This window comes from Lynx canadensis, chromosome E2 (genome assembly GCF_007474595.2).
Source record: "Lynx canadensis isolate LIC74 chromosome E2, mLynCan4.pri.v2, whole genome shotgun sequence".
NCBI classification, from domain to species: Eukaryota; Metazoa; Chordata; class Mammalia; order Carnivora; family Felidae; genus Lynx; species Lynx canadensis.
This window is the reverse complement of record NC_044317.1, coordinates 57,377,836-57,449,924: the sequence shown is the minus strand read 5'-3', so window position 1 is coordinate 57,449,924 and position 72,089 is coordinate 57,377,836. Positions and strand designations below refer to the sequence as shown.

The following is a 72,089-nucleotide window of genomic DNA, read 5'->3' as shown; positions in this document are numbered from 1 at the left end:
TAACACGGCATCGGGTCCGTGAGGAGGGTCGGCGAAGGGTACTGTGCAGGAAAACGACGAGGCCGGTAGTGTCCACATGCCACAGGCAGAGAGGCAGATCTCCTTCCGAGCAATTTTAACCGGGAACAGAGCGGATCCCAGCATTCGGATCGCCTCCAGCGGCGTCGGGATTCACCACTGCATGGACCGGCGGGGGTTGCAGCCTTCCAGCGACCCCACACCCACGTGCGGACTTCTGCGGACCGAGCAGCCGCTGCGTTCAAACCTGAACCGGAAAGACAAACTGTCCCGCAACAGTGGGACACCACTTATCCAGATCCGCTTCCGGGTCTGCCGGAAATGCGCCACGGCCGTGCTGGGGGGTGGGGCGGGGCTTCGGCTGGCCGGGGCGGGGCTGGGCATGGTGTGTCCTGGGATCCGGGGAAGCGGGTATGGAGGCTGGGAGTGGGTGGGGCTAGGAGGGTGCTGGCTCCCGAGGGAGCGGGTGTGGGTGCGGGGTCTGGGGGGTGGGCGGGGCTGCGGTGAGCGCGGGGCGGGGCTGGGAGCTAGCGAGGACCGGTGGGGGCGGAGTCTGGTGGTGGGCGGGGCCTCGGCCGCTCCTGTGTCCCGCCCCCGGGCGTTCCTGGATCGGCCCCACCTAATGTGGTGTTCGGGGTTTGGATTCATTTAGACTACTTAGGCGTAGTGCGGGGCAGGGTTGACTCCTTCCTGCTTTATGTATATATTTCCAACAATTTAGCGTAAACGCTTAGAGTGCTGTAGACTCTCACACTGGAAGCCGAGATGTTTTCCTCTTACTGAGCTGGAAACGGTTGGAGTCCGCAGCCGCTTTTGCTGGCGAGTGGAGACGAGAGGGGGCGCTGGGCGGTGTACACAGTGGTTCCACGGGGAGGAGCTGCAGCAACCCGGGACAAAGGACCTGGGAGGGTGGGTGGAGGGGAATTTGAGCATCGACGTCACCAATCCATTGCTTTAAAATATCAATTAAAAAAAAACAAACTTAAAAAATAAGCATTAATTCCTTGGTTCTTTTTTATCTTCATTGTGTTGGTCTATTACGTGCTGGAGGTGAGCTATAAATCTATGCATGTATCTTGAAATAAAGTTGGATTGCGTCTACTTGTTTGCAGTTAACTGAAATTTTCTTTTGTCCTGCTGTAACCTCACATTTGATAGATGTTCTGTTGTTACCGAAGCCCAAGTTCAGGTCCTTGTGGCTCAGAAGGCCCAAGAGATGCATGTTGATTGGAAAGGAATTTGAGCTTTAGTCAGGAGGCTGGCCACCCTGGGAGAGGACAGATTTGTCCCAGGGCCAACACCAAGGAAGGTTTCTGCCTGGCCCAGGGATTTTTAAAGGAGTTTGGGGCAGTTGATCCGTAAAGGGAGGGCAGTGCTCCCTGGAACATTTCTTGATTACCTGCAGATTCAATGATGCCAGCTACAGATGTTATCTCCGTGTTCTGAGGTTGTGCAAGGGGGTCTGGTTCCTCAGTGCCCAGGTGCTAGTGCTCGTGGATTTGGATTCTGTTTCATGAAGTGCAGAGGTGCTCTGTTGTTTCTAGGAAAGAATGCATGATCTATAGATACTCAAAGACAGGATAGTTAATCACGAGGGCTAAGGGTGTTTGCTAAAGCTTAAAGACTATTAGGTTGACTGGAGGAGCCCAGGTGGTTTCACTATGTGTGTGTTAAAGTGGAATAAGGGTATTTCTGAGGCTCCTGGGTGGCTCAGTTGGTTAAGTGTCTGGTGATTTCAGCTCAGGTCATGATCTCACAGTTCATGGGATTGAGCCCTGTGTGGCACTCTGCTGACAGCACGGAGCCTGCTTGGCATTCTCTCTCTTCCTCTCTCTATGCCTCTCCAGCTCATGCTCTTTCTCTCTCTCTTAAAATAAATAAATAAACATTTTTTTTTTTTTAAAGAGTATTTCTCAGGCACCTGGGTGGCTCAGTCAGTTAAGGGTCCAACTCTGGCTCCAGTCATGATCTCTAAGTTTGTGAGTTTGAGCCTCACATAGAGCTGTGTGCTGACAGCTCAAAGCCTGGAGCCTGCTTCAGATTCTGTCTCCCCCCCTCTCTCTCTCTGCCCCTCCTACACTTGTGAGCGCACGCATGCGCTCTCTCTCTCAAAAATAAACGTTAAAAAAAAAGAGTATTTCTTAGGGGTGTGCCTGGTTGGCTCAGTTGATAGAGTATGCAACTCTTCTCAGAGTTGTGAGTTTGAGCTCCATATTGGGTGAAGAACTTACTTAAACACGCACACACACACCAAAAGTGCAAGAAGAAACAGTACTTAAACACATATATTTTATGTGTTTATGTAGAGAACTATTATAAGTTATTAAGTAAAAGTATTTCCACAGTGAAAAAAACTAATGAGTTCATAGTTCTTTGGGGCAGACAATTGTTCCTCAATTGTCAGAGGGAAAAATGTACCATATACATCAATCCTAGCATGCCAGAATTCTACTGAAAGGAAACCAGGTTGCCAAATCTTTTACAGGTTTCAAAATTTCTTACTTGTTTCAAAATCTTTCACAAGTTTTCTCAATGATCGGATGAGGTATTGGCACGTTAATATCCCTAAAATAATCTACTCTTCTCAAACGATGACAAGAATACATAAAGAAAACACAAAGACATGAAAACAGATGGAGCAAATAATTCATACTGATGGAGAAGTGGTCCCAATTCTTTTTTTAAAAAATCATTATTTAAGTATAGTGGACATACAATGTTACATACATTGCAGGTGTACAATACAGTGGTTGACAATATGTTCCTCAATGCTTACCATGATAAATTTAGCCACCATAGAATGTTATGACAGTATTATTGACTATATTCCCTATACTGACTTATTTATCTTATAACTTCAAGTTTGTACCTTTTAATCCCCTTCACTTATTTCACCCTCTCCCTCTTCTTCTCCCATCTGGCAAGCACATGTTTGACCTCTGGATTTGTTTTTTTTGTTTTGTTTTGATTTTTACACTCCACATATAAATGAAATCCTATGGTATTTGTCTTTCTCTGTCTAGCGTATTTCACTTAGCATAATACCCAGTCCTGCTTCTTTAAAAAAAATTTTTTTTATAGTTATTTATTTTTGAGAAACAGCGAGACACAGCATGAGCAGGGGAGGGCCAGAGGGAAAAGCAGACAGACTCTGAAGTAGGCTCCAGGCCCCGAGTCAGCACAGAGCCTGACTGGGGCTCAAACCCATGAACTGTGAGATCATGACCTGAGCCAGCCAGGTGCCCCAATCCTGATTCTTAACAGCAAAAGTCTTTCCTACCTGACAACTGCTACTAAAGCCACATCCTGGGGTGCCTGGGTGGCTCGGTCGGTTAGGCGTCCGACTTCGGCTCAGGTCATGATCTCACAGTCTGTGAGTTCGAGCCCCACGTCAGGCTCTGTGCTGACAGCTCAGAGCCTGGAGCCTGTTTCAGATTCTGTGTCTCCCTCTCTCTCTGCCCCTCCCCTGTTCATGCTCTGTCTCTCTCTGTCTCAAAAATAAATAAACGTTAAAAAAAAATAAAGCCACATCCTAATACATTTTTTTTTTTGCCCTGCCAGATCAATTTTTCTTTAAATTTACATCCAGATTAGTTAGCATATAGTGCAATAATGATTTTAGGAGTAGATTCCAGTGATTCATCCCCTATGTATAATACACTGTGCTCATCCCAACAAGTGTCTTCCTTAATGGCCCTTAGCCATTTAGCCCATCCCCCCCACCCACAACCCTTCCAGCAATCCTCAGTTTTTTTCTATGTATTTAAGAGTATCTTATGTTTTGTCCCTGTCCCTGTTTTTATATTATTTTTGCTTCCCTTACCTTACGTTCTGTTTTGTATCTTAAATTCCTTATATGAATGAAGTCATATGATATTTGTCTTTCTTTTAGCATAATACCCTCCAGTTCTATCCACGTAGTTGCAAATGGCAAGATTTCATTCTTTTTGATTGCCAAGTAATACTCTATTGTATATATATATATATATATATATATATATATATATATATATATATACCACATCTTCTTTATCCATTCATCCGTCGCACATCCTAATACTTTTAAAACTTAAATGTTTATTGGAACCTGCAGAGAAAATATTATAAGGTATATTTGAATTTGACAGGCACTGAAGTCCATAGGATTTTTTATATGTTCATCTAGGACAGTATATCTCAAAATCCCTGATGCCAGCCACATAGAGCAATTCCATCAGAATTTCTGATATATTTTTAAAAAAACTCCCGAGGCGGGGCGCCTGGGTGGCTCAGTCGGTTGAGCGTCCGACTTCGGCTCAGGTCATGATCTCGCAGTCTGTGAGTGTGAGTTCAAGCCCTGCATCGGGCTCTGTGCTGACAGCTCAGAGCCTGGAGCCTGTTTCAGATTCTGTGTCTCCCTCTGTCTCTGCCCCTCCCCTGCTCATGCTCTGTCTCTCTGTCAAAGATAAATAAACATTAAAAAAAAAAAACTCCCGAGGTAATTCTAAAGTGCTGCCTTGTTTGAGAAATAGCACCTAGGATGTCTTGAGGAAGATTCAGTCATGGACTGAGCTTGTCTGCTAGATCATCCTTCTCAGGGATCATATATGACCCATACAGAAATGTCAAAGCTGGGCGCCTGGCTGGCTCTGTGGGTAGAGTGTGTGATTCTTGATCTCGAGCATGGGTTCAAGCCACCCATTGGGTGTGGAGATTACTTAAAAAGAAAAAAGCTGAAAGCTTGTTCTATTGTGGTTGTCTATGTCCACGTTCCAGGAATTGTAGACAATCCAGAGAATAGGGAATTCTGAGTGCTGGCAGAAGGAAGCCCACCTTCCCACCTCCATGTAGGAGGGAATCTTCAGGGATTACCTTTTGTAATGTGGGTTAATACCAGGTGCTGGGAGGGTATGGGGACAGAGGAGAGGGTCATGTGTTTGGCGGACAGTTGGAGACCTGGCCAGGTGTAGTTTCTCATGATGTTGTTCTTCACACCAAGGGGAGGTCTTTTTAGGATTCCCAGTGATAAAATAAAGGAATTTTTCAACTTTTGTTTATTTATTTATTTATTTATTTATTTATTTATTTATTTATTTATTTATTTATTTATCTGCTTAGAATGATTACTTCAGGCTTTATTTTTTGATAAAACAAATTAGTCCAGTGGTGCCTGGGTGGCTCAGTCAGTTAACCATCCGACTGCAGCTCAGGTCGTGATCTCACAGTTTGTGTGTTTGAACCCACATTAGGCTCTGTGCTGACAGTGAAAAGCCTGCTTGGGATTCTATCTCCCTCCCTCTCTCTCTCTTTCAAAATAAATAAACTTAAAAAAACCCCAAATTAGTCTAATAGTTCCAAGATACAAAATTAACCAGTTAAAAAAAATTTTTTTTAAACATTTATTTTTGACAGAGAGAGAGAGAGACAGAGCATGAGCGGGGGAGGGGCAGAGAGGGAAGGAGATACAGAATCTGAAGCAGCCTCCAGGTTCTGAGCTGTCAGCACAGAGCCCAATGTGGGGCTTGAACCCATGAACTGCAAGATCATGACCTGAGCCGAAGTCAGATGCTCAACCAAGTGAGCCACCCAGGCGCCCCTTTTTCTTTAAAAAAAATTTAAATATTTATTTAAAAATTAACCAGTTTTTATTTTTTTTATTTTATTTTTTATTTTTTTTTATTTTTTTTAACGTTTATTTATTTTTGGGACAGAGAGAGACAGAGCATGAACGGGGAGGGGCAGAGAGAGAGGGAGACACAGAATCAGAAACAGGCTCCAGGCTCTGAGCCATCAGCCCAGAGCCTGACGCGGGGCTCGAACTCACGGACCGCGAGATCGTGACCTGGCTGAAGTCGGACGCTTAACCGACTGCGCCACCCAGGCGCCCCCAAAATTAACCAGTTTTTAAAAAAATGTTTATTTATTTTTGAGAGAGAGGGAGAGTGTGAGTGGGGGAGGGGCAGAGAGAGAGAGAGAGAGAGAGAGAGAGAGAGAGAGAGAGACAGAGGATCCGAAGCAGGCCCCAGGCTGACAGCAGTGAGCCCGATGTGGGGCTTGAACTCGCAAACCATGAGATCTTGACCGGAGCTGAAATCAAAAGACAGATGCTTAACTGCCTGAGCCACCCTGGTGCCCTGTCATGATTTGTAACTTTTCATGTACAAAACAGCATACATTGCCCTGCACTAAATGTTTTCTCCCCAGAGCACTCTACTTTGTGAAGATTGTGTGTCCTGGGCAGCTGTCCCAACTTGGGCTGGAATAAAAGTCTTTCCTATTTCTTTAAGATACTACTACTACTAATAATAATAATACAAGGTTTATTTTGCATCAATATCAGAAAGGTAGGAGGAGGGAAAACAGATTCCTTCCAAAATGCTATCTTTCAGAAAGTTCGATTTCTTTCCACAGTTTTCCTGCACCACAAACATCCCATTTCAGGTCCAGTTTACTAATTTTTCTCATTTTGGGTAATTAGATGTAACACAGTGATGGCTTCAACATCTCTTGAGAATTCTCTCCCTGCGATATAATGATTTATATGAAATATGTATTTGGTCATTCAGATGACCAAAATTTATTTCACAGATCTGCTTGGTTTTCACCCACGGTTTCTAAAAATGCTTCAGAGCCATAGGAGTGAAGTGACAGCCTCATTATTAATGAAGATGCCTTTTGGGCTCCACCCAAGGGCAGAGGCTGGTGGCCAGCAGGACCAACCATGTGATTAGAGGGTTGGAAATTTTAGTCCCACCCCCTGACCTCTGCGGAGGGGAGAGGGGCCGACGGTTGAATTAGCCGGTAGCTGGTGACTGAGTCATTCATGACTATGCAATAAAGCCACTGTAAAAATCCAAGAGCCCAGCTTCTGGTCCTGTTATGGGGACTTTGCACGTTTGGGAAACCTCAACACCCCACGTGCCACTAAACTGCGCCCAGACTCCACGAAAACAGAAGCTCCTTTGTTGAGTAACTTAGCCCTATGTAGCTCATCTGGCTTCTGATTCGTGTCCTTCAAAAACCTGGTAAGTGTTTCCCTGGGTTCTCTGAGCTGCTCTAGCAAATTAATTGAACCTGAGAAGAAGGTTGTTGCCACCTATAATCTGTAGCCAGTTAATCAGAAGCACAGGTGGCAGCCTGTGGCTTGCGGCTGGCGTCAGAAGTGGGGGAGGGGGGAAGTGGGGGGACGGGGTGAGAGATGGGAGTTGGGGAGGCCGTCATGTAGGACCGAACACTTAATACTCGGAATCTGATGCTATCTGTAGATAGTGTCAGAATTGCTTGGTTTTGTGTGGAGCAAACCCTGGTCTGCCATATTTGGTCCAGAAACCCTAATATCCCTAATGAATATATTCTCAATGAGAAACAATCAAATATGGGGCACCTGCGTGGCTCAGTCGGTTAGGAATCTGACTTCAGCGCAGGTCGTCATCTTACGGTTGGTGGGTTCGAGCCCCACATCGGGCTCTGTGCTGTCCGCTCAGAGACTGGAGCCTGCTTCAGATTCTGTGTCTCTCTTTCGGTCTGCCCCTCCCCCACTGGCTCTCTGTCTCCCCCTTAAAAAAGAAATAAACATTTAAAAAAAGAGAAATAATCAAATAGTTTGAAAATATTTGGAATATAAAGGTATTTAAATTAGTTTTAAATTGCATTTCCCTATTTGTGACTACGATTGAGCATCTTTTCATGTGTTCATAGTTTGTCCACTTTTATTAGGCTAAGTTCTCTCTGATTTGTTGCCTTTTTTTTTTTTTTAGTAGTTTCAAGAAATAAGCTTTTCTCTGTGGTTGTAGATACAACTTCTAGTTTTTCATTTGCCTTTTAAATTTAATTTGGCTGTCTTATGAACCATTTAAAAATATTGTTGCATTAAAATTTATTACTCCATTAATGCTTGAATTTTGTGTCACCTTTAAAAAGCCTGTTTTCTAAGACGGAAATAAATAATTTTTGTTTGTGTAAATTACCTTTTTAAAAATTGGGGCGCCTGGGTGGCGCAGTCGGTTAAGCGTCCGACTTCAGCCAGGTCACGATCTCGCGGTCCGGGAGTTCGAGCCCCGCGTCGGGCTCTGGGCTGATGGCTCAGAGCCTGGAGCCTGTTTCCGATTCTGTGTCTCCCTCTCTCTCTGCTCCTCCCCCGTTCATGCTCTGTCTCTCTCTGTCCCAAAAATAAATAAACGTTGAAAAAAAAAATGAAAAAAAAAAATTGAAGTATAGTTGACATATACGATGTATAAATTACCTTTTCATTTGTAGACTGCCAATTTTATCTCACTTCTCATGTGTAATAGTATAATTTAATCAAGCCCTGTTTTCAGATGTATATTCTATTTTTATTATAAGTGATATACTGAACATCTTATTTGCAAAATTTTATGCATAGTAATTATAGGATCTAACTTCCATTTGAAAATGTTGATCCTTTATAGATTAACTCAAGACCACACATCTAGGAAGGTGACCTCTAGTTCCATCTCACGACATCTTTCCCACCTGAAAAACGCCACTCCCCCTAAGATCCAGAATGGCTGGACTCGTGTGTGATTGGTTCTCTAGACAAGCTGACTCTGGGAGTCATGTCTTTAGGAGGTAGAGCATGATACATGGAACCCGGAAACACTTGGGGTGAAAATGAAAATTTGGACAGCGAAGGGAATGCTGTAGCCAGATAATTTGCAATTAGCAGTCAACAGACCATCTTATTTACACACACACACACACACACACACACACACACAAAACAAACACATCAGAATGCAAACTGGTGCAGCCACTCTGGAGAACAGTATGATGGTTCCTCAAAAAATTAAAAATAGAGCTACCTTACAACCCAGAAATTGCACTACTAGGTATTTATCCAAAGGATACAAAAATCCAGATTCAAAGGGGCATGTGCACCCCAATGTTTATAGCAGCACTATCAATAATAGCTAAATTATGGAAAAAGCCCAAATGTCCATTGCCTGATGGGTGGATATAGAAGATGTGTTATATGTATGTACAATGGAATATTACTTGGTGATAAAAAAAATGGAATCTTGCCATTTGCGACAACATGGATGGAACTAGAATGTATTATGCTAAGTGAAATAAGTCAGAGAAAGACAAATATCATATGATTTCACTCATGTGGAATTTAAGAAACAAAACAGATGGACATATGGAGGGGGAAAGAGGAGACAGGAACAAACCACAAGAGACTCTTAACAATAGAGAACAAACTGAGGGTTGGTGGAGGGAGGTGGGTTGGGGATGGGCTAGATGGGTGATGGGTACTAAGGAGGGCACTTGTGATGAGCACCGGGTGTTGTATGAAAGCAATGAATCAATGAATTCTACTGAAACCATTATTTTTTTTAATGAAAAAAAATTTTATTTTATTTTTTATTTTTTTAATTTTTTATTTTTTGTTTATTTTATTTATTTTTTATTTTTTTATTTAAAAAAATTTTTTTAATGTTTATTTATTTTTGGGACAGAGAGAGACAGAGCATGAACTGGGAAGGGGCAGAGAGAGAGGGAGACACAGAATCGGAAACAGGCTCCAGGCTCTGAGCCATCAGCCCAGAGCCCGACGCGGGGCTCGAACTCACGGACCGTGAGATCGTGACCTGAGCCGAAGTCGGACGCTTAACCGACTGAGCCACCCAGGCGCCCCTGAAAAAAAATTTTAATGTTTATTTTTCAGAGACAGAGACAGAGCATGAGTGGGGGAGGGGCAGAGAGAGGGAGACGCAGAAACAGAAGCAGGCTCCAGGCTCCGAGAGCTGTCAGCACAGAGCCCAACACAGGCTCGAATGCACAGACCATGAAATCATGACCTGTGCCAAAGTTGGACACTCAACCGACTGAGCCACCCAGGTGCTCCAGAAAACATTATTACACTATATGTTAATTAACTTAGATTTAAACAAAATTAAAAAAAAAAAATTTAATGTAAAAAGCTCTTGGAGGGGCGCCTGGGTGGCTCAGTCGGTTGAGCCTCAGGTTATGATCTCACGGCTCGTGTGTTCTAGCCCCGCGTCGGGCTCTGTGCTGACACCTCAAGAGCCTGGAGCCTGCTTCTGCTTCTGTGTCTCCCTCTCTCTCTGCTCCTAACCCACTCACATTCTGTCTCTGTCTCTCTCAAAAATAAATAAACATTAAAAAAAAAATTAAAAAAAAAAAGCTCTTGGAAAAAAGACAAAATGAAACAAACACACCAGATTGGTCTGAAATAGTAATGGGGCCCAGACAAGTTTACCTAATCACTCATCTACCAAGAACTCTTCTTCACCCCAGTGGAGGAGGATGTTGTGCTTGAGTTTCTGGCCAACGGAAGAACAGTCAAGTGCCATGGATCTGGCATTGATCCATGTTTCCAGGTAAAGGCAGCATGGAGAGTCAGAGGCCATTCAGACGTTAGAGACCCCTAACATGGGACCCCTGCAGTTGGAGGACCCTGGAGGGCCAGTGCAACAGCCATGCCTGTGCCGCCTAGCCTCAGTCCAAAAGAGCAAGAAGAAGTCAGGGAGGGTGTTCTTGTCCATGAAAGTAAGAGTCTTGAGGAAGTCCACTGGGACTAGAAGAGTGGGGTCTTGTGGCAGAGGACAAGGCCTGGGATTCAAATGGAGTGTGGGGGGATTGTGGGGGAGGGAGCAGAGCAGTGAAAACAGGACAGAATGCAGATGACCTGACCCTGAGGTCTCCACTCCCTGGGTCCTTACTAGCTCCTGACACCTGACCAGTATATGGCTGCAACACAAGGGTGGGCCACTTGCTGTTTGTTTTCACACTATGTTATAACTTTGAAGCTGTACAGTATGCACATAAAATGCTAAATCAGAAATGTTGTGGGGCGCTCAGTGGGTTGAGTGTCCAACTTTGGTTCAGGTCATGAACTCACGGCTTGTGAGTTTGAGCCCCATGTCAGGCTCTGTGCTGACAGCTCAGAGCCTGGAGCCTGCTTCAGATTCTGTGTCTCCCTCTCTCTCTCTCTGCCCGCACCCCCCCCCCCCAGTCACATTCTGTCTCTCTCTCAAAAATAAATAAATATTAAAAAATTAAAAAAAAATATTAGTATTGCCAGTTATAGAAAAGAGCAGACATCCGTCTATGCCCTGTCTCTGAAGGCATGTAATTAAATGTGAACAGACACCTGATTATCCTAATAATTCTTTTCCTTTCCCAAGATTTAAGTTTTTGGTGGGCTCAAGAACTCCCTGACACCCTGTAGAACCATGCTTATGCTGCACACAGGTCTACAAAAATTCCCTCAACCTTCACTGTCCACTAGGGGGAGTCAGACTTACATTGCTTTCTGAAGACTCTGTCCCTGCCTGGCTCCTTCTCTATTTCTTTTCAGTCATTTCCCCTAATAAGTTCCTTGGATGTGTTTTTTTTTTTTTTTTAAGTTTATTTATTTTTGAGAGAGAGAGAGAGCAGGGGAGGGGCAGAGGATCTGAAGCAGCTCTCCACTGGCAGCACAGAGACCGATGTGGGACTTGAACTCAGGAACCATGAGATCATGACTGGAGCCTAAGTCAGACACTTAACTGACTGAGCCACCCAGATGCCCCTTAATCCCTTGAATGTTTAATCTCATCTGGGCATCTACTTCTCTGAGGACCATCTTAGCAAAACTTGTGCTTGAGAGCAGCCTGAGAAGCCAGGTGGAAAGATGGGAATTTGGGACTGGTTCCCCCACTGTCTGACAGGTAAAGAGGATGTTGTTCTCGTCAGTAGGTGGGGCACAGAGCTAACTCCTTTTCTAAGGAGTTCACTAGTGCTGACCAGGTGTGATGATTCAGATATTTGAAAGACAGCTGAGTTGCCTGGTTACTGAGTTTTACTGAGTGCCTGCGTAAGGAAAATGAGAGACTAAAAGTTAATAGCAACTAGCTAATGGCTGAAAGAGCCAGAGGGACTTGGTTGTAGCCTACAAAGAAGCCCTCGTTGTCATCTGTAGTGGAAGAGAAGGCACGATCCAATGGCAGGGTTTAGACGTAATTGTGAGTATTGCCGAGCTCTAGAGATGCTTGAATGCTCTGCCATGATAAGTCTGTTAGGCTACTATCGGGGTCTGGTCGGAAAAAACTGGTGTCCTGAAAACTGGGGTAGGGACATCTGGATGGGAACATCTGGAGATGTTGACTTTACAACATCCCAGGGAACTTCTGGGGCGTAGAGGTGGCCCATTCTCTCCCAGTAAGGGCGACTGGCTCTGCTGCTGTGTTGGAAGATGCTGCAGAGGATTTTGTGCACGATGCAGCAAGTATCCCCTCCGGAGCTTCTCCCACTTCCTCTCCTGGATGTTAGACCCATCTGGCCCTAAATCTCAGTATATCTTGGCTCTGGACATGCCAGGAATGCTAAGGGAGGAATGAACATGAAGAGTTATAAGTAGCTGGAATGTATGGCAGGGGCCAAGGGAATACTCTGGGGATTCGATTTATGGAAGTTTGATGAAGAGGGCAGGGATGTAGGGCTGGATAAACAAAATCTCATTTATTCTGTTGCTCAGTACGTTGGATTTAACTCTCCAGCAAGGAGCCCTGAAGTTGGGGCTGTTTTGGTGCTGGAGTGTCTCTCAGAATCCCGGAAGAAACAACGGCCAAACTCTCAGGTCAAGGAGAAATGTTGGAGTTGCTTTGGTAGACAGTACAGGAAGGAATAAGGATGCCCTGGGAAGTGGGCTGTATTGTGTCAGGGCAGAAAACTCACTGGAAGATTATGTTCCAGAGGACAGACTCTTTAATAGCAGGCAGTTCATGGCTGAAAGCAGGAGGCAGAGAATCTTGGTGGTGGTCTAGAAACAAGCCCTCACCTCACTGTAGTGAAAAGGATATCAGGGCGCCCGGGTGGCTCAGTCGGTTAAGCGTTCGACTTCAGTTCAGGTCATGATCTCACTGTTTGTGAGTTTGAGCCCTGCGTCGGGGCTGTGTCCCCTCTCTCTCTGCTCCTCACCCTCTCATGCTCTGTCTCTCTCTCAAAAGTAAATAAAAATTAAAAAAGAAGGAAGGAATATGGAATATGCTGCTGATGTGGGCCCCGAGAATGCTATGAAGTTCAGAGGGGGTTCTGTTTGGGTGAGGGGTGATGGCAAACAGACGTTCCCGGGTTGAGGCTAAGAGTATGGAATTGTGGATCCAGATGTTTGATTTCCATTTCTTTCTCTCTCTCTCTTTTAAATGTTTATTCATTTTTGAGAGAGAGAGAGAGAGAGAGAGAAAGAGAGAGTGAGCAGGGGAGGGGCAGAGAGAGAGGGAGCCACCCAGGCATCTCATGATTTCCATTTCTGACTTGACGATCATGTGACCTCAACAAGTTTCTTAACCTCTTGAAGGCCTCGGATCCCTCAGTGGCAGAGTGGGAATTAGCAGTAGCTTCCTCACAGAGTTGTTAATGAGGATGAGTCAGTTAATATTTGTAAGACCCTTACCTCTTGACATGTAGTAAACATTAAAATTCGTGCTCGCAAATGAAATTAGTAGGTGGTACCTCAGAAGTCTACACAGGAAAGAATAGAAGTCTCCCCACCTATATGTTGGGATGACAGTCCTTGTTGTGGAAAGATCCTCTTTTTTTTTTTTTTAATATTTTACTTTTAGGTAACCTCTATATCCAACGTAGGGCTCAAACCCACTACCCCGAGATCAAGAGTCACATGCTTCGCAGACTGAGACAGCCAGGTGCCCCGAGAGATGCTCATTCTTGTCCACATGGTGATACATTACTAGGGTTTTACTTAGAGGGATGAAATGCATCTCATCCCTTAATATACCCAAGATGGGACATCATGTTCCTCCTTCACCTTGGTTTCTTCCTCTGGTCTTCATGTGGATTAAGGACACCATACAACCATTTAATCCCAAACTAACCACCCTTGGCACTCTCATTTCTCTCACCTGTAGGTGAGAGAAGTCAACAGGAAACTCCAAGTCAACAGGAAATTACTTTGGATATCCTTCCCCATTATCAGAGTTGTTAAAACTTTTCCTGGTCTATATCAGCAACTTGCTGGTGAATCTCTTTTCCCTCTTAAGTCTCACTTCCATTGCAGTCCCAGAGAAACCTTTTACAAACTGCGGATTATCACCTCCCTACTAAATTCTCCCCATGGTCTCTGACTGCTCTTAGTTTGAAATTCAGATGTTGGACCAAGGCAGCTTTCCGTAACGTGGTCCATGACTGCCTGTCACTTTCCTTCTCCCAACAATTCCCTTCCACACACACTCCTGGCATATGGGACATATTTCTGTCGTTCCGACACACTTTGTCCTTCCTCACTGCAGACCAGGTGATAGCTTCGTCGTGTATTTGGAGGCACCAGCCGCTCCCTCTTAGCGTGGCTGAATCAGGCTCTTTAATCTTGTCTCAGCTCCAGCATTGTCCCCTCACAGAGGGGGACACGCCATACATCTCCTTAGACCCCCCCTCTGGAGAATCACCCACTGGTCATTCTGGTGAAGGTTATTTGTAGGTTTTTCATTTTTACACTATCCCTTTGTGATTGTAGCCTGCCTTTAGATCATAACTTGTAAATAATTCTTTGTCTATATGAAGACCATTGTTTTCTCTGTGCTAATGTCATACTCTCTCTGTGTATTTTTTTAAATGTTTATTTATTTTTGAGATAGAGAGAGCGTGAGCAGATAGGGGCTGAGAGAGACAGAGGGAGAGAGAGAATTCCAAACTTGATGTGGGGCTTGAACCCATGAACTGTGAGATCATGACCTGAGCCAAAGTCAAGAGCTGGACGCTTAACCAACTGAGCCACCCAAGCATCCCCTCTGTATTTTTTTTTTAAAGTTTATTTATTTATTAGAAAAAAAAATTTTAATGTTTATTTATTTTTGAGACAGAGACAGAGCGTGAACAGGGGAGGGGCAGAGAGAGAGGGAGACACAGAATCTGAAACAGGCTCCAGGCTCTGAGCTGTCGGCACAGAGCCCGATGTGGGGCTCGAACCCACGAACCGTGAGATCATGACCTCAGCTGAAGTCGGATGCTTAACCGACTGAGCCACCCAGGCACCCCTAAAGTTTATTTATTTTTGAGAGAGGTGAGTGGAAAGAGAGGGCAGATAGACGGGGACAAAGGATCTGAAGCAGGTTCTGTGCTGACAGCACAGACCCGATGTGGGGCTCGAACTCATGGACCGTGAGATCATGACCTGAGCCAAAGTCAGATGCTCAACCAACTGAGCCATCTGGAGCCCCTCTTTGTTTTTTTTGTAATAGGAGTTTCCCTCAGTTCTTTTGTGGTTCCAGGTATATAAATTTTTTTTTATTTCTAAAAAAATGTTTTATTTATTTTTGACAGAGAGAGAGAGAAACAGAGTGTGAGCGGGGGAGGGGCAGAGAGAGAGGGAGACACAGAGTCCGAAGCAGTTTCCAGGCTCTGAGCTGTCAGCACAGAGCCCGATGGGGGGCTTGAACTCACAGACTGTGAGATCATGACCTGAGCCGAAGTGGATGCTCAACCGACTGAGCCACCCAGGCGCCCTCCAGGTATATAATTATATCGCCTGCAAATAATCACACACATCTGTGTTTGAATTCTTACAGTGCTCGAAATTGTGTTGGCCGTATTTCCAGTGCAATGTTCGACAGCCAGGACAGGCAATCTTATACTTCTTGGTGTTGTTTCTGAACTTAGTAGGATGCTTTCTAGTGCTTTCCATGATTAGGATGAAGACTATTTTGTCAGGTTAGAAAAGGTCCATTGATTCTTCATTTTTAAGTGTCTTCATTTAACATTAATGCATGTTAAATTCTGCCAAATAGAGGTCTTATCCTTTTTTTTTCTTTTTCTTTCTTTCTTTCTTTCTTTTTTTTTTTTTTTAATGAGGCTTCATACCCAGCATAGAGCCCAATGCGGGACTTGAACTCACGACCCCGAGATAAAGACCTGAGCTGAGATCAAGAGTTGGATGCCTGGGGCGCCTAGGTGGCTCAGTCGGTTAGGGGTCTGACTTCAGCTTAGGTCATGATCTTGCTGTTTGTGAGTTCCAGCCCCGCCTCAGGCTCTGTGCTGACAGCTCGGAGCCTGGAGCCTGCTTTGGATTCTGTGTCTCCCTCTCTCTCTGCCCCTCCCCCACTTGTGCTCTGTCTCTTTCTGTCTATCAAAAATAAATAAATGTAAAAAAAAAAAGAGTTGGATGCTTAACTGACTGAGCCACCCAGGCTCCCTAGGACTTTTATCTTTATATATATGATAACCTACATCACTACAATCACTGTTGGATCCCAGGGATAAACTGCACTTGGTCATTTATTGTTTTTTAGTGGGCTGTTGGAATATATTTGCTAGTATTCATTTTACTTTTTTGCATCTATAGGCAGATGTGAGGTTCTTCTATTGTATTCTCTTTGGTACAATTTTAGAAGCTTTGGTATCCATGTTCTTTTTTTTTTTTTTTTTTTAATGTTTATTTTGTCTTTGAGAGAGAGAGGGAGACACAGAATCCAAAGCAGGCTCCAGGCTCTGAGCTGTCAGCACAGAGACCAACGTGGGGCTCAAACTCACGAAATGTGAGATTATGACCTGAGCTGAAGTCAGACACTTAACCAACTGAGCCACCCAGGCGCTGCATGTATCCATGTTCTATTAAATGTCCTAAAATTATCTGCAAGTTCTACTTCCTTGCGTAGGTAGCATGGGCTTACCTGATATTTAAAACAATGGTAGGAGCACCTGGGTGGTTCAGTTGGTTGAGCATCCGACTTTGGTTCAGGCTGTGATCTCACGGTCTGTGAGTTCTAGCCCTGCATCAGGCTGGCTGCTGTCAGCTCAGAGCCCACTTCAGATCCTCTGTCCCCCCCCCCCTTCTCTGCCCCTCCCTCACTTGCATTCTCTCTCAAAAATAAAATAAAACATTAAAAAAAATAAAAATAACGGTAGAATCTCCATGTTAAACCGTCTAATACTGGTGCTTTTATTTGGGCAGGATACTTGTATAAACTTCTCCCTTCCTTCTGCAGATATTGTTGTCTTTAGACCCCCCCCCCCCCATCTATACTGGGGCCGATTATCAGTAGTTTCTTTTCCTGGAAAAATTTCACACTATCGAGGGTTCCTGATTATTTGCTCTGGGTGATGAAAATTAGCCCGGTGATTTCCATTATTAGTTACTGACATCATGTTCTTCTCATTGCTACTACTAAATCGAAAATCTCTTGAGGATCCTTTGAGTGATTGCATTTCCCTGCCCGTAACATAAAATGTGGGGCAGCTCAGGAACCTGAAGACTGTTAGAGAGTTGGATTTGGGGTGGAAGAACCTCTCAGGGAAGCAGGTAGTACAGGAAGGCAAGCGTGCTGCAATGCGGGTCCCTGAGTGTCAGACTCAGCATCTCCTGCTCTCAGGTGAGACCCTGTCCCCCTCCAGGGATCATGGAAAAGAAACAGTGTCTCCGAAACTCCTCAGCCTCTTAGTAGGTGTTTACCAGATTCTTGATAATTGGTAACTGGGACAAAGTTTTTCAAAAATATTCTCCGCTCCCCAAGGGTGCTGTCACAGTGTTGGGAAGATAATTGCACTTGTGAGGGGTTGGGGGTGATGTCACAGAACTATAACATGCTTTGGCTGTTACAAGCATCACACTGAGCCCACGGCCCTGACAGCAGGAAGGAATTAATTGGGTGAGCATTTTCTCTTCCAGTCTGAGACGCAGAGTCTAAAAGGGAACGAGACCTGTCAGGAGACCAGATAGGAGCTCGTGCTGGGAAAAGCAGTTCTACAGTAGAAACAGGTCTGATACCAAGCCACCCAGCAAGGAGGAGAATCATTGAGGCGCATGCCAAGCCTGTGGAGACTGACTGGTGGCTCTGGCCCTTATTTCAATTCTGACCACCTCTCATTTAGTTTATTGCAATTTGTGTGGATCGTGGATATGGATTTGTAATCTATGCAGCAAGGAAATATGTATAGATTCTGCAATGAAATCTTCATTCAAAAAATCATGTGTATATCGGACAAAGGGCTAGTATCCAAAATCTATAAAGAGCTCACCAAACTCCACACCCGAAAAACAAAGAACCCAGTGAAGAAATGGGCAGAAAACATGAATAGACACTTGTCTAAAGAAGACATCCGGATGGCCAACAGGCACATGAAAAGATGCTCAATGTCGCTCCTCATCAGGGAAATACAAATCAAAACCACACTCAGATATCACCTCACGCCAGTCAGAGTGGCCAAAATGAACAAATCAGGAGACTATAGATGCTGGCGAGGATGTGGAGAAATGGGAACCCTCTTGCACTGTTGGTGGGAATGCAAATTGGTGCAGCCGCTCTGGAAAACAGTGTGGAGGTTCCTCAAAAAATTAAAAATAGACCTACCCTATGACCCAGCAATAGCACTGCTAGGAATTTACCCAAGGGATACAGGAGTACTGATGCATAGGGGCACTTGTACCCCAATGTTCATAGCAGCACTCTCAACAATAGCCAAATTATGGAAAGAGCCTAAATGTCCATCAACTGATGAATGGATAAAGAAATTGTGGTTTATATACACAATGGAGTACTACGTGGCAATGAGAAAGAATGAAATATGGCCCTTTGTAGCAACATGGACGGAACTGGAGAGTGTGATGCTAAGTGAAATAAGCCATACAGAGAAAGACAGATACCATATGGTTTCACTCTTATGTGGATCCTGAGAAACTTAACAGAAACCCATGGGGGAGGGGAAGGGAAAAAAAAAAAGAGGTTAGATTGGGAGAGAGCCAAAGCATAAGAGACTCTTAAAAGCTGAGAACAAACTGAGGGTTGATGGGGGGTGGGAGGGAGGGGAGGGTGGGTGATGGGTATTGAGGAGGGCACCTTTTGGGATGAGCACTGGGTGTTGTATGGAAACCAATTTGACAATAAACTTCAGATATTGAAAAAAAAAAGAAATACAAATACAACTGTAAAAAAACAAAAAACAAAAAATCATGTATACGGCAATTTGGAAATTAACTTGCTTGCTACCAGTCTTCAAAACAAGGCAACATTTCCGGAGTCTGTAGAGGTACTTTTAAAGTAAATCCATGCTGGGGCACCTGGGTGGTTCAGTCGGTTAAGCATCAGCTCAGGTCATGATATCAGCTCAGGTCATGACTTCAGCTCAGGTCATGATATCGCAGCTCGAGTTTGAGACCAGCGTTGGGCTCTGTGGTGACGGCTCGGAGCCTGGAGCCTGCTTCGGATTCTGTGTCTCTCTCTCTACCCTTCCCCCGCTCATGCTCTGTCTCTCTCTTCTCAAAAATAAATAAAAACATTAAAAAAATTTTAAAAACGTTAAAAAAAAGGTTATTTATTTTAATCAGTCTCTACACCCAGTGTGGGGCTTGAAGTCACAACTCTGAGATCAAGAGTTGTACACTTCACTGACCGAGCCAGCCAGGAGCCCTTAGGGATAGCTTTTGACTTCACATCAGCCTCCTCTGATATAAATATAGCCACTCCTGCTCTTGTGGTTTCCATTTGCATGAGATAGCTTTTTCCATCTTTTCTCTTTCAGTCTGCATGAGCCTTTCAATCTAACGTGGGTTTTTTTGTAGACCGCATACAGTTAGATCTTGCTTTCCATGCATTCAGCCACTCTGTGGTTCTGCACATTTCATTTACATTTAAGATAAGGATTTTTCTTAATGTTTATTTTGAGAGGGAGGAAGAGAGAGCAGGGCAAGGGCAGAGAGAGAGAGAGGGACAGAGAGAGACAATCCCAAGCAGGCTCCATGCTGTCAGCACAGAGCCCAATGGGGGGCTCAACACACTAATTGTGAGATCATGACCTGAGCCAAAATCAAGAATCAGATACTTAACTGACGGAGTCACCCAGGTGCCCCGTAAAGTAATGATTGATAGGGAAGGATTTACTATTGCCTGTTCCATGGAGAGAGTGACCACAGTGAAGCTGATGACCAAGCTCGATTCTGTCTCTGATACAGAGGCTGTCGCTACATGCAACACTTGTGATTGCTGGTGACCTGTTTGTCCCACTGGTGGGGAGGCTCCAGCCACATTGGAATTTTGACCTGCTTCGAGGGATGACGGTCAGCTGACCTGTTTGTCCCACTGGTGGGGAGGCTCCAACCACCCCACTGGAACTCTGACCTGCTTCGAGGCATGACGGTCAGCTGGCCAGCCACACCATTGTGACCCTTGAAACAAATTTCTGTCACCCTTTACACTCTCTAGGCCATTGATACTCTGACTACCTAAGGCATGTCCAGATGGCTTCTGATATTTAAACAGCTGATTGAGTCTGAGACCCTTCTCTGCACTAGTGACATCAGTATTTCAGGTTAGCCTGGTCCTGTACATGGAGTCCTGCTGATACTGATATACTTATTTGTTTATTTGTTTGTTTGTTTGTTTATTTATTTATTGTTATCTCTACACCCAATATGGGGCTCGAACTCACAACCCCAAGATCAAGAGTTGTGCGCTCCATCGACCGAGGCAGCCAGGTACCCCAACCATTGATAGTAATCTTAACCAACTGATGAATGAAATTGGTCTCAGCCTCTGTTGTCTGTGATTAATCAGAAATTTAATGGAGTGCTGTGCTCATGGGAAAATCTGCTAGAAGCCGAGACAGTACAGAATTGAGGAGTGGCTGTCAGTGGGATTTCAAGTGTCTGCATGTCTTGTGGGCAAAATCATGGACAGATTTTCTTCCTGACTGATCTCCTAAGGATGACTGTATGGAAAACAGCCTTGGAAGGAGATATAAATCTCCTTCTGGAAGAGAGAATGGATTTGTTTGCCACACAGGAAAATGAAGATAACGTCTTGGGGCAAAGGGAGGCGTGAGTTTGGTGAGGTGGGAAGGTGTGAGGCTTGGGGATGGGGCTGGGGGTGGGTGCAAAGGAAACCATTGCAAATATTAAGCTCATTACCTGCTATGCCATGGGTAATAAAGTTCTTTCCTCTGACTCAGGAGTCTTTTGTCTTTATGCATCCATGGACTGTTGCAGGCACACTTACCCGCCAGTAATTCAGGTAAAATCTTGGGCTTTTCATACTTTCTGAAAGTAACCGTATGTGTGACTATACATACATGCATGTATACATGTACATACGTACATACACATGAACACACTTTATGTTTTCCTAAGAGGTTGGATTATGCCGAGAAAGCTCACTTAGTCTCTAAATGATGTTGGGTTTAGGTGTGCAGGTGGGTGCAAACTTTGGAAAGCATATTGATTAATATAAAAAGGATAAAGGATGTAAAATGTTGGGGCAGGGAGGGGCCCGGGGAGAGGGAAGAGTGATCAGTAGGTGGGACATTGCACAGGTGGAAAGGAAGAGCCAAAAGTCCTAGTGACAGGACAGACCAGGAGGGATCATAGGAAAAAAATGATCACTAAGTTTATTAAATTGTTTGCTAGAGGGTGTTCTGGCATTTCTCCCCCAATGTGTCACCTTCAACAGCATCTTTAACAAAGGCCATAGGCTCATTGAAGCTTTTTAAAAACATAGATTCTTTTTTCTTTTAATGTCTATTTATTTTTGAGAGACAGAGACAGCACATGGGTGGAGGATTAGAGAAGGAAATGCAGAATCTGAAGCAGGGTCCAGGCTCTGAACTGTCAGCACAGAGCCCAACGTGGGGCTCGAAATCACGAACCTGTAAGATCATGACCTGAGTCAAAGTTGGACGCTCAACCAACTGAGCCACCCAGGCACCCCTCTTATTTCTTTTGTGTTTATTTATTTGTTTTTTGTAGGGGAAGGGCAGAGAGAGAGGGAGAGAGAGGGAGAATCCCAAGCAGGTTCCCTGCTGTCACCATAGAACCTGATGCAGGCTCAATCTTCCAACTGTGAGATTATGACTTGAGCTGAAATCAAGAGTTGGACACTTAACCTACTGAACCACCTAGGCACCCCTAAAAAAATAGAGTATATATTTTTCCCCTTAATCCTAATTTAAAAAATTACTTATTGTTTAAATTACATCTAAGTTAGCACATGGTGCAACAATGATTTCAGTAGTAGATTCCTTAATGCCCCTTACCCATTTAGCCCACCCCCCCCACAACCCCTCTAGTAACCCTCTGTTTGTTCTCCATATTTATGAGTCTCTTATGTTTTGTCCCCCTCCCTGTTTTTATATTATTTTTGTTTCCTTTCCCTTATGTTCATCTGTTTTGTTTCTTAAAGTCCTCATATGAGTGAAGTCATATGATTTTTGTCTTTCTCTGATTGACTAATTTCATTTAGCGTAATACCATCCAGTTCCATCCATGTATTGCAAATGGCAAGATTTCATTCTTTTTGATTGCTGAGTAATACTCCATTGTGTGTATATACCACATCTTCTTTATCCATTCATCCATCGATGGACATTTGGGCTCTTTCCATACTTTGGCTATTGTTGATAGTGCTGCTATAAACATGGGGGTGCATGTGTCCCTTTGAAACAGCACACCTGTATCCTGTGGATAAATGCCTAGTAGTGCAATTGCTGGGTCGTAGGGTAGTTCTATTTTTAATTTTTTGAAGAACCTCCATACTGTTTTCCAGAGTAGCTACACCAGTTTTCATTCCCACCAGCAATGCAAAAGAGATCCTCTTTCTCTGCATCCTTGCCAACATCTGTTGTTTCCTGAGTTGTTAATGTTAGCCATTCTGACAGGTGTGAGGTGGTATCTCATTGTGGTTTTGATTTGTATTTCCCTGATGATGAGTGATGTTGAGCATTTTTTCATGTGTCGGTTGGCCATCTGGATGTCTTCTTTGGAGAAGTGTCTATTCATGTCTTTTGCCCATTTCTTCACTGGATTATTTGCTTTTTTGGTGTTGAGTTTGGTAAGTTCTTTATAGATTTTAGATACTAACCCTTTATCTGATATGTCATTTGCAAATATCTTCTCCCATTCTGTCGGTTGCCTTTTAGTTTTGCTGATTGTTTCCTTTGCTGTGCAGAAACTTTTTATTTTGATGAGGCCCCAGTAGTTCATTTTTGCTTTTGTTTCCCTTGACTCTGGAGACATGTTGAGTAAGAAGTTTCTGCGGCCAAGATCAAAGATGTTTTTGCCTGCTTTCTCCTCTAGGATTTTGATGGCTTCCTATCTTACATTTAGGTCTTTCCTCCGTTTTGAGTTTATTTTTGTGTATGATGTAAGAAAGTGGTCCAGGTTCATTTTTTCTGCATGTCGCTGTCCAGTTTTTCCAGCACCATTTGCTGAAGAGACTGTCTTTATTCCATTGGATATTCTTTCCTGCTTTGTCAAAGATTAGTTGGCCATACGTTTGTGGGTCTATTTCTGGGTTCTCTATTCTGTTGCAATGGTCTAAGTGTCTGTTTTTGTGCCAGTACCATACTGTCTTGATGATCACAGCTTTGTAGTATAGCTTGAAGTCCGGGATTGTGATGCCTCCTGCTTTGGTTTTCTTTTTCAAGATTGTTTGGCTATGGGGCGCCTGGGTGGCTCAGTCAGTTAAGTGTCCGACTTTAGCTCAGGTCATGATCTTGCAGTTTGTAAGTTTAAGCCCTGTGTCGGGCTCTGTGCTGAGCCAGCTCAGAGCCTGGAGCCTGCTTCAGATTCTGTGTCTTCCTCTCTCTCTGCCAATCTCCTGCTCACGCCCTGTCTCTCTCTGTCTCTCAAAAATAAATAAGTGTTAAAAAAAAAAAAAAGAGAGAGAGAGACTGCTTTGGCTATTCAGGGTCTTTTCTGGTTCCATACAAATTTTAGGATTGTTCTAGGTCTGTGAAGAATGCTGGTGCTATTTTGATAGGTATTGCATTGAATATATAGATTGCTTTGGGTGAAAAATAGATTATTTTGTGAGGTAATTAAAAGGGGGACTCAATTTGATGTCTGGGTTGGCAGATTTTGCAGGAAAGACTAAATTGAGGACAGCAGAGATCCTGAGTGTGTAAATCTATTGGATTTTATTTGTGCTGTCAGCGCAGAGCCCGCTTTGAATTTTCCATCTCCTCCTCTCTCTGCCCCTCCCCCACTCACTCTCGCTCTCTCTCTCAAACATATATAAACATTAAAAAAATAAAAAGAAAGGTCCCTTGCTTATTAAACCTGTCACCCACCCATCTAGAGTGGTCTCTTTCTTTGGTTTCTTCCTGCCCTCTGAGTGTGGGAACCAGCTGTGCAATTTTGGCAGATTGATCTTGGATCCAGGAATTTTGCTGATACGTCCTGTTAGTTCTAACAGTTTTTACATCATTGTACATAGATTTGCTATGTCAGCAATTGCACCTGCCAATAGCAAGAATATTGGATTTTTATGTATGTAGTAATAATGCTTTCTAAAAAATACATTTAGTTTATCTTCAAGATCCTATTTTTAAGTAATTTCTCCACCCAACATAGAGTTTGGAACTTAGAACCCTGAGATCAAGAGTCACATGCTCTATGGACTAAGCCAGCCACGTGCCTCCAAATGGATTTTATTTTTATTTATTTATTTTAATGTTTACTTATTTTTGAGAGAGAGACAGAGCGTGAGCAGGAGAGGGGCAGAGAGAGAGGGAGACACAAAATCTGAAGCAGGCTCCAGGCTCTGAGCTGTCAGCCCAGAGCCTGACGCGGGGCTCGAACCCATGAACCGTGAGATCATGACCCTGCCGTCCCCCCAGCCTCCCACTATCAACAACCTGCATCAGAGCAATACATTTGTTACAATGAACCAACATTGATACATCATCATCAACCAAAGTCCATCGTTTACATTAGGTTTTACTCTTTGTGTGACACATTTTATGGGCTTGGGCCAATGTATAATGACATGTATCTACCATTATAGCATCATACAGAGTAGTTTCACCGTTCTAAAAAGCCTCATGCATATGTATCCACCCCTCCTGTTCTTCCTCCCCCTAAGCCTGGCAACTAGTATCTTTACTGTATAGTTTAGCCTTTTCCAGAATGTCATGTTGCTGGGATCATATGGTGTGCAGCCTTTTCAGATTGGCTTCTTTCACTTAGTAATATTTATTTAAGGTTCTTGCATTTCTTTTCATGGCTCCGTAGCTCATTTCTTCTTGGCATTAAACAGAATTTGTCTGCATGGATGACAGTTATTTATTTCACCTCCTGAAGGGCGTCTCTGTTCTTTCCAAGTTTTGGCAGCTATGAATAAAGCGGCTATAAACATTTGTGTGCAGAAATCTGTGTGTGGACATGAACGTCCACCTCATTTGGATAAGTGCCTAGGGTGAGATTTCAGGATCATGAGAGAGGCTATTTAATTTTGTAAGAAACCCTCATCTACCCTCCAGTGTGGCTCTACGATTTTGTGTTCTCATCAACAGTGAAGGCAAGTTCCTGCTTGCCCACCTCCATGCTAGTATTTGGTGGTATCACTTTTGAATTATACCCTCTCTAATAGACACCTAATGTATCTCACTGTTTCAATTAGCGATCCACGATGGGCATCTATTCATTTGCTTATTTGCTAAGTGTGTGTCTTCTTTGGTGAGGTGTCTATACAGATCTTTTGCCCATTAAAAAAAAAAAAATCAAGGGGCGCCTGGGTGGCTCAGTCGGTTGGGCAGCCGACTTCGGCTCAGGTCATGATCTCGCGGTCCGTGAGTTCGAGCCCCGTGTCGGACTCTGTGCTGACAGCTCAGAGCCTGGAGCCTGTTTTGGATTCTGTGTCTCCCTCTCTCTGACCGTCCCCTGTTCATGCTCTGTCTCTCCCTGTCTCAAAAATAAATAAAACGTTAAAAAAAATTAAAAAAAAAATCAAGTTGTTTGCTTTCTTGTTGTTGAATTTTAACCAGTTCTTTGTATATTTTGGATAACAGTCCTTTATCAGATATGTCTTTTGCAAATGTTTCCTGCCAATATCTGGCTTGTCTTCTCATTGCCTTGACAGCGTCTTTCATGGAGTAGAAGTTTGTAATTTTAACGAAGTCTGATGTAACAATTATTTCTTTCATGGATTATGCCTTTGGTGTTGTATCTAAAAAGTTGTCACAGGGGCACCTGGGTGGCTCAATTGGTTAAGTGTCTGACTCTTGATTTCAGCTCAGGTCATGATCTCATGGTTTGTGGGATCGAGCCCCACATCAGGCTCTGTGCTGACAGTGTGGAGCCTGCTTGGGATTCTTCCTCTCTCTCTCTCTCTGTCTCTCTTTCTCTCTGCCTCTCCTCTGCTCTCTCTCTCTCTCTCTCTCTCAAACATAAATAAATATTAAAAAAAAAAGTTATCACAGAACCTAAGGTCATCTAGATTTTCTCCCGTTATCTTCTAGTGGTTTTATAGTTTTGTGTTTTACATTTATGTCTAGGATCAATTTTGAGCTAACTTTTGTGAAGGGTGCCGGATCTGTATCTAGATTGATTTTTTTTCCCTTGCATGTGGATGTCCACGTGTTCCAGTGCTGTTTGCTGAAAAGACTATCCTTTTCCCATTGAATTACCTTTGCTCCTTTGTGAGAGAGCAGTTGACTGCCTTTGTGCGAGTCTATTTCTGGGCTCTTTGTTCTGTTCCATTTATCTGTTTGCTTATTATTTTACTGGTGACACACTGTCTTAATTAATTTGGCTTTATATTAAGTCTTGACATTGGGCTTCCTCAGCCTTCTGATTTTTTTCTTCTACTTTATTATTTTGTTAATGTTTATTTATTTTTGAGAGAGAGAGAGAGAGCATGAGCGGAAGAGGGGCAGAGAGAGGGGGACAGAAGATCCAAAGCAGGCTCCACACTGACAGCCACCAGCCTGATGTGGGGCTTGAACTCACAAACCACAAGATCATGATCTGAGCTGAAGTTGGACACTCAACTGACTAAGCCACCCAAGTGCCCCTCTTCTACTTTAATACTGGGTTGGCTTTTCTGGACCTTATACCTCCATATACAGACTTTAGAATCAGTTAGTCGATACCTACAAGTAATTTGGTGGAATTTTGATGAGGATTTCATAAATCTACAGATCAGTTTGGGAAGACCTGATATCTTAACAACATTGAGTCTTTTAATCCATGAACGTAGATATAAGCTGCACTTGATCATGCCATAATATTGTATGGCAGTATATGCAATATTGAGTATCATAATTTTGGATTCCTAGGCATGTATGAGATTTGTGGAATATGTGTGGTTATCTTTGTAAGATTTTGGAAAATTATTAGGAAGTATCATTCTTCAGTATTTTTGGATGGCCTAAGTCACATTGGTTTATGGAATGTATGTATATTTTTTAACGTTTATTTTTGAGAGACAGGGAGAAACAGACCATGAGTGGGGGAAAGGGATTCTGATGGAGGAAACCATCAGCACAGTAGCCCAATGTGGGGCTTGAACTCACTAACCGTGAGATCATGATCTGAGCTGAAGTCAAACACTCAACCAACTGAGCCACCCAGGCACCCCTGGTTTAGTTAATATTTAAGAGTAGTGAGATGCTATTGATAAACTATATGACCTAGTGCTGTTTTCATGAGGAACCTTTCTTATAAATATTGCTGTTTATTCTATAGACATTGCCCAGCTTAGAATTTGTGTCTCTTTTGTGTCCGTATTGATAAAACATTTATTCCTAGAAATACCCATATCAACTAGACTTTTCAAATAATTGCACTGAGTTGTGCAAAGCATCTCTAGTTAATAACATGTTCTCTGTATTACTCTTCTTGAGGAATCCTTCTCGCAATGAACTTCTTAGGGTAGCACAGGGTCTGATGAAATACAAGTGAATCATTGCCAGTCCCTCACCTGTCAGGTGGGAACATTTCCCAGTTCCACCACCTGAGACCCCCGTCTGCCTCCAGGTGTTGTGGGAAAGAGAAAAGTTTCTCTCTGACACCAAACCTGCCTCTTTGCAGAGCCTTGTTAGGAAACTTATAATTGTTCCTGGGAATTGGGATCTGTTCTATACCCAACCTGGGGCTCAAACTTGTGACCCCGAGATTAAGAGTCACCTGCTCCACTAACTGAGCTATTCAGCCAGCTGCCCCTGGGAGGAAGCTTTTACAAATTAGTCTTACCTGCCTTATTGTGTATTGTCATGGAAAACGCAGGTGAAATGATAATTGCAGTTCTGTGGGGAGATGAGGTCACAGAATCATACCCATATCAGCTCTGGTTGCCTCCCTCTGCCACACAGGGGGTGGCATGACTGTCCCATTGAGCCTGCATCCTGGCGACAGGAAAGATGGGGTGAGTATTTTCTCTGTCAGTCTGAGTGACTCAAACTGTAAGGGAGTGAGATGTATCAGGGTCTGTGCCTGGATTGATCCTTATGGCAGGAAAAAGGATTCTTCTGGGGTAGAAACTGGTTTGGGCTGAGGTCCTCTCCCAGACCCTAACTTCTCCTCATGTAGGTTTTTTCTTTTTTAAATTTTTTTTTATTTTTTTTTCAACGTTTATTTATTTTTGGGACAGAGAGAGACAGAGCATGAATGGGGGAGGGGCAGAGAGAGAGGGAGACACAGAATCGGAAACAGGCTCCTGGCTCTGAGCAGTCAGCACAGAGCCCGACGCGGGGCTCGAACCCACGGACTGCGAGATCGTGACCTGAGCTGAAGTCGGACGCTTAACCGACTGCGCCACCCAGGCGCCCCTCTTTTTTAAATTTTTTAATGTTTATTTATTTTCGAGAGAGAGAGAGAGACAGAGACAGAGTGCGAGTGAGCGAAAGAGGGAGACACAGAATCCAAAGCTCAGGCTCCATGCTCCGAGCTGTCAGCATAGAGCCCGACGTGGGGATCAAACTCACAAACCGTGAGATCATGACCTGAGCCGAAGTTGGACGCTCAACTGACTGACCCACCCAGGCACCCCTCTTTATGTTTTACTTTTTTTTTTTTCAACGTTTATTTATTTTTGGGACAGAGAGAGAGACAGAGCATGAACGGGGGAGGGGCAGAGAGAGAGGGAGACACAGAATCTGAAATAGGCTCCAGGCTCTGAGCTGTCAGCACAGAGCCCGACGCGGGGCTCGAACTCACAGACTGGGAGATCATGACCTGAGCCGAAGTCAGACGCTTAACTGACCAAGCCACCCAGATGCCCCTCATTTTATTTTTTTTTAAACATTTATTCATTTTTGAGGGACAGAGAGAGACAGAGTGTGAGTGGGGGAGGAGCAGAGAGGGAGGGAGACACAGAATCTGAGGCAGGCTCCAGGCTCTGAGCTGTCAGCACAGGGCTTGATGTGGGACTCGAACTCACTGACTGTGAGATCATGACCTGAGCCAAAGTCAGGCACTTAACCGACTGAGCCACCCGGGTGCCCCCATGTATCTGTATTATTTAAAGATATGACCAGGTACGGGTGCCAGAGTGCTTCCAAGTAGAGCGTGCAATTCTTGATCTCAGGGTTGTGAGTTCGAGGCCCATGTTGGGGTAGAAATTACTTAAAAATAGAATCTTAAAAAAAAAAGATACAACGAGGTATATCAGATCTCAGTACTCAGTATCTCGGATACTATGAGAGTATATAGCATGATGGTAAACACCAAGATTATTGCACCCTGGCTATTGAAATATTTCACTGAGTCATATAACCTCATTTTAATTAAAGCCTCCTTGTCTGTAAAATGTATACATCTCTAAGCATTAAATAATTTACCATAGGTAAAGCATTAATAAGAGTGACTAGGAGCACCTGGGTGGCTCAGTTGGTTAAGCATCTGACTTCACCTCAGGTCATGATCTCATGGTCTGTGAGTTCGAGCCCTGTGTCAGCTCAGAGCCTGGAGACCACTGCTGATTCTGTGTCTCCCTCTCTCTCTGTCCCTCCCCTGCTCGTACTCTCCCTCTGTCTCAAAAATAAATAAAAAAACGTTTTTTAAAAATTAAAAAAAAGAGTAAATGAGAACTATATAAAGCAATATGTTAAACATGGAAATCTTTCTTTTTTTTTTTAGTGTTTTTTAATGTTTATTTATTTTGAGAGGAAGAGAGACAGAGCACAAGAAGGAGAGGGGCAGAGATTGGGAGACACAGAATCCAAAGCAGGCTCCAGATTCTGAGCCGTTAGCACAGAGCCTGACTCAGGGCTTGAACTCACGAACCACGAGAACATGACCTGAGCCGAAGTCGGACGCTTATCTGACTGAGCCACCCATGCGCCCCTGAACTTGGAAATCTTTGAATCAAAGAACATGTGTGCATTTGAAAGAAATTTTCAGAGAAAAGTAGTAGCACGTGGAGAATTTTAAATTTATTTTCCACGAACCATTAGCCCACAACTCCTGTTTTCATGTAGAGTCTTCTCTTTGTGAATGCGAACCCTGAACCCTGGAAAATGACAGAATGGCCTCAACAGATGTGAAATTTGCTCTGATCTTCTTATTCCAGATGGTTGTTGGAATCCTGGGAAACTTCTGGCTCTTCTACCATTTTACGTCCCATTACCTCAGGGGATACGGGGCAAAGTCCACAGGCTTGATTCTCAGGCACTTGACTTTAATCAACTCCTTGGTCATTCTCTCTCGAGGGATCCCAGAGACCATGGCAGCTTTTGAGCCGAAATCTTTTCTCAGTGACTTTGGATGCAAAGTTGTTTTCTTTGTTCACAGAGTGGCCCGGGGTATGTCCATGGACACCACCTGCCTCTTGAGTGTCTTCCAAGCCATCACCATCAGTCCCTGGGGCTCCAGGTGGGCAATGCTTAAAGGGAAAGCTTCCCAATACGTTGGCCCCTCAAATATCCTCTGTTGGACTCTGAACATAATACTCCATATTATGGTTCCTGTGTATGTGACTGACAAATGGAACAGCAGAAACACTTCAAGAACTATGGACTTGGGATACTGTACTTCTAAACTGCATGACAAACACACAGACTTACTATATATGTTATTGTTATCTGTCCATGATGTTTTATCCTTGGGGCTCATAACTTGGGCCAGTGTGTTCATGGTTTCCATCCTGCACAAGCACAGGCATCAGGTCCAACACATTCATAGAACCAAAGTGCCCCCTACGTCCTCCCCTGAGATCAGAGCCACTCAAAGTATCCTTGTCCTGGTGAGCACCTTTGTATCTTTTTACACCTTCTCCTCCATTATTTACATTTATTTTTCTGTTTTTTATGAGACCTGCTGGTGGCTGATGACCATCTCTGCCCTAATCAATTCAGGTTTCCCAACTGCCTGCCCCTTTATTCTCCTGAGTCACAACCACTCTGTATCCAGATTCTTCTCTGTGTGCATGGGAAGAAATACACACTTCCCTCGTCTCATCAGAGAAATATAAATTGTCTGGTTTGCACTGTGTTCAGCCACATTTTTTTTTTAATGTTCATTTGTTTTTGAGAGAGAGAAACAGACAGCATGAGAGAGAAAGTGAGACACAGAATGCAAAGCAGGCTCTAGGCTCTGAGCTGTCAGCACGGAGCCCAACATGGGGCTTGAACCCATGAACCGTGAGAGCATGACCTGATCTGAAGTCAGATGCTAAGCTGACTGAGCCACCCAGGCACCCCAGTGTTCAGCCACTTGTTATACTCATCCTTCAAGAAATCTTCAGTAAAATAGTCTTATTTTATTAAAAAAATTTTTTTAAGTTTATTTATTTTGAGAGAGAAAGAGACAGAGCAAATGGGGGAGGGACAGAGAAAGAGAGAGGGGAGAGAGAGAATCCCAAGCAGGTTCTGCACTGTCAGTGCAGAGTCCGATGTAGGGCTCGAACTCATGAAACTGTGAGATCATGACCCAAGCCCAAACCAAGAGTCAGATGTTTAACCAAGTGAGCCACCAAGTCGCCCCAGTCAGTCTTATTTTATAGTTTTGAATAAGACAGAGCTTCTGCTACAACAATAAGGAGTAAATAACAGCCATTGTAAATGTAATAATTATGTAAGTACTCATGTAATTACATTTTATTAATGCTGGTCGTGGAGAAATTCAGAGTCCAATAAATAAAACGGTCCTGAAATAACGTAGAGTTACTGGAAATGTCTTTGGGTGTATAATTTTTTAAAATGCTTATTTATTTATTTTGAGAGAGATAGAGCATGAATGGCGGAGGGACAAAGAGAGAGAGAGGGAGAGTGAGAATTCCAAGCAGGCTTTGTGCTGTCAGCACAGACCCCCAACTCAGGATCAATCTAATGAACCGTGAGGTCATGACCTGAGCCAAAGTCAAGAGTCGGGCGCTTAACCGACAGAGCCAGCCAGGCACCCTGGATGTATAATTTTTAATGTGACATATCAAATTTCCTTGGGATTTACTGGCCATGTGATCGTAAGACTAGTTGTGCCTGTAAGAGGAATACCTGTGGGGTGTTCCTTCGAGGAATTCAGGGCAGAGGGTTCCGCATCCCTGTAACGTAATGCAAGTGTCCTGAGGTGAAGCTGGAGGTAAAATTAGGTTTTCATTGTTAAGGACAATGACAACCAGGTTGTGAATATTGTGTCTCACATTCTTAGAGAACAGTAGTAGTTTGAAATTAGAAAACATGTGTGTTGGGGCACCTGGGTGGCTCAGTCAGTTAAGCATCTGACTTCAGCTCAGGTCATGACCTCACGGTTCATGGGTTCGAGCCCCGCGTTGGGCTCTGTGCTGACAGCTCAGAGCCTGGAGCCTGCTTCACATTCTGTGTCTCCCTCTCTCTCTGCCCCTCCCCTCCCCTGCTCGCACTCTGTCTCTTGCTCTCTTTCAAAAGTAAATAAAAATTAAAAAAAGAAAAAAGAAAACGTGTGTGGAGAAAGATGAGCATGTTAAAAATATTTCCAGTGCAACCTTGGAATTCTGAGGAGACAAAGGCCAAGGCAGGATGATATGTTAGCTGAGATGTAAAAAGAGTGGAGGTAGAAGGCTAACATTAAGTAGACATTTTATGTCTGTGATGAGAATGAATTAATATTCAGGGTCTTTGGAAGGTCAGTTGTTCTGGGATCGGTCTTGGTGCCAACAGGCTGGTTGATGAGAAGTCGATTCCAAGGCGGGTGCCTGCATTTCCAAGTGGGGGAGACAAGCTTATAGAGGAACTCTTCATTAAGCTTGGATTAGCAGAGGAGTAGCCATCTGGAGACCAAAGACGTGAATCTATTGAATCCATTTTGCTTAATGAGCTTTCCCACTTTTGAAATCACCCAACAGAGCAAATGGACACATTCAAAAGAAAACAGTAGATATCAACTCAGACATAATTTAATGTATTTTTTGTTTTTGAGAGAGAGAGAGAGAGTGTGTGTGTGTGTGAGTGGGGGAACAGCAGAGAGAGAGGGAGACACAGAATCTGAAGCAGGCTCCAGGCTCAGAGCTGTCAGCACAGTGCCTGACGTGGCCCTCGAACTCATGAACTGCAAAATCATGACCCGAGCCAAAGTCAGACGCTCAATCGAACCAGTCACCCGGGCACCCCAACATAATTTAATGTAAATATCTGTAATTAACTTATAAATGGTTGCAATTTTAATGTAATTTTTTTACTTTGTAATCTGTCTAAATTTGCAGGAAAGTAGCAAAGAACATAGAATTCCCATCTTCCCCTCCCCCTGTCTCTCCTGTTACTAACATCTTACATTTCCATGGTTTCCACGGTACATTTTGGAAAACTAAGAAACCAGCCCTGGCACCGCACTGTAAATTGAATTGTAGACTTTATTCTTATTTCATCAGTTTTAACACGAATGTCTTTTTTTTTTTCTCTTCCAGGATCCAGTCCAGAATACCACATTACATTCAGCCGACATGTGTCTCCAACTTCCTCTGTTCTCTGATTCTCAGTCTCCTAGAATTTTATGAACTTGACAGGTATGTGGAGGACTGTTCAGGTACTATCTAGGATACCTCTAAAATTTGTTTTGTCTGATGTTTTTCTTTGATTAGACAATGCTTACTTAGAAAAAACATCTCATCACATCATATCACTGGAAATGAATTATTCATTAATCATTAATCTTTACTTATCACCGGCTATGTCGATCTCGACCACTTGGTTATCAAGTGTTGGTAGTGTTTTCCAGTTTCTCCACTATAAAATTTCTATCTGTCCATTCCCATTCTGTATTGATTGGAAGGGAGTTGATAGGTTTAGCCCAAACACAATGGTGTGGGAGCGGGTGAACTGATCTCCACCTCTTGGAAAGAGCAGGTGAACTAATCTCCACCTCTTGGAAAGAGGAATACCCGTGTATACTATTTAACATTCTTCTGTAAGAAATATTTGTCTGTTCTCCCTCATTTATTTGTTCCATTTTTTTTTGTATTTTATTTATTTATTTATTTATTTTATATATATGAAATTTATTGACAAATTGGTTTCCATACAACACCCAGTGCTCATCCCAAAAGGTGCCCTCCTCAATACCCATCACCCACCCTCCCCTCCCTCCCACCCCCCATCAACCCTCAGTTTGTTCTCAGTTTTTAACAGTCTCTTATGCTTTGGCTCTCTCCCACTCTAGCCTCTTTTTTTTTTTTTTTTTTCCTTCCCCTCCCCCATGGGTTCCTGTTAAGTTTCTCAGGATCCACATAAGAGTGAAACCATATGGTATCTGTCTTTCTCTGTATGGCTTATTTCACTTAGCATCACACTCTCCAGTTCCATCCACGTTGCTACAAAAGGCCATATTTCATTTTTTCTCATTGCCACGTAGTATTCCATTGTGTATATAAACCACAATTTCTTTATCCATTCATCAGTTGATGGGCATTTAGGCTCTTTCCATAATTTGGCTATTGTTGAGAGTGCTGCTATGAACATTGGGGTACAAGTGCCCCTTGTTCCATTTTTATTTGTATCATTGAGATATAAGGTACATTGAGAAAACTAGTTAATGTTCCCTTTTGCCCTATTAAATTGCTTTGTGGGATAAAAATCCCTGGAGGGCATCAGGAATTCCCCAGTTTATGAGGTCAGACAAGCAGTATTTTGTATGCCCATGTCACATGTTTGTATTGGCCTCAACATGCACACCGAGTTCTGCTAAAGGGCAAAAAAATAACCTAACAAAGTGCTCATTCTTCCCTTCACGAGTCCAAAGTTACTATTAGTGCCAGGATCATTGCATCAGGACTGAGAACAGGCAAGGGATCCAGAGGGTCCTTACAGAACTAGTTCATAGTGTTTGTTTCTATTCTCTGGTCTTAGCAGATATTTATAGCTTCAACTTTCATCTGAGAATTTTGGGATTTTGTGATACATAAGCGTCTTCAAAAACATTTTTATGGCACATCGTAAAGATCATTACAAAAGTCTATGACCTCATTTCAGATGGAACCTAAAAATTTACTTGTTGATATTTATTTTTTAAATTTTTATTTCTTTGAGAGAGAGATCAGGAGAGGAGCAGAGAGAGAAGGAGAGAGAGAATCCCAAGCAGACTCTGTGCTGTCAGTTCAGAGCCTAGTGACGGGCTTGAACTCATGAACTTGCTTGACCTGAGCCAAAATCAAGAGTTGGACGCTTAACCAACTGAGCCACCCAGGTACACCTACATTCATTCATTCATTCATTCATTCATTCATACATTTCAATTTTATTTTTTATTTTTCTAAAATTTACATCCAAATTAGTGTATAGTGAAACAATGATTTCAGGAGTAGATTCCTTAATGCCCCTTACCCATTTAGCCCATCCCCACTCCCACCACTCCTCCCATAACCCTCAGTTTGTTCTCCATATTTACGAGTCTCTTCTGTTTTGTCCCCCTCCCTGTTTTTATATTATTTTTGTTTCCCTTCCCTTTTGTTCATCTGTTTTGTCTCCTGAAGTCCTCATATGAGTGAAGTCATATGATTTTTGTCTTTCTTTGACTGACTAATTTCACTTAGCATAATACCCTCCAGTTCCATCCACATAGTTGCAAATGCAAGATTTCATTCTTTTTGATTGCCGAGTAATACTCCATCATTTATTTATACCACACCTTCTTTACCCATTCATCCATCGATGACATTTGGGCTCTTTCCATACTTTGACTATTGTTGATAGTGCTGCTATAAACATGGGGGTGCATGTGTCCCTTCGAAACAGCACATCTGTATCCCTTGGATAAATACCTAGTAGTGCAATTGCTGGGTCATAGGGTAGTTCTATTTTTAGTTTTTTGAGGAACCTCCATACTGTTTTCCAGAGTGGCGGCACCAGCTTGCATTCCCAACTACACTTATTTTTTTTAACTAATGTCCCTTAGACTTTATTTAGGGTAGAATCATCAGAAGGGAGAGATTTTTAATAAAGTGTATTTCATTTCACTCTGACTCATACTTGATTTTCATTTCCTTGGGGGCTCACACATCCAATATTGTCATGGAGGTAGAATCACAAACTTGGGCATGTTGACCATATGATGTCATACCCTCCCTGGGAATATTGAGCGAAAGAGGCCTCATGCAGCAGACGCTGCTAGAACCCTGCAAGCCCAGAATTTTCCAGGATGGAGGCGGACCATGCTGGAGACAGAGCTGTTATTGGTTGCTCTTGGGTCCTGTTCATGTCGCCCACCTCTTAGAAGCCTGTGCGTGATCAGGTACCGAGATTAGCCATCACTCCAGAGATTATTTCCTCATGCCTCTCTGAAATCATATCTCCCCCAGGCTCACACCTGGATTCTCCAATCTAATTTCCATCAGATTTTTACATTATTCATAATATCATATAATTGGACCATACGTTATATAACCTTTTGAAACTGGTTTCTTTCACTCAGCATAATGCCTTGATATTAACCCATGCTGTGCTGTAGATTAATAGTTCATTCCTTTTTTTTTTTTAATTTTTTTTTTCAACGTTTATTTATTTTGGGACAGAGAGAGACAGAGCATGGAACGGGGGAGGGGCAGAGAGAGAGGGAGACACAGAATCGGAAACAGGCTCCAGGCTCTGAGCATCAGCCCAGAGCCCGACGCGGGGCTCGAACTCACGGACCGCGAGATCGTGACCTGGCTGAGTTGGACGCTTAACCGACTGCGCCACCCAGGCGCCCCTAGTTCATTCCTTTTTATTCCTGAGTGACATTTCGTTGTATGGATATGCCACAGTTTTTTAAAAATTTTTTATTTAAGAATTTTTTAATGTTTATTTATATTTGAGAGGACAGAGAGTGACTGGGGGAGGGGCAGACAGTACAGGGAGACACGGAATCCGAAGCAGGCTCCAGGCTCTGAGCTGTCAGCACAGAGCCCGACGTGGGGCTCGAACTCACGAACTGCGAGATCATGACCTGAGCTGAAGTCAGATGCCTAACTGACTGGGCCACTCAAGCGTCCTGATATGCCCCAGTTTGTTAATCCAACAATTAGTTGTTAAACATTTGGGTTGTTTCAACTTTGCCAATTACACTACAATGCATAAATACTCCATAGATGTATTTTTTGGTGATGTAATTTAAAAATCTTTTATGTGTAAATATTTGAGGTATTCTGAAAAATGTGGATTTTACAATCATTAACTCTTCAGCCTAAATTTTTAGGTTCCAGGGGTGCCTGGGTGGCTCAGTCGGTTGAAGAGCTGACTCTTGATGTCAGCTCAGGTCATGACCTCATGGGTCGTGAGATCCAGCTCCATGTACTGTTAACATGGAGTCTGCTTGGATTCTCTCCCTCTCTCGCTCTCTCACTCTCCCTCACCCTCTCTCCGCACCTCTCCCTGCTCATGCTCTCTTTCTCTTTCTAAATTAAATAAATAAACATTTTTTCAAATGTAGATTTCAGGGGCGCCTGGGTGGCTCTGTCGGTTGAGCATCCGACTTCGGCTCAGGTCTGATCTCACAGTTTGTGAGTTCGAGCCCGCGTCAGGCTCTGTGCTGACAGCTCGGAGCCTGGAGCCTGCTTCGGATCTGTGTCTCCCTCTCTCTCTGTCCCTCCCCTGATCATCCTCTGTCTGTCTCTCTCTCTCAAAATAAAATAACCATTAAAAAAATTTTTTTTAATGTAGATTTCAGTCATTCCAGAGGTGAGAATCATTGACCAAGGTCTATCTTTCACTCACATGCTCCCTCTACCTTAATAATATACGGAGAAAACTCTGTCTCGGATCTGAAATAGCTGGATTTTACTGTAGGACAGTTTACAAGCTCCTTTTACCTGTGAATATAGGTGGCAAATATTACCTTTTTAATCAAAATGAAGTCAGCAATGAACTAAAACAATTCTTGTAAACATATTCATAGTGATGCATCAATGCTTTATTTCCTTTCCATATTATTCAAAGCAGGAATTTAAAACATTTACAAAATTAGGGGCGCCTGGGTGGCTCAGTTGGCTGGGCGTCAGACTTTGGCTCAGGTCATGATCTCATGGTCCGTGGAGTCGAGCCCCGCCTGGGGCTCTGTGCTGACAGCTCAGAGCCTGGAGCCTGCTTCGGGTTCCATGTCTCCCTCTCTCTCTGCCCCTCCCCTGCTCGTGCTCTGTCTCTCTCTCTCTCTCTCTCTCTCTCTGTCTCTCTCTCTCTCAAAAATAAATATTTAAAAAATAAAAAAAATTAACTCTGTAATGAAAAAACAACATAACACTTCCAGGTGATTATCACACAAGAGTATGAAATCTGAGTCCCTTACTTCAGTCCTCATGAGCATATACCTACAGGTGGAATTCTGGATCATATGGTAATCATGTGTTTTAATGTTTTTTTTTTTTTCCCCAAGATTTTATTTTTTTTAACCAATCTCTTCACCCAGTGTGGGGCTCGAACTCACAACTCTGAGATCAACAGTCACAGGCTCTTCTGACTGAGCCAGCCAGGCGCCCCATGTGTTTAACTTTTTGAGGAAAAGCATAGCAACTGCACCATTTTGCCTTGTTTCTGGGAATACCCAAGAGTTACAACTTCTTCATATCCTCACCAATGCTGGTATTTCTTGTTTTTGTTTGTTTTTTTTTTTGTCTGTATGTAATCATCATCCTAATGGGTGTGAAGTGGTGTACCAATGAGGTTTTGATTTTCATTTCTGTAATGATTAGTGATGTTGAATATTTTTTAATGTGTGTTTAATGATGTTGAACATCATTTGTGTCTCTTTTTCAGAGAAATGTGTGTTCAAGTCCTACGACTCTTTTTTAATTGGGCTTGTTGTTGAAGTGTAAGAGTTATTTATGTATTCTGGCTATAACTCTTCATCAGATACCTGATCTGCAAATATTTTCTTCATTCTTTGGGTTGCCTTTGTACTCGTTTAATAACGTACTAGGATGCACAAAAGCTTTTACTTTTGATAAAGTGTATTTTATCTGTTTCTCTTTTTTCTTTTGCTGCCTGTGCTTTTGGTGTCAAATCTAAGAGACAATGCTATGTCCAAGGTCATGTAACCTTGTTTCCTTGTAAGAGCTTTATTGTTTTAGCTTTTATGTTTAGGTTTTTGATCCTCTTGGATTAGTTTTTTGTGTTTAGTGTAAAGTAAGGATCCAACTTCATTCTTCTGCGTGTGGATATCAGGTTTTCCTGGCACCACTTGTTAAAAAGTCTGTCCTAGGGGCGCCTGGGTGGCTCAGTTGGTTAAGCGTCCGACTTCAGCTCAGGTCATGATCTCCCGGTCCGTGAGTTCGAGCCCCGCGTCGGGCTCTGTGCTGACAGCTCGGAGCCCGGAGCCTGCTTCAGATTCTGTGTCTCCCTCTCTCTCTGCCCCTCCCCTCTTGACGCTCTGTCTCTGTCTCAAGAATAAATAAACATTAAAAAAAATTTAAAAAAAAAAGTCTGTCCTAGCACCCTTGTCAAAAATATTCTGACATATATACAAGGGTTATTTCTGGGTTCTCTGTTTTATTCCATTAGCATATGGCCTGTGTATTATGTATGGTCCACAACACACTGTTTTGATTACTCTAACTTTGCGGTAAGTTTTGAAATCAGAAAGTGCAAATCCTCCAACTTTGCTCTTTTTTTTAGGATTGTTTTGGTTATTTGGGGACTCTTGACATTCCTTATTCGTTTTAGGATGGGTTTTTCTATTTCTGCAAATATTTATTCAATTATTTTGCTTATCTTAAAGTTTTTTTTGTTGTTGTTTGCTTGTTTTGAGTTGTAAGAGTTCTTTATATATTTTGGACATCAGAACCTTATCAGTTATATAACTCACCAATGTTTTCTCCCAGATGGGTTGTCTTTTCACTTCCTTGATAGTATCCCTCAATACATATATATATATATATATTTTTTTTCTTTTTGTGAGAGAGAATGCATGCACATGTGTGCATACACATGAATGGGGGAGGAACAGAGGGAGAGAGAATTGCAAACAGGCTTCCACACCAGCACAGGGCTCCCTCTCATGAACCATGAGATCATGACATGAGCCGAAATCAAGAGTCAGATGCTTAACTGACTGAGCCATCCAGGCGCCCCTGCATAAATTAATTTAATTTTGGTAAAGCCCAATTTACTTTTTCCTTCTTTCTTTTGTATACCACACCTGTCACATATTCAAAAACCATGTCTCCACATATATGTGTCTAGCCTATTTTTCCTTCTAGCCTATTTTTCATTTCAGAGCCAAATCCATCAGGATTATTCATTTTTAATGTGTGGCTGTATGTGGTCGGTCCCTCAACCTTTTTGTGTCCATCTTCTTCAGTTCCCTCACCTTAGTGACACTCTTACTATTAAAACTGTCTGCAGTGCCTTGATGGCTCAGTTGGGTAAGAGTCTGACTTCGGCTCAGGTCATGATCTCACAGTGTGGGTTGGAGCCCTGCGTCAGGCTCTGTGCTGACAGCTCAGAGCCTGGAGCCTGCTTCACATTCTGTGTCTCCCTCTCTCTGCCCCTCCCCTGCTTGCACTCTCTCTCTCTCTGAAAAATAAACATTAAAAAAATAATTGATCTTTTGTCCAATTGATCAAAGAGTCCATTGATCTCTTATATTGTCATTTATATTATCATTGTACCCAGTCACACATACATGCACACACATCCAGTATTGCATGAAACTTATTATTATTATTATTTTTTAAAAGATTTTAGTTTGGGGGATGCCTGGGTGGCTCCGTCAGTTAAGCAACCGACTCCTGATTTTGGCTCAGGTCATGATCTTTCGGTTCATGGGATCGAGCCCTGTGTTAGGCTCTGTGCTGACAGCATGGAGCCTGCTTGGGATTCTCTGTCTCACTCTCTCTCTGCCCCTCCCCCAGTTGCTCTCTATCTTGTTCTCTCTCAAAATAAATAAATAAACATTAAAAAACAGATTTTAAGTAATCTCTACGCCCAACATGGGGCTCAAACTCACGACCCTGAGATCAAGAGTCACATGCTCTACCGACTGAGCCAGCCAGGTACCCCCCCATCCCTGTTTTTATTAAGATTCGTCTTTTGTATTTTATCATCTTATTTTATGGCTACAAATCCCAGTATATTCCTGAGTACAAGTGGTGATACTAGAGATTAATTCTTGAGATTCGTTTGTGACTTATGGGACTGCTCTAATGTCTGAGCATCGACATGAAATTTACTAGTACTTGTTGACTGGGATCATGCTGAACCTAAGAGGCTGGATACATCTGCGTTATAAAATACGAACAACTGTTAACAATTATCAAGTAGTTTGCTGAGACTATTCAAGCATCTATTTGTAGTATGGTGCATCAGTCACAAATGCTCTGCAAAATGTATAGTCACAAGTCCTCTATTCTTCAAAAAAAATCTATGCAGTTGTGTTATCCATTTTAAACACAAATTCATCAGTTGTTGGTTCTTTTAAAAGTTTTAATATCAAAAGAAAAAAAAGAAAAACTCACAAAAACCAAAAAATGATCCAAACAAAAAAAAAAACCGCAAAAAACAAACAAACAAAAAAAAACCCAAAAACTTTACTATCAAGGTATATTAATTAAATAAGATATATTCAGTGCCTCTTTTCCTCTGTTTTGAAAAATAGTGTTTAGGGGCGCCTGGGTGGCGCAGTCGGTTAAGCGTCCAACTTCAGCCAGGTCACGATCTCGCGGTCCGTGAGTTCGAGCCCCGCGTCGGGCTCTGGGTTGATGGCTCAGAGCCTGGAGCCTGTTTCCGATTCTGTGTCTCCCTCTCTCTCTGCCCCTCCCCCGTTCATGCTCTGTCTCTCTCTGTCCCAAAAATAAATAAATGTTGAAAAAAAAAATTAAAAAAAAAGAAAAGAAAAATAGTGTTTAGTGAAGGAAACTGAACTATCCCTTGAAAATACAGAAAACACTAATATGAAAATATAGAAAACATGGCTCAGTTGGTTGAGCATGTGACTCTTGATTTCAGGTTGTGAGTTCAAGCCCCATGTTGGTTGTAGAGATTACTTAAAAAATGAAATAAAATCAGAGTATCTGGGTGGCTTAGTCAGTTAAGCATCCAGCTTCGGCTCAGGTCTCGTGTCATGATCTCACGGATCGTGAGTTTGAGTCCCATATTGGGCTGTTTGAGTCCCTGCATTGGGCTCTCTGCTATCATCTTAGAGCCTGTTTTGGATCCTCTGTCCCCCTGTCTCTCTGCCCCTCCCGTGCTTGTGCGTGTGTGCACATACTCTCTCAAAAATAAATGAACTTTGGGGGCGCCTGGGTGGCGCAGTCGGTTAAGCATCCGACTTCAGCCAGGTCACAATCTCGTGGTCCGTGGGTTCGAGCCCCGCGTCAGGCTCTGGGCTGATGGCTTGGAGCCTGGAGCCTGTTTCCGATTCTGTGTCTCCCTTCTCTCTGCCCCTCCCCCGTTCATGCTCTGTCTCTCTCTGTCCCAAAAATAAATAAACGTTGAAAAAAAAATAAAAAAAAAATAAATGAACTTTGAAAAAAGGTCTAAAAAAGTAAAATCTTTTAAAAATTTTATATTATTTTTAAAAACATTTTTTTAATGTTTATTTTTGAGAGAAAGAGAGAGACATAGTGTGAGTGGGGGAGGGGCAGAGAGAGAGAGGAAGACACAGAATCCAAAGCAGGTTCCAGTCTTTGAACTGTCAGCACAGAACCTGACACGGGGCTCACACCCACAAATGTGTGGTCATGACCTGAGTCGAAGTCAGATGCTCAACTGACTGAGCCACCTAGGTGCCCCTAAAATAATCTTTAAAAAAAATAAGGGCACCTGGCTGGCTCAGTTGGAAGAGTGTGCAACTCTTAATCTCATGGTCGTGAGTTTAAGCCCCATGTTGGGTGTGGAGATTACTTAAAAATTTAAAATATCTGTTTTTTTTTTTAATTATTCTAGTGACAGAGAGAGTGTGCAAGTCAGGGAGAGGGGCAGAGGGGGGGGAGGGAGAGAGGGAGAGAGGGAGAGAGGGAGAGAGGGAGAGAGAGAGAGAGAGAGAGAGAATCCCAAGCAGGTTCCATGCTCAGCACAGAGCCTGAGGTGGGGCCCCATTCCACAATCATGAGACCATGATGTGAGTCAAAATCAACAGTCACACTGAGCCATGCAGATGCCCCCCACCAAAATCTTAAGAAAAAAAGAAACATTCTGAATATATCAAAATTCAGTCCATTTTTTTCCAAGTTGTATTTCCCAGGTCTCCTCCAAATTCCCTGAAAAGTTCCTTAACATAGACCCAGAACTTCCCCATTGAAATAAAGAGAAAGGAACCACGCATGCATATTTCATAATGGTCTGTTGGGTGCCTGCCATGCCTATTGAATTCTGAGCTCTGTAAATGCAGACTCAGTCTCAAAACCGTCCTGTGGCCGCGCAAGGCTGTGCGTGAACCACTCCAGGATCCAGCGAAGAGATATGGACAGGAACTGCAGGGAGAGACCACACTTAATCAACTCTCCCTCCAAAATGATAAAAATACTAGCAAACATTTCAGCAGCTTTGGCAGCTTTCTGAAACTCCATTCTCCGCATGAGTGGAGAATCTTCTGGCCAAGAGAGACCACAGGAGTTCAGCAGGACAGTGATATCTGCAGTGTCATAACGTGGAGGTATGTCCATCACATTCCCCCCAGGTCAGTGATGCCACCGCCATGAACACCCATTAGCCTCACAGCCAGAGGGTAGCACTGGCTCCTCCATAACCCTGCAGAGACCCCCATCAGCACAGCAGAGTCAATATTTTACCCAAACTAGCATTCCCATGGTATGCACACATTTGATATGATTCAAAGCTCGGATGAATGAATCGACATAGGTGCACGCAAAAAAATTTGTGCAACCAGTTCATGACATCATTCCTAACTGTTGAAAAGTAGAAACAACCCAATATCTGTGAACAGATTTGTGGGGAAATAAAATGTAGTGTATTCATAGACTCATCGTCAGAAATTTAAAAAGAATGAGGCACCATTATACGCTACAACATAGACGAATCTTTTAGACATAATGCTAAGTAAATAAGCCAGTTCCCAAGGAGCACAGATTGTATACTATCATGTATATGGAATGTCAAAAATAGAAGCAGAGAATGTACTAGGATTTGGGTTAGGGAGATGTAGCAGGGAGCAAGGGTTGTAGGGAAGATTCCCTTGTAGGGAAGATTGTGGGGGCACCTGGGTGGCTCAGTCAGGTGAGCGCCCGACTTCAACTCAGGTCACGATCTCACAGTTTGTGGGTTCAAGCCTTGTGATGGTCTTTGCACGGACAGCATGGATGGAGTCTGCTTTGGATCCTGTGTCCCTCTCTCTCTGCCCTCCCCTGCTCATGCTCTGTCTCAAAATAACAAACATAAAAAAAATAAATCTAGATTGTGATGATTGCACTCTTTTGTCACACACACACACACACACACACACACACACACATCAATGGAATTGCACACTTCCCAAAGGAAGATTTTACACATGAATTATATCTCATCGAAACCATTATAAAAAGAATCAAATGAATAAGTGACTAGACTTTGCATCTGCAAAGACAAATCTAACATTTAGGGCTGGATCACCAGATTGGGGCACTGGCAGAGCAGAGCCTGGATACCCGGCTGTCCTCGTTCATGAGAACAAAGGTGCTAACTGTCGGGAAGCAGAGATCAATGAGGGCAGCGCCGTTTCATCAGCCACCAGTAAGGACGGACTAGAGGCATCACATAAACTGAAAAGAGAAAAGAGAGGATGAAAACAGACACGAGGAGTCTACAGATGGCTCTGGCCTCGGCAGAGGATCTGGGAAAGACGCTGGTTCTGTGAACGTGGTGGACTGGTGCTGTGTCTGTACAAGATGAGAACCACGGATCCACGAGCCGTGAGATCACGACCTGAGCCGAAGTCGGACGCTTAACCACCTGAGCCACCCAGGCGCCCCTCCATGTCACTTTAATAACGTGCTCCAGGTGATTCTAAGGTGAGGCTGGGATTGATCACGAGGGCTCCCAGGTGCACTTATGAGAGTTGAGTGCGGGCTTTGGCTTAAGGGGAGGTAACAAGGGTCTGCTCTAGGTGAATTTGGAAGGAGCAGGTTGGAGCAGCTACCATCCCAATGCTGTTGCCAGAGTTGTGGGAGGGGAGGCCACGTGAACACAGGAAAGGAGAGAGTCATGTGCTGATCTCCATGTGGGAGCTTATGAACCCTGGTTCTTACCTGCAACAAAGGTCGGGAGAAGGTCACCTTTTGTTTTTTGTCGTTGTTGTTGCTGTTGTTTACATAAATTTCACCTCCAACATGAGCTCGAACTCATGACCCCTGAGATGCAGACTCGTATGCCCCACCGACTGAGCCAGCCAGGCACTTTTTTGCAGTTCATGGTCCCTCTGCCTGCGATGTAGTGGCAGCAGGTGAAGGGGCTGGGCTGGCACATTTAAGGCATAGTCTCAAGATGCACACATCGCTCCTTCATATAATCTCACTTAAAGAAGAAACCCAGAGAAGGAAGAGAAGGCAACAGGCAAGTTCTCAGGTAAATGTTGAGTCCCGGGTCAGGTGGTGTCCTTGTCTTCTTCTGAAATACCATGGATTTTTTTTTTTTTTTACATTTATTTTTGAGAGAGAGAGAGAAAGAGAATGGGGGAGGGGCAGAAAGAGAGAGAGAGAGGGAAAGAATCCCAAGCAGGATCTGAACCCTTAGCACAGAGCCCGATGCAGGACTCAATCTCATGAACCACGAGATCATGACGTGAGCTGAAATCAAGAGTTAGCCGCTTAACCGACTGAGCCGCCCAGGTGCCCCTGAAGTATTGTGGCTTTAGAACATGGAAACGTTTATTTCTCTGCCTCTGATGGTCCTGTCTGACAGGCTTATTTCAGCTTCTATTTTTCCTGTTTTTGTCATGAGGGTCAGGGTTTGGTCTTTAGACCCTTCTCCCTGTGTCCCAGAGCTTTCTCTCAACCCTCTGCAGCCTGGCTGCTTTTACGCCTTGAGCAATTCCCACCGCGAAGGAATGGCCTTTAGCTGTTGGAAATGTTCCCTTGGTGACAGAGCGACCTGTTGATACCCAGGATTAGGGATGAGCTCGGGTCCTGATATATCCATGTGGAAGAACATTTAATGTATAGGTTTCATCCAGAGGTTCCATCGGCTCTGTATGGACCAGGATGAGGAAATGCACAAATAAATAGGATGGCATTCGTGGTCTAAAATCATTCAGAATTTTCTGAAAAAGAGAACCTTGTTGTCTAGATTGCTAAGGAAACAGTTTAAATACACTGGAGATTATGGGACTTGGAAGCTATAGATGGTTCGAAATTTGCATAAAACTGATGCTTTCTCCTGATTAGATTCTGATGATAATTTGGTTTTTTAAATTTATATTTTAAGGTTTTTTTAAATTTATTTTTGAGAGAGAGAAAGAGTGTGAGCGGGGGAAGGGCAGAGAGAGAATCCCAAGCAGGCTCCATGGTTAGCATGTAACCCGACATGGGGCTCCATCCCGAGACCCGGGGATCACGACGTGAGCCGAAATCAAGAGTCGGATTTTCAACCGACTGAGCCACCCAAGCGCCCCTAAACGTTGTTGATTAAAAACAGTAAATTAGGGGCGCCTGGGTGGCTCAGTCGGTTAAGCGTCCGACTTCAGCTCAGGTCACGATCTCACGGTCGGTGAGTTCGAGCCCCGCGTCGGGCTCTGGGCTGATGGCTCAGAGCCTGGAGCCTGCTTCCGATTCTGTGTCTCCCTCTCTCTCTGCCCCTCCCTGTTCATGCTCTGCTCTCTCTGTCTCAAAAATAAAAATAAACGTTAAAAAAAATTAAAAAAAACAAAAACAGTAAATTATAGGGGCACCTGGGTGGCTCAGTCGGTTGAGCCTCTTGACTTCGGCTCAGGTCATGATCTCTTGGCTCGTGGGCTCAAGCTCTGCATCGGGCTCTGTGCTGACAGCTCAGAGCCTGGAGCCTGCTTGGGATTCTGTGTCTCCCTTTCTCTGCCCTCCCCCACTCACACTCTGCCTGTCTCACTCTCTCTCAAAAATAAAATAAGCATTAAAAATTTTTTTTAAAAGTCAACAACTTTTAGTATAATTCACATATTTCATAGAAACAAGAATGTAGCAAACAGCTCAGAGTAATATGCAAAAAATGTTTTAAAGCTCCTGCTTTGCACACGTTACTCTCTACATCCGGAGCAGGCTCTCTCCTCCGCATCAGGTTCACTGGTCTGATGCCTCCTCGCACACCTGGCTCTTCCTGCAGGGGGCGCATTCATACCTTGCATTCGCAGGGGCTGGTGCAGGGGCCACCAGTGGAGCATGAGAACTTGGGGTCCGTTTGGAACCAAGGTGACGATAGAGGTCCAAAGCCGGTGACAAAGGCAGACGCTGATATGGGCTGGAGGCATGGTGTATAATTGACTGTTTTTTTTCGCCCTCCAACAATACCACAGCAGTGACATGACTGGGGTGCGTCAGGGACCTGACATCAGCTTGTTCCATTACAACCAACTTTACCTTCTTGGTTCAGTTCTCTGGCAGAGCCCTCCACTCTGAAGCCCATACAGTTTTAAGGTTAGTAAAGGTTTTTCTTTGTCGTTAATATGGATCTGGAGTGATTTACTGAGAGTTCTGCATAAAGCGTCATATTTCATCTGCAAAGACCCCTGTCTTTGTCTTTGCTTACAGTTTGCTTTGGGAAATGAAGGCTCTCGCCTTTATTTACTTGGAGATACTCATTTTTTGCGGGTGAAGGTTCTAAATTGTTCAGGCATCGGTCCTGAAATTTCCATTCATTCCACAATCATGTCACAGACATACTCTTATCGCTTTGTAACACTCATATCAATATATGTTCAAGTGTCTCAAAATTCTAAAATACAACTCCTAAATGATCAACAAAACAAATTTTGTTTCTTTTTAAAAGAATTTTTTTTTTGAAATTTATTCATTTTTGAGAGAGAGAGCGAGAGAAACTGAGTGAGAGCTGAGGAGGGACAGGGAGGGAAGGTGACACCGAATCTGAAAACAGGCTCGAGGCTCTGAACTGTCAGCACAGAGCCCGATGAAGGGCTTGAACTCACGAGCCGTGAGCTTATGACCTGAGCTGAAGTTGGACACTTAACAAACTGAGCCACCCAGGTGCCCCAACAGAACAAATTTTCAGCTTAACACACAACTCATAAACAATAGCTTTTATTTTAGTCTGTGTGCATGTCTCTGTGGTGTGTTCAAAAGACACAAAAAGCATCATCCACAAATAGATGTATACTTTTATACCAGTGAAAATATATTTTTCATTTAAAAAATGTTTTATTTTTTAAAGTTTATTTATTTATTTTTTATTAAAAAATTTTTTTTAACATTTATTTATTTTTGAGACAGAGAGAGACAGAGCATGAACAGGGGAGGGGCAGAGAGAGAGGGAGACACAGAATCTGAAGCAGGCTCCGGGCTCTGAGCTGTCAGTGCAGAGCCCAACACAAGGCTCAAACCCACGAACCATGAGATCATGATATGAGCCAAAGCTGGACACTTAACTGACTGAGCCACCCAAGTGCCCCCTGAAAAAATATATATATTTTTAAAATGTTTATTCATTAAAAAATTTTTTTTTAAACATTTATTTATTTTTGAGACAGAGAGAGACAGAGCATGAACAGGGGAGGGGCAGAGAGAGAGGGAGACACAGAATCTGAAACAGGCTCCAGGCTCTGAGCTGTCAGCACAGAGCCCGACGTGGGGCTCGAACTCACGGACCGTGAGATCATGACCTGAGCCGAAGTCGGACGCTTTACCGACCGAGCCACCCAGGCGCCCCTAAAATGTTTATTCATTTTTTGAGAGAGAGACACACAGAGAGTAAGTGGGGGAGGGGCAGAGAGAAAGAGGGAGAGAGGGAGACACAGAATCGGAGGCAGGCTCCAGGCTCTGAGCTGTCAGCACAGAACCTGATGCGAGGCTTGAGCCCATGAACTGTGAAATCATGACCTGAGCTGGAGTCTCGCACTAAACCCTCTGAGCCACCCAGGTGCCCCGAACTCTTGAAAAATCTCTTAAGAAAAGACCGAAAAAATGAAGTTAGAAATATCTTAGAACCCAGAGTAAACGGAGAATGTTGGGATTCAGTTGACACTCTGGATGTCCTTCCCGCCCCCAGTTCCTACACAGGATCCAATGGCTTTGAAGGCAAGCATCAGTCACTGAGGACTGGCAGGAAGGCCACCAGGGATCTGGCAGTCGGAGTGATCTTGTCACAGACTGTGGTCGGAATCCTGGGGACCTTGTCTCTTCTTCACCCTTACCTCCTCCTTTCTTTCACTGGGGGCGAAGTGTGCAGATTTGATTCCCAGGCACCTGACTGTAGCCAACGCCTTGGTCGTTCTCTCTAAAGGAGTCCCCCACATGATGGCAGATTTTGGGGTGAGGCAGTGCGCCAATGATTTAAAAAAATTTTTTTTTAACATTTATTTATTTTTGAGACAGAGACAGAGCATGAACGGGGGAGGGTCAGAGAGAGAGGGAGACATAGAATCTGAGACAGGCTCCAGGCTCTGAGCGGTCAGCACAGAGCCCTACGCGGGGCTCGAACTCACGGACCACGAGATCATGACCTGAGCCGAAGTCAGACACTTAACCGACCAAGCCACCCAGATGCCCCTCATTTTATTTTATTTTTTTAACATTTATTCATTTTTCAGGGACAGAGAGAGACAGAGTGTGAGTGGGGGAGGGGCAGAAAGAGAGGAAGTCACAGAATCCGAAGCAGGCTCCAGGCTCTGAGCGGTCAGCACAGAGCCCGACGCGGGGCTCGAACTCACGGACCGCGAGATCGTGACCTGAGCCGAAGTCGGACGCTTAACCGACTGAACCACCCAGGCGCCCCACGTGCTGACGATTTTAGATGTGTCCTTCTCTTCTATGTTCAGAGAGTGGCCAGGGGTGTGTCCATTGAGATCACCTGCCTGTTGAGTATCTTCCAGGCCATCACCATCAGTCCCCAGAACTCCAGGTGGGCAGCGCTTAAAGGGAAAGTTGCAAAGTACATCGGCCCCTCCACCGCCCTCTGCTGGATGCCGGATGTGCTGATAAACACCATTTTCCCGCTTTATGAGACTGCCCAGTGGATTAGCACAAACATAACGTGAAAAAGGAATTATGGATACTGTGGGGTCTTTCACGATAATATCAGAGTCTCTCTGTTTGTGGTGTGGCTATCGCTCACTGATGTTTTCTCTCTGGGGCTCATGCTCTGGGCCAGGGGCTACATGGTCTCCATCCTGCACAGGCACAAGCAGAGTCTGATACATTCATGCAACCAGTGTCTCTCCCAGATTCTCTGCTGGTTCCAGAGCCACCCAGAGCATCCTCGTTCTGGTGAACACCTTTGTGTTTTGTCATAGACTCTCCTCCATTTGTCAAGTTTGCGTGGCTTGTTTAACCCAGCCAGGGGCGCCTGGGTGGCTCAGTCGGTTAAGCGTCCGATTTCAGCTCAGCTCATGATGTCACGGTCCGTGGGTCCAAGCCCCGTGTCGGGCTCTGTGCTGACAGCTCAGAGCCTGGAGCCCGTTTCGGATTCTGTGTCTCCCTCTCTCTGACCCTTCCCCGTTCATGCTCTGTCTCTCTCTGTCTCAAAAATAAATAAGTGTTAAAAAAAAAATTAAAATAAATAACCCAGCCAGTTGCTGATGGCCATGTCAGCTCTCTTTGCTGTATGTTTTCCTACTCTCAGCCCCTTTATGCTGATGAACTGTGACCCCAGTGTGTCCAGGCCCAGCTTTGCCTGGATAAGAATTAAAAAATTCCCTCATCTTATCGGAAACATGTATTTTCTTGTTGTTGTTTTTCCCTCTGCCTTTGTGCCATCAGTGCAGAGCCAGATGGGGCTCAGTCCCACAAACTGTGCGATCATGACCTGAGCTGATATCAAGAGTCAGCTGCCTAGAGGCGCCTGGGCAGCTCAGTTGGTTAAGCTTCCAACTTCAGCTCAGGTCATGATCTCATGGTTCATGGGTTTGAGCCCCGGGTCGGGCTCTGTGCTGACAGCTCAGAACTTGGAACCTGGAGCCTGCTTCAGATTCTGTGTCTCTCTCTCAAAAATAAACATTAAAAAAAAAAAGTCACATGCCTAACCAATGGAGTCATCCAGGCATCCCTACTATTATTTATTATTTATTCATTCATTCATTCATTCATTCATTTTAGCTTTATTTATTTATTTTTAGTAATCTCTGCCCCCAACATGGGGCTCGAACTCACTGTGCCAGCCAGGTGCCCCAACTTTTACCTTAGATTGGTAGTATTTCATAAAAAAATTTTTTAATGTATTTTATTTTTTTTAATATATGAAATTTATTGTCAGATTGGTTTCCATACAACACCCAGTGCTCATCCCAAAAGATGCCCTCTTCAATGCCCATTAGCTCCCCTCCTCTCTCTCCCACCCCCCATCAACCCTCAGTTTGTTCTCAGTTTTTAAGAGTCTCTTATGCTTTGGCTCTCTCCCACTAACCTCTTTTTTTTTTTTCCTTCCCCTCCCCCATGGGTTTCTGTTAAGTTTCTCAGGATCCACATAAGAGTGAAACCATATGGTATCTGTCTTTCTCTGTATGGCTTATTTCACTTAGCATCACACTCTCCAGTTCCATCCATGTTGCTACAAAAGGCCATATTTCGTTCTTTCTCATTGCCACGTAGTACTCCATTGTGTATATAAAATTTCTTTATCCATTCATCAGTTGATGGACATAATGTGTGTTTATTTTTGAGAGAGGGAGACAGAGCGTGAGTGGGGGAGGGGCAGAGAGAGAGGGAGACACAGAATCCGAAGCAGGCTCCAGGCTCTGAGCTGTCAGCACAGAGCCAGATGTGGGGCTCGAACTCCCAAACCGTGAGATCAAGACCTGAGCTGAAGTCAGATGCTTAACTGACTGAGCCACCCAGGCACCCCTAAAACCTTTCTTTATGTATAAAGAATCATTCTATAAGTCAACACCAGTTAAGAATGAAACTTTAGAGGGGTGTCTGGTTGGCTCAGCATCTGTGACGCTTAATCTTGGGGTTATGAATTGGGGGTAGAGATTTCTTAAAAAAATAAAATCTTAAAGAATAAGGCTTTAGAGATTCTAATAAAATTTATATGCAGTACAGATAACAATATCATACGAAAGGAATCTGCCCCATTACCAAGTTTGGGTTTAATGAATGCAAAATTGGCTCAATGTTAGGATGTTTGCAGAAAGACTCATTTGTTTTACACCAGGACGAGAGTGCTGTGTCTGTATTATAGTAATTGAACACTAATATCACCGAATTAAACAATTTATGCCATGCCATCAACTATGGGTCACGAAAGCTTAATAAATAATAAAATGTATAGAAATAAAATCGTACCTATTTTCTGATCACATTCTTTTCAAACCTCAGTTAAGTGAAAATATTAGAAATGAGATTTGTGAAACTTGTGCATGGTATTAAAGTCAAAGAGGAATGTGCATTGAGTTTGGGATATCACAATATTTTTCAACCAGAGAAAATATCACAGGACACATTTGAGCCTAACCACCACTGTCTGAAACACAAATCCTAAATTACCTTTCTTTAAATGCTGTTTTCCGGGGCGCCTGGGTGGCTCAGTCGGTTAAGCATCCGACTTCGGCTCAGGGCATGATCTCGCGGTCCATGAGTTCGAGCCCCGTGTCGGGCTCTGTGCTGACAGCTCAGAGCCTGGAGCCTGTTTCAGATTCTGTGTCTCCCTCTCTCTGACCCTCCCCTATTCATGCTCTGTCTCTCCCTGTCTCAAAAATAAATAAAAACGAAAAAAAATATATTAAAAAAATAAAAAAAAATGCTGTTTTCCTAACCTCAGGAGGGAAAACTGTCTTCACCATTATCATCGGAAATGGATGTTTTCAGTGGGGCAGGATTAATTCCCTTGAGTTGTGTCATAACCCAAGTTAGAGAAATATATTTCTATTCCAGCAGCGGCTGTTCAGACGTACTTTTTCTGCCAAGGGTTGGGTGATTCCTATGGACCCATCTTACTTTTTGTTAAAAGCATGGCACCTTGTACATTATAGATGCACCTCTAATAAACCTAAAATTTTAGTCTTGGATTTCTATAAGGTATACGGAACAGAAGATGGTTTAAGAACTATAATCCTTAAACACCTTAAAAATCAAATTCCAGGGGCGCCTGGGTGGCTTAGTCGGTTGAGCGACCGACTTCGGCTCAGGTCATGATCTCACAGTCTGTGGGTTCGAGCCCCACGTCGGGCTCTGTGCTGACAGCTCAGAGCCTGGAGCCTGTTTCAGATTCTGTGTCTCCCTCTTTCTCTGACCCTCCTCTGTTCATGCTCTCTCTCTGTCTCAAAAATAAATAAACGTTAAAAAAAATTAAAAAAAAAATCAAATTCCATAATCACTTGGCTTAAACACGAGCAAACACCGTGAGTAAGGATTGTATTAGGTTAAGAATCATCAAGGATTGGGGCACCTGGCTGGCTCAGTCAGTAAAACATGTGACTCTTGATCTCAGGGTTAGGAGTTCAAGCCCCACATTGGGTGCAGAACCTACTTAAAAAAAAGAAAAGGAAAAGAATCATCAGGGGTTGGTGTAGGTCTAGTACTCCCAGTTTTCTTTACCGGCTCAGCCCATGCCTTAGGAATTTCCCTCATCCCCATATAGCTTTGGTACTGGAGCAGGCTCCACCCCAGAAGTATTCCTTTTCTGACATCACTTACACAGGCTCCTGAAACACCTCCTTTCGTTAGGGACTCTGCTCTTCAGCCTGAAAGAGAAAACCCTTACTTGAATACTTTCTGCTGCCAGGCTGGTGGACTGAGTGTGAAGGTTGCAACAGCCTTTGCTTATGTGTTTGTGTGCAGGGGGTGGCAGGGGGTTAGGGGGGGCAGCCATACTGTAAGCTATGGGTTTGTGGTCCTGTGTCCTCACCTCCCCTTAGACCCACAATTACCATTTCACATGTACTGGCAGTGACAGTGCAGACTTGGAGACCTAGGAATGTTTCTGAAAAAAAGTTTTTCCTAGTTGCCAATTACCAAAAACAATTACAACCTTCTGGTTCATATCTCTGAAGAGTCCTTTGGAACGTGTGTGAACAGTACTTTCTTTTTAATTTAGTTTAATTTAATTTAATTTAATTTTTTATTGTTTTAATTTACATCCAAGTTAGTTAGCATATTGTGCAACAGTGATTTCAGGAGTAGATTCCTTAATGCCCCTTACCTATTTAGCCCATCCCCCCTCCCACAACCCCTCCAGTAACCCTCTGTTTGTTCTCCATACTTAAGAGTCTCTTGTGTTTTGTCTCCCTCCCTGTTTTTATATTATTTTTGCCTCCCTTCCCTTGCGTTCATCTGTTCCGCGTCCTAAAGTCCTCATATGACTGAAGTCATATGATATTTGTCTTTCTCTGACTAATTTTGCTTAGCATAATACTATCTAGTTCCACCCACATAATTGCAAATGCAAGATTTCATTCTTTGTGATTGCTGAGTAACACTCCATTGCATATACATACCACATCTTCTTTATCCATTCATCCATCGATGGACATTTGGGCTCTTTCCATACTTTGGCTATTGTTGATTGTGCTTCTATAAACGTAGGGGTGCATGTGCCCCTTCAAAACAGCATTACTGTATTCCTTGGATAAATACCTAGTAGTGCAATTGCTGAGTCATAGGGCAGTGCTATTTTTAATTTTTTGAGGAACCTCCATACTGTTTTCCAGAGTGGCTGCACCAGCTTCCATTCCCACCAACAGTGCAAAAGAGATCCTTTTTCTCGGTATCCTTGCCAATATCTCTTGTATGCTGAGTTGTTAACGTTAGCCATTCTGACAGGTATGAGGTGGTATCTCAATGTGGTTTTGATTTGTATTTCCCTGATGATGAGTGATGTTGAGCATTTTTTTCATGTGTCGGTTGGCCATCTGGATGTTTTCTGTGGAGAAGTGTTTATTCATGTCTTTCGCCCATTTCTTCACTGGATTACTTGTTTTTTGAGTTTGATAAGTTCTTTATAGATTTTGGGTACTAACCCTTTATCTGATATGTCATTTGCAAATATCCTCTCCCATTCAGTTGGTTGCCTTTGTGAACAGTACTTTCTTTTCTGGGATCCCTGGAGGCAGACAGGGAAGAAGCAGGATGCTGTGGTCTGACAGATGAGGAACTGGAGGTGAAGCACCTGCGTCTTACTGGATCTTCCACTTTCCGTAGAAGATTTTCTGCCTAAAAACAGGTTTCTTATTAATTTTCAGACCACTGGGGTGCACCGCCTTCAAGTTATGAGCAGAAACATGGAACCTGAGGGGCACCCGGGTGGCTCAGTCGGTTAAGCATCTGACTTTGGCTCAGGTCATGATTTCACCTTTCATGAGTTTGAGCCCTGGGTCAGGCTCTGTGCTGACAGTGTGGAGCCTAGAGCCTGCTTCAGATTCTGTGTCTCTTTCTGTCTCAGCCCCTCCCCCGCTCACGATATGTCTCTCTCTCTCTCTCTCAAAAATAAATAAACATAAAAAAAATATGGAATCTGACAAAATACCTGATAAGGATACTCAGTGGAATACGAGTAAAAGAAAGAACATGAAACCGCTAATGTGCATTAGGAATTATTGGACATGTTTGACCTACTCGATGCCGATTAAGTTGAAAGTTAGATGACATGGAATTTTGTAGTAAAGAGTAATTGAGGAATATTGACTCCAGTAATGATAGGAAGCCTAAGTAGAAGACGTATACACAGAAGAAAGAGATATCTTTGTAAATAAACAGATAAAGCACCTTCATCGCATGGTTTGATGGGTGGATTCTACCATTTTTAAAAGAAGAGATATTTATCCTTTTTCAGTTCAAGAGCTTTGAAGAATTGCCAGAGTCTTCTACACTTATGTTTGCTCATTTTCTGCAACAAGTATTCATTACTTTAGTGATTAGTGAAGAAGTATAAGATATGCATATCAACCAATCATTGGTGTTTCCAACTAATCATTCTCAAGATATATATCTAAGGTCTTGGAATGTATCCCCCGTGGAATGGGGGGGGGGGGGACTGCTGTGTTCCCAAGCCCTGGAATGTACCACAGTAAGAAGGCAGCACAGACCTTAGTGTGAAAAGGGAAAAGAGAATAGTACCTGGATGTTACTTAAGCTTATTGAGGTAATCATTTACCTATGCACATAGAAATCATTACATTGTCTGAAGTCATTGTGATAGAAATCATTAAGTGTCTGAAGCTTATAAAATATCATAGGTCAATTATGTCTCAATAAAACTGGGGAAAAACTAAAAATATAAATACAACCTCCCCCTTTTCCCTGTCTCCTCCCATATTAGCTTCTCCTGACCTGTTGCATTCACATGCCCAGGGGATAGCGTAACCTTGCTTGGCCCCTGACTCAAGTAAGTGTTAAACTCATTAGCCTCTATTTACATAGAAAAAATAATTATAGGGGCGCCTGGGTGGCTCAGTCGGCTAAGCATCTGACTTCGGCTCAGGTCATGATCTCCCAGTTCGTGAGTTCGAGCCCCACGTCGGGCTCCGGGCTGACAGCTCGGAGCCTGGAGCCTGCTTCAAATTCTATGTCTCCCTCTCTCTCTGCTCCTCCCCTGCTCACGCTCGGTCTCTCTCTCCTTCAAAAATAAATAAAAACATTTAAAAAAAAAGAAAAAAAAAGAAAAAATAATTATAAAGCAATCAAACTCAGCTGATAGGGTTTGGACAGGGTCCACGGTGAGGGAAGGAAGAGAACTGAACAAGGGAAGTTTGTGAGTTGTGGCTAATTCAGCATCCTGCTGTTTCTCCATCAGTCAGTAGCTGGAATCCACCTGTTGTATGTTTGGGCTTCCAGGTCCCATTAGTGCCAGAGTGAATCACGCCAATCTGGATGAAGTGCAGGTAGAAAAGTATTAGGGAGGCACGATAGGTCTTATCATGAGTGTCTCTACCCTTCTATGTCCAAACTTTCCACTGTGTGGATAGTACTGTGTTTGTTCATCGACAAGTCAGAAGGGTGGTCTCCATAGTCCTGCCTGGGTTGTTACCACCTCTCTATCAGTAAGGGTGATTGAAATTCATAGTCCTTTCTCCAGTTGAGGTTTCCTGGAAATGTGTGGTCATATTTACAATGCTCAGTTCTTCCACTGGTGAGGAGAATTTGGTGATTTTGTTGTCTGGGGCCAGTTGGCGAAGGCGCCACCTGGAAGTGCCTTGGGGTTTTAGATTCATAGCTACTTGGACATAATTACTGGTTGTACTGATCCTGAAGGTCAGTTCTTTTCTTCCTATGGGGCTCTTGTCAGACTGAATCCTTTCCCATCCAGGGCTTGAGACCCCCAGACCCCTCCAGCTTTGAGTTGGGCCAATGCAAGCTCTTTGAAAGGCCCCAGAAGCCTTGCTTGTCATGTAGAAATTGTATATACAAGAGGGGAAAATACACTGGTGCATGCACATCTCAGGTCTAAAGGAAAAATTGGGAGCTATCTTTGGTGGAAATTTTATGCCTTCTTGTGAGGAAATAGTTTCTACTTACATAAATGGGTTAGAAAAAAGCTTACAGTGGAAGCCACCACCATGGGGCAAAAATGCCTGAGGTTAGCTAGTGAGATAGTGTAATGGATCATGAGTAACTTGTATCACCTGCAGGAAATTACTGTCCATCTGGTGCCAGTATACTAATGTACCTTGATTGCAAACTCCACTTGCCTTGCTTCTTACACGCACAAGTTAAAGATTACTTTCTGATTGTTTTCTCCACCTTCATGTGTGTAGGATCTTGTTTTCTTCACGTTCATCATGTGGGTAATATCTTGTGAGCTGAATAAATATGGAGACAAAACCACTATTCCTGGCTCTTGTCTCTTCCTGGACACTAGCCTCTCTCATATTTAATCCTGCATCCTCTGCCTTGCTGGACAAGAGAGAACTCCAGACTCCCTGTCTGCAATACCTTCTCAAGTGTCTGAAGCAAATTTCCTTCTTCTGTGAGGCCTTTGGTTCACCGAGCATTCCTGACTGCATGGCCAAGGGTTTAGTGACAGCTTGGGAAAAGTGACACCTAATGGTGTTCCCTAGGGTGCTGTGGCTGCCCAGCCTCAGTGCCAGCCACGCAGAACCCAAAGCGGGCATGGTGGCTCCAGCCAAAGATCGGTCGTCAGAATTCAGGGTTTGGGGTTGTTGCCTCTGTTCTAGCTCTTGACCTTCCATGTTGAAAACTGTAGGTCTTCTGATTATGGTGGTGGGGCTGGGACCTGGGAACACATCTCAGCTGCTGCTCCCTTGGAAACCCGTGTTAAGGGCTTGTTGTCATAAGGGACTGATCACCGAGCACTGATTGATCATGCGATCGATGATGGAGCTCAGCTCTGCGCTGATGCAGAGGCCATCACTGCGTGACAGACCTGTGGTTCTGGGAGGAAGTTGACTTGTTTGTCTCACGGCTGGGGAGGCTCCCAACCCTTCCAGGCAGAATGACTCCAGGCCATCATGCCTCACACTGCTAATGCCTCCAGCATGTCAGTTAGCCAACTCCAGCCACATCATTGTGACCCTGCAAGCCGTGTCACTGTTTACCCTTTCTGGATCATTTGCACTCCCACCATGTTATGCGTCTTATCACCAAATCTGAAAATGGGTCAACTGTCTGATTCTACCTCTATTATGTCCTCCTCCTGGCCCACACAACTTGGCTTGGCCATTTGGTGATTGAATGTAGCCATCTTCAAGAGCAGATGTTCTCTTCTTGACTGTTTCCAGGATAGGGATGGAAGGGGTAAAAGTTACAGGACAACACAGAGTTCTAAGGTTTGCCAGCCTAGAGGGATGGCATGTTTTAGGTGCTCTCAGCCCATGCACTCTGATTGACATGGGATCCACTGGTAGGACCCAGCCTTAAAAACAACACTTGTTGGGGTTGGGGCACCTGGGTGGCTCAGTTGGTTGAACATCCGACTTCCCTCAGGTCATGATCTCACGGTTCGTGAGTTCAAGCTCCATGTCAGGCTCTGTGCTGACAGCTCAGAGCCTGGAGCCTGCTTTGGGTTCTGTTTCTCTCTCTCTCTCTCTCTCTCTCTCTCTCTCTCTCTCTCTCTCTCTCTGTCTCTCTCTCCCTCTGCCCCTCACCTGCTTGCTCTCTCTCTCTCTCAAAAATAAACAAACATTGGGGCGCCTGGGTGGCGCAGTCGGTTAAGCGTCCGACTTCAGCCAGGTCACGATCTCGCGGTCCGTGAGTTCCAGCCCCGCGTCAGGCTCTGGGCTGATGGCTCGGAGCCTGGAGCCTGTTTCCGATTCTGTGTCTCCCTCTCTCTCTGCCCCTCCCCCGTTCATGCTCTGTCTCTCTCTGTCCCAAAAATAAATAAAAACCGTTGAAAAAAAATTAAAAAAAAAATAAACAAACATTAAAAAAAGTAAAAGAAAAAAAAAACTTGTTAAGTACATATGCTGTGTACATCCGTAGGATTCTTCTTCTTATGTGGAAACCATTCATTGACATCCCTCACCCCTGAGCATAGGCTGACATGAACCTTAGGGGTGGTCATAAGAGACTTTGCCAGTATTTAAGGAAACAACATACTGGCCCTGGAAGGTATTCAAATCAGCCTCAACTCACCGATCATGGTTATTATGAGTGAAGAAATAGTTCTAGACTTCTTCCTTGCAGGCCAGAGTAGTGTGTACCTGGATTAATAACCCTGGCCAAGTGAAATGTATTAATCAAGGTTTTAAAAATTATTATTATTTTCTGTGCTTTATGATACTTTGGCATCTTGGAGGCTTTCCTAATTCTAGAGAGACTGTCCCGCTCTGTGCTAGTTAACGCCTAGAGATAGCTAACCACTGCCTCACATTGTGACAATCGTCTGTGTAAACCCACCGGCCATTCCAGAGCCCATAGCCCTAACCAACTCTTACATACCAAACCAATATTTACCCTTGCCCTAAATCACCCCTGGGCCGGGTACTGAATGACTGGGGACCACACCTACTGTCCAGAGTCCACTGAAATTATTCAAACTAGCCAATCTTAAGTGGTTTGATTTCCCTCTCTTCTTTCTTCCCACAGAAAGCGCACTAAATGCTCTGAGCGGTGCTTTCCCTTTGCTCCTTCAGACTCCTACTGACCCTGCCTGGTACTTCCCTGTGGGTCTTGTGTGGTGTGAAATGTTCCTTTTCCCCAGGAGCTGTAAGTAGTAAACTCTTTTTTCAAAGGCATTCATTTCCATTTCTGTCACCTTACCACACTTGATTAGAACAAATCCCTGATACAGCTTCAATATAAAGGTCAATGCAAACACTTAAGGAGAAAACCACCTGGCTCCCCAAAGCATGTCCTGATGGCTTATGAAATTTTTCAGGTGGTTGAATCTGGGACTTTGAGTGTATTGCTGAGGTCAGGCTTCCCTGATCTGACTGCATGGGGCCCTGATGATAGTAACTTTAATCAAATGATTAATGAATTTGGTATCAGCCTATTCTCTGTGATTTGCCACTGTCCAATGGCGGAGTATACTCATGGGAAAATTTACCAGAAGTCAACTATACAGAAATAAGGAGCTGTGGGGTACCAGTTTGCCTCAGTCGATAGAGTATATGACTCTTGATTTTGGGGTTGTGGGTTTGAGCCCCATGTTGGGTGTAAAGATTACTTAAAAATAAAAATAAATCTTAAAATAATAATGATGCTTTGAAAGAAGGAGCTGATACTCATGGGATTTTCAAGTTTCTGTGTGTCTTGTGGGCAGAGTTGTTGATAGATTTTATTCCTATTTTCCCAAAGGTGTCTATATAGAAAACAGCCTTAGAAAATAGATGGTTTCTCCTTTTGGGGCATAGAACAGATTTATTTGTCATGCAGGAAAATGAAGGTAATGTTTCCAGGCAAAAGCTGGATCGGTTTGAAGCTTGGGGGCCAAAGGGAACCAATGCACATATCAAGCTTATGTTACCTGTGGTACTGTGAATAATAAAGCCCTTGTCTCTGATCTAGGAGTCTTGTGTCTTCTACCCACATCCATGAAACCTTTGAAGACTAACTTGTTCACCTGCCATTTGGCTAAAATTTTGAACTCTTTCTAGTTTCTGAAAGTGATCATATGGTGTTTGTATTCACACATTTTCCCCCCCTCTAACAGATTGTGTTATGCTAAGAGAAGCTTCCCTCAGTCTCCAAATCAGGATGAGTTTGGGTGTGTAGGTCGGGTATGATTTGGGAGAAGCAAATTGATCACTGTAAAAATGGTAATGAATTAAAACATTGGGTCTGGGAGAGCAGAGTGGTCAGAATGGGGGACATTGCATAGGTGGAAAGGGGAGAGCTGAGACTTCTCATTGGCTTGGCAGTGCAGAAGCAACTTTGGAAGGAAGAAAAAAATCACCGTAAGAGTGTATGAAATCATTTTCTATGGGGTATGTATGCTGATGTTTCCCTTTATGCCATCTTACAGTGTATAAAGTTCAAGGGCTCACTGAGGCTTTTTAAAAAAGCCTTTTATTTTTGTGAGATAATTAGAGGGGAGACTGAATTCTGTACCTGGGTTCACAGGTTTTTCAGGGAAAACTAAATGGAGGATGGTGGAGATCCTGCCAATCCATGGGAATTGGCAAAAATTCCTGGAAAAACTTCAGACTTTCATGACCTTGGATCTGGTGTGGTCAGACCTGAGGTTTCTAAAGGCTGAAGGGTTATGCAGGTGATGTTTGGGTTATGTGAGGATTAACATCAGTGGAATAACTAGAAAGTTATTCCAAAGTGTAGGTAAGACATGGCAGGAGGAAGGGGATGGGACGTAGGGAGTCCTGGAGAAGGGTAGGGCAATTGTGCTGGGCCAGGATGGTGGCAGTATCTGTATGAGTGGATGGAAGGGCAGGGGCTGTGGGATCATTTTCTCTTTTGGTCCCCTACCTCACCCATAAGAATCCTTTGGGTCTGCTCTGTTGCTCTGTGATGCAGGCATGGAATTAGATCAGCGGTATCCAGCTGTCCAAGGCCACAGTGTGCTTCAGATGATGGAGGACTCTTTGTTTCCTTTCCAAAGAGACCTAGTACCTCATGGCTGAGTTTAAGCTGGATTCCATGCTTTCATGCATCACTGATTCCATTTTCTACTTCTTGTGTAAACTGAGCCTCCTACTGTCTTACCACCACCTAGAGAGGAAGCTATATTTATCAATATTTGGGTAAATCAGAGACCTAAGTCAGGCAAGGGAACCCCAGACCCATGACCCAGCATAAGGTGCCTCTTGCACTTTGCTCTTCCCACTTTACTAAATCAATTACATGGTCACAGAGTGTTGGGGGAGGTCATGGAAAAGATGTGACCACCAGTTGACATGAGAGCTGGCAGGCCCTCAGTGACCAGAGGCTTCTAACCCCTTCCCTTGTCCTTGGAATGTATGTTCAACCCGCTGTACTAGGAACCATTTTCAAGGATGCAGCCTTGAGGAGGCAATGTGTCGTTGAGACCATCTGGATGGTGTATGTGACTGAATCCTATTAAGGTCTCTGTCCAAGCTTGAAAGATTCTGGTGGGTAGGGGCAGAGGCCTACTCACTTTATGGTGCACAAGACAAACCTTGTATGCAAATTCTCACTTGCTTATTATATCTGCCACCTACCAAACTGGAGTGGCCTGCCTTTTTTTTCTTCCATCCATCCTTGCCCTCTGTGCACAGGGTCTGGTTTCAGATGCCACCCAGGAAGCTCTTGAGGTTTCAAACCAACACAAAGAGATTCCTTGAGATGAGGGCTCTTGGGAAAGATTAGAACATCATACTTTTAGATAGGATGGGTGGAAAGAGCAGGGGTCCCAGGGAGGATGAAAGCTTCTGTCCAAACCTACCAATCTATCTCCAAGAGGTAGATATCTCCAGGAAAATTCATTGTATTTGAGTGGATCTGGAGGGATTCTTAAGGAAGAACAGAATCCCTGTAGGAGATGAGTGTACCCATGACTGGTGTTCATCAGTCACCTTCTGATGTCAGATTTTCAAGGCTCAGCCTCTGTGGTAGGGCTGGTCTGAAGAGTCATGTAGAGCCTGTGAAAGCCTCTGATCACACGTGAGATAGAACCTGTGACCTCAGGAAGAAGTGTCCTATCTCAAGAGACATTGTGCTTCCGGGAGTATGAGATTGTGTGCCTTTCCTCAGCAGAAGACCATTGACTGATCATTTGAGGATCATGTGCATATAGGTTTCTTTGAGTCTATCAAAGAAGTAAGCAGGGTGCCTGGGTGGCTCAGTCAGTTGGTTGAGCGTCCGACTCTTGATTTCAGCTCAGGTCATGATCTCAGGGTTTGTGGGATCAAGCCCTGCGTCACTTGGGATTCTCTTTCTCTCCCTCTCTCTGCCCCTCCCCCTCTCAAAATAAATAAACTTAAAAAAACTTAAAAAAAAAGAACACTTAAAAAAAAATAAGGAATCAGAGAAAACATTTTTTATCCACTTCCAAAGCAAGAATCGAGGGGAATGACACAGTGACAGTACAGGAGTAGAGAGGTCTGGGGGCATGCCCACTCTCAGAAACACTAAAATCCTGGCAAAACTTGTCATAATTTACCTTATAAAAAACTTCTTTTTTCTTTTGCTGTGTTAGGTTTATCTGTCATTGGGCCTTTGTCTTGCTACAGGATGTGAAGAATAAATCGAATTTTATTTTTCTTTGTGATAAGAAACATCAAGTTCTGAGGCAAAAAAAAAAATATTAATGATGCCAACTACAATGTAGTTTTGTTGTTTCTTGGCTCTTATTATGCATGTTATATTTCTGAATATTTGTCTGTTAGTCTATTCATGATCAACATAGAATCTTATAGGGCTAGCTACCCTCTTTTTATTTATTTGTTTGCTTGTTTGTTTGTTTGTTTACTTAATTTTAGAGAGTGCGAGTGGAGGAGGGGCAGAGGGAGACTCTTAAGCAGGCTCCATGCTCCGTGCAGAGCCCAACTCAGGGCTCAAACCCATAACCCTGAGATCATGACCCAAGCCAAAATCAAGAGTCGGACACTCAACCAACTGAGTCACCCAGGTGCCCCTCTTTTTTTTTTTTTTTTTTTTTTTAGAGTTCTCTTGGCTATCCTTATTTGTATTTTCATCCATAAGAGTTTTGCAGTAACATGCCTAGTTCTAAGAACTAACTGATGGTATCTGTACTGAGGTAAAATTACATTTTTAATCAGCTTAAGGACAACTGATGATTTTTATAACATTGAGTTTTTCTACCCAAGAGCATGATGTAATTTTTCTATTTGCTTATGTCTACATGCATCTATTTCGGGAATTTTCTATGGTTTTTGTCACATATACTAAAAGTATTTTGTTAGATTTACTCCTAGTTTAATTTGTATTTATTTATTATTATTTTTAAAAACATATTGAGTACTTAAACACTATATATATATAATATATAATAATATAATATATATAATAATATATAAATGTATATATATATATATATTTTTTTTTTTTAGAGAGAGAGAGAGAGAGAGTGCACATGAATGGGGTAGGGGCAGAGAGAGAGAGGGAGAGAGAGAATCCCAAGCAGGCTCCACACTGTCAGCACAGAGCCTGATGTGGGGCTCAAATTCATGAACCACAAGATCATGACCTGAGCCAAAGTCAGACGCTTAACCAACTGAGCCACCCAAGCACCCCTATTTATTTTTAAGTAAGCTCTACACCCACGGTGAGATCAAGAGTCTCACACTCTACTGACTGAACCAGCCATGTGCCTCTATTCCTAGTTTATTTTATTGTGTTATTTTATTCTTTAAATAACTGTAATTCCCATCTCAATTGTAACTTGTAAATTATTATTTTTTGTACATTTGTAGATACCTGTTTTTTTGTATGTCAATAATATATTAGTTTACCAAATTATTTTTTTGCTATTAATTCCTTTTGTGTTTCCAAATATACAATTATATCTTTTGCTAACAGACTTTTATATCTTCGTTTCAGTTCTTTTAAAAAAAATTTTTTTAATGGTTATTTATTTTTGAGAGAGGGAGACAGAGCACCAGCAGGGGAGGGGCTGAGAGGGAGGGAGACACAGAATGTGAAGCAGGCTCCAGGCTCTGAGCTGTCAGTGCAGATCCTGAGGTGGGGTTTGAACTCACAAACAGTGAGATAATGACCTGAGCAGAAGTGGGTCGCTTAACCGACTGAGCCACCTAGGCACCCCTCTTTGTTTCAGTTCTTATGCCACTTTAACATGTCCTTGGCTAACCCTTCAATGCAGTATCAACTGACTATAAAGTAATTGTGTATGTTTTAGTCTTATTCCTGACCTTAGTGGGAATCTTCCTAATTCATTCTCATGAGAACAATGAATGTTTAGTTTTGTCAAGTTAGCAAAGATCCATCAATTCCTAATTTTGAGTGTTTTAATTTAGCACTTGTTGAATTCTGCCAAGGGATGCTTTTGTGTCTATGAACATGGTCTCCTGATTTTATTTTTCTATCTATAAATACAAGGAATTTTATTAGTAGATTGTCTCATATTTAATCGTTCCTGAATTCAGTACATAAAATGCACTTAATCACAGTTGTGGTTTGAATTGTGTCCCCAGGAATATTTCAAGTTCAATCCCCATCAACCTGTGAATGTGACCTTATTTAGAAATAGGGTCTTTGCAGATGAAATCAAGGTAAGATGAGGTCATACTGAATTCAGATAGACAGAGGTCCAATGACTGGTGTCTCGTAAGAAGGCTAAGTAAAGGCACAGAGGGAAGAAGGTCATGTGATAACATATACAAAGATTAGAGTTGTGGAGCTGTTGGCCAAGGAACTCCAAGGTTTTCTGGCAGCCAACAGAAGCTAGAAAGAGGCAAGAAAGTATTCCCCCTTAGAGCCTTTGGATAAAGCATGGTCAAAACAAAACAAAACAAAACAAAACAAAACAAAACAAAACAAAAAAAGGCGTGGTCCACTGGCCACTTAAGCTTTGAACCTCTGGACTCAGATCAAATTTCTGTTGTTTTATGCCACCAAATTTTGTGGAAATTTGTTATAGAAGTCCTAGGAAACCATATATTATCTTTATATTATATCAGTAGTAGTATGTTTGCTATATTTTACTTGTTTCTATGTAGTCCTATGTAGAATCTTTTTGTGGTACTGTATTGCTACAAACTTTGTGACGTATTAGTATCGGTATTCTATTTGATTTATAAAATTCGTTTGGAAAATTTAATTCCTCTGCAATGCTCTTAAATAAATAGCAACATCTTGATATTTAAATGTGTTGTAGAACTTTCTGTTAAACAACCTATCCTTTTTTTGTTGTTGTTGTTGTTTGTTTGTTTGTGAGAAACTGCTTTATAAACTCTCATTCCTCTATGGATATTTTATTATTTAGAAGTTCTATCTCTAGGGAGCCTTGGTGGCTCAGTTGGTTACGAATTCTACTTCGGCTCAGGTCATGATCTCGTGATCGGTGGTTTCGAGCCTCTGTGCTGATAGCTCAGAGCCTGGAGCCTGCTTAGTGTTCTGTGTTTCCCCCTCTCTCTCTCTTTCTCTGCCTCTCCCCTACTTGTGCTCTCTCCCTCTCTCTCAAAAACAAATAAATAAGCATTAAAAAAAAGTTCTATCTCTACTTAAAAATGGCAAAGCATATTTTCCCAGAAAATTTTTATTTCATTTAGTTAATTTTTATTGAATTGGCCAAATGAAGCAAATGTTTTTGGTTTTGTTTTAATGTTTATTTATATTATTTCTGAGAGGGGGTGAGGGGCAGAGAGAGAGAAGGAGAGAGAGAATCCCAAGCAGGCTCCACACTGTCAGCTCAGAGCCTGACATGAGGCTCACTCTCACAAACCATGAGATCATGACCTGAGTCAAAATCAGGAGTCGGACATGGACGCTTAACCGACTGAGCCACCCAGGCACCCCTTGTTTTTGTTTTTCAAGTCAGTTATTGGTATAATGTTCTTCCTTTTGCACATGCCAAATGGAAAACCCTTCTCAGGTGCTTTGTGAGATTCTATTTCTCTGCCTAAAATTAGATAATGGTGGTACTCAGGGGTCTGCAGATTAATAAAGAATTATATTTTGGATAGACTATTTCCCTAGGGAAGTATGCACTCCAATGAGACACACACACACACACACACACACACACACACACACACACACACACATATATATATATATATATATATATATATATATATATATTTCTCTGCCAGTTCCTCATGCTTCAGACTTCAACATATCCTGTCCGCTTCAAGTGAGCCTTTGTCTGCCCCCAAGGATCATGACACAGGGGGAGCCTCTCTCAAACTCTCCAATGGTCTCATTAGAAATGCTTACCAGAAACTTGTAATCGTTTCCAGGAACTGAAAACCAGGACAATGTTTTTCAGAATTATTCTCAGCTCCCCAAGTGGGAACCATCGCTGCCACTACAGGTGAAGTGGTAATTGCAGTGCTGCGGGGAGGGGAGGTCTCAGGATCAATACACATATCTCAGGGTTTGGCTGCCCCACTCCTGCATGTACTGGCTGCCAGGACCTTCACATGGAGCCCACTTTCTTGGTAGCAGGAGGGAGTCAGTTGAGGACTTCCAATTTCCAGCTGAGAGGCAGAATCTGCTAGGAAAGATGATGAATCACAAATCTGCATAGGAGCTCATGTCTCAAAAAGCAGTTCTTTGGGGCTAAAAACTGAGCCAGTGCCAAAGCCACTAGAAGGAAGGTAAGTCCTGAGGCATGGGCTGAATTTGTGGAGAGACTGGAGGCTGCAGGTCCTACAACAGCAACCTCAGACAGCTGCTGATGTAAGTTAATGAAATCCTCACTGAAAGTGGTTCTTGGGATTTGACCAAGTGGCATTAAAATCCTCATTCTGGGGGGTGCCTGGGTGGCTCAGTATGTTAAGCATCTGACTCTTGATCTCAGCTCAGGTGTTGATCTCAGGGTCATGAGTTCAAGCCCCACATTGGGCTCCACAGTGGGCATGGAGCCTACTTACAAAAAAAAAATCTTTATTTTAATGTAGTCAAAGACTGTAATTTGGAAATTAATCTAATAATTAATATGATGTGCAAAGTTCACAGAGAATACTTCAAAAAGACCATACTTACATCAGGAAAATCTGTGCATATGATTGTTGGGGAGGAGAGGAAAAAATTTCTTCTACCCTTCTAGGTTCTTTGGCTGATCTAATAATCACATGAACATGACAGATTAACAGGAGAAATTTTTTTTTAATGTCTATTTATTTTGAGAGACAGAGTGGGGAGAGAGAGAGAGAGAGAGAGAGAGAGCAAGAAAATGAGGGAGGGGCAGAGGGAGAGGAGGTCAGAGGATCCAAAGCAGGCTTGTGCTGACAGCAGAGAGCCTGATGTGGGGCTTGAACTCACAAACTGTGAAATCATGACCTGAGCCAAAGTCGGATGCTTAACTGGCTGAGCCACCCAGGCACCCGAAGGAAAACAAATTTAGTTACAGACACGGGCCCCCTAAGAATATGAGACTCCGGGAACAAGTCAGGCAATGGAGGTTTATTTACCACTCTGAGCCAAGGAATGAGATAGGAGCCTGGGGCTTCCAAAGGGAGGAGAGTAATAGACAGGACAATGACAAGAGCAGATGTTCGGTAAGCAGATGTTCACCCTGCCATACAGATAGGTTTTCCAGAAAAAAAGATCTCTTGGACAAAAGTTCCCTTACTGGGCCAGGCTCCCTATCTAAATTCTTTCAGGTCATTAAGGAGAAGGTAAAAGCTCTTCTGTGTCTTTGGGTTTTATAGACTCTGGCTCCAACTAATCCATATGCCAAAGTAGCACATTTTGGGGAGGCTTGTTCAGAATACCTTCATAATAAGTATGATGGAGCTAATTTATTTGCTCAATTCCCAGCAGAAGCAGCGTGGCTGAATTGCAATTGCTAAAACAGAATTATTTTCTCTGTAATTTGTGTGTGATGTCCTTAATGGAGATGGCAAAATGTGTGTCTACTGAAACTATCTGTGGTCTTTTGATCAAGATGAGATGATTTTGTCACCTGAAATTAAGAAAGGTCCTTTAATGCCAGAGTTGAAGGTTTCAGACAGCAGGAAAACAATTGGGGCTTCAGCAATTTTAAAGCATAAATATTTCTTGTGTTATTTTTTTCTGGCTTAAAACCATTCCATATTATTACCAGGCTCTCTCTGCTCATCTCTCATCCATTTCAATTTATTGAATGCAAAAGATTTCATGACCCCAAATCACATTTCACATAATTTTTTTTGCATTTTAATATCTTTCCCAAATCAAATGTTAAAGTTTCAATTAGTTTTTCTAATGTAATAAAGTTATAGTTGCCTATACTCTAATGAGTATTAAATTACTTTCTACCCTAACATGTTTTGTTACTTACAGTAATATCATGTTCTGTGATTTAGGGCACACTATAATTTTGTGCAATAATTTCTGTGATTACTGTCATTGCACTTAGTCCCTGACAAAAAATGAAGTTTTTCCTCTTAATGTCTTTATATTTTTCCATGTTCAATAAATCCAATCAATCAATCAATATTTTTTTAAAAAGGGGATGCCTGGGTGGCTCAGTTGGTTAAGCATCCGACTTTGGCTCAGGTCATGATCTCGCTGTTCATGAGTTTGAGCCCTGCATCAGGCTCTGCACTTTCAGCACTGAGCCTGCTTCAGATCCTCTGTCTCCCTGTCTCTCTGCCCCTCCCTTGCTCTTGCATTGTCTCTCTCTCTCAAAAATAAATAAATAAACATTAAAAATAAATAAATCTAATCAAAATGTGGAAAATCATTCAATGCATCTACTCTCATTAAGAGTACTGAGTTTTCATTCAAAAGTGTTAGAATATAAAATAAATACATAACCAAATGGCAAATTATTACAACAAAGTTTATACAAAACAATTTTTTTAATATTTATATATTTATTTTGAAAAGGGGGGTGCAGAGAGGAAGAGAGAGAATTCCAAGCAGGCTCCGTACTGTCAGTGCAGAGCCCAACATAGAGCTCAGTCTCATGAACCACAAGATTAGGATCTGAGCCAAAATCAAATGTTGGATGCTTAACTGACTGAGCCACCCAGGCACTCTTAAAACAAAGTAAATTTAAAATGTGACTGTATTTAACTACAACTACAAAATAATGTGGAAATATTATAGATGGCATAATATTAAAAAACAAAATGAGGTAGCTGTGAGAGTGTGGTATGATATTAAGTACCAGTGTCAATGTAATGAGGCTTCCTTGGTTTGATCCCTCACTACAACTTCCCCATACCTAAATTCCCCTTGTCTGTAAAAGGAGAATAATTTTAGTTTCTAGCTCACAAATTTGTGAGTATTAAATATTAGGCCATGCGAAGCATTAATAACAGTGGCTCATGCAGGTGCTCTGGTGAGATACAAATCAAACTTGGTAAATCTCTCCACAAGAAAATACATTACAGACGTGGATTTTTTGGAGGAATAACTGGACATGGAGATTTGGGGATTTCTGTTTCCGTGAAAAATGTAGCCCACAACTCATGTTTTTACAGAAAAGCTCTGCGTGTGCATTTTGATGTCAAATTCTTGGAAAATGACAGAATGGCCTTCGCGGATTTGAAATTTGCAATGATCTTCCTGTTCCAGATAGTCGTTGGAGTTTGGGGAAATTTCTCGCTCTTATATCATTCTGTGACCCTTGCCTTCAGTGGATGCAAACCAAGGTCAACCGGTTTAATTCTCAGGCACCTGACTGTAGCCAACTCCTTGGTCCTTCTCTCCAGAGGAATCCCACGGACAATGGCAGCTTTTGGGTTAAGACATTTCCTCAATTATTTTGGATGCAAACTTGTTTTATACATTCACAGAGTGGCCAGGGGTGTGATCATTGGCACCATCTGTCTCCTGAGTATCTTCCAGGCCATCACCATCAGCCCCAGAAACTCCAGGTGGGCAGAACTTAAAGCCAAAGCCCTGAAGTACATCGGGTCCTTCAATACCCTCTGCTGGGTCCTCCACATGCTGGTAAATTTTATTTTTCCAGTGTTTGCAACTGGCAGATGGAGTAACAAAACCGTCACAATGATGTCCTGTCCTACTCCGCTTCACGACAAAGTCTCAGACTCCACGTATACAGCATTGATAGCCTTTCATGATGTTTTATGTTTGGGGCTCATGTCCTGGGCCAGCGGCTCAATGGTGTTCATCCTGAACAGGCACAGGCAGCGGGTCCAACACATTCATAGGACCAAGGCCTCCCCAAGATCCTCCCCCGAGACCAGAGCCATCCACACCATCCTTGTTCTGGTAAGCGCCTTTGTATCTTTGTACACCCTCTCCTTCGTGTTTTATGTTTATCTGGCTCTTTGTGATAATCCCAATTGGTGGGTGGTGACCACCTCTATACTAATCACCACAGGATTCCCGACCGTCACTCCCTTTGTTCTCATGAGCCATAATCCCACTGTGTACAGGCTCTGCTCTTTCTGCTGTGGAAGAAAGACAGAATTCCCTGATCTCATCAGAAAAATATAAAATGGTTTGTTTGGGGCTGTGTTTAGTCATTGATGAAATCCTCTCACCCAAACCCTCAAGCACAATTATAAACCAGTGTCATCGTAGATAGACTAGTAAATAAGACAGACTGTGATTCTGTCCTAATAATAAGAAGTAAATGTTAGTAGTGGTAGTAAATAAAGTGTTATGTACTTACTGACATAAGTGTGGTTCATCAAAAACTGCTGTGGAGAAATTCAGAGTCCGTGCAATGATAAAATAGTCGTGAAGGTATGTGAGATACTGAAAATGTTTTTGAGTGTCAGTTTCAATCTGATGTATTAAATTTTCCTAAAACTTAACTGGGCATGGAATTGTAAGGACAGTTCCCTAAAAAAGGAATTGCATGTGGGGTGATCCATCCAGAAGGAAGAGAGGCCTGGATGTTAATGCCAATGGCCGGGTGTGAAGCAGGAGAAACGTTACATTTCAGCTCTTGCAGAAATTAAAAGCCTTGTTTTTAATTTTGTC

General features: G+C 43.1%; 2 protein-coding genes and 1 pseudogene across 2 annotated transcripts; all 3 read left to right on the top strand.

The window, feature by feature from the left end:
• Positions 1–30,206: 30,206 nt before the first annotated feature.
• Positions 30,207–31,151, top strand: LOC115502690 (vomeronasal type-1 receptor 2-like). Its single transcript, XM_030298352.1, has one exon. It carries the CDS (start codon positions 30,207–30,209, stop codon positions 31,149–31,151), a length of 945 nt encoding a protein of 314 aa, XP_030154212.1.
• A 15,421-nt stretch (positions 31,152–46,572) lies between these two features.
• On the top strand, positions 46,573–67,516 carry LOC115502201 (annotated as a pseudogene).
• A 543-nt stretch (positions 67,517–68,059) lies between these two features.
• Positions 68,060–71,597, top strand: LOC115502200 (vomeronasal type-1 receptor 2-like; the record flags this gene model as incomplete). The annotated part of the gene is made up of 2 exons (XM_030297378.1): positions 68,060–68,070; positions 70,700–71,597. Coding segments are annotated over 2 exons (909 nt in total), but the record flags the coding sequence as incomplete, so codon positions are not given.
• Positions 71,598–72,089: the final 492 nt, after the last annotated feature.

Bases quoted from the DNA above. Each gene is read 5' to 3' on its own strand.
- LOC115502690 (XM_030298352.1), top strand. From the start codon at position 30,207: ATGGCCTCAACAGATGTGAAATTTGCTCTGATCTTCTTATTCCAGATG.